Consider the following 72,089-nt stretch of genomic DNA (forward strand, 5'->3'; position numbering starts at 1 on the left):
CCCTTGCCATCTGTGACGCTGCCAGCACTGGAGGGGGTGCTTTGCTCAACCTGCCCATTGGGAACTTTCCCAGAAAGTTAAAAGACCAGCCAGTCCATCCTGGATGCAGACAGGAACTAAACCAGTCACGTTATTAGGGCTGGAATAACTGTAATAAACCAGTTTTATGGTTATTTAGGTCAGTGAAAGTTCATAAATCATGCATTCATGGAGACAGGTTGAATTCAGTGTGATGTGGGCTGTTGTTGTAACCTAAACCTGAATTCTAAAAGGATGATTAAAGTATGACACAGGATTAACTAATTAGCATTAGATAATCTTGACTATAAATCCTTGAGATGGTCACTAAAATAATTCAGTTCTGACCATACTGTCATCCATTTGTGGCATGTCTTTGTGTCTTTTAAAAAGTAAAAATCCAACAGGTGAAGTTTTCAGTGGTATGAAGATAGAACAATTTTAAAAAGGTCACATTGCTTTTAATTTCTCCTTCAAGAACAATTTGTATATTTCACTACCTGACAGTAAAGCTAACTGCAATATAAACTGAATGGCCCACTTAATTTGCATATTTTATTGAGAGCCATAATCTGTAATTGCCTGGTATAATATTGTCATAATTAACAGTACTGCAGATTTCAATGAGGCTGTTAAAATGATCTGTGTATTTTCAGCTGAGTCTGAAATTACCTATTCTACTTTGCTGTTCATGTAAACATGTGAAAAAGAGAGTTTTAAATGCTCTTGTGTACATCTGAAAAACAGAAAGAATATCTGAAGGGCTGCCTGCTTCTGTGTATCAGACTCTGTTTCATCTGCTCCCAGAGATAGAAGAGGCAGACCGTTCAACAAGCAGGGCCTTCTCAGTTGTGGCACCCTAAACTACCTTTCCCCAATTTGCTAGCTTGATACCAGGTGATAACATCTATTTGCAAATCTGTTTGCTTTAGATTTATGTTTCGTTATTATTAATGCTTTCATTTTTATTTTGTTTTGTACCCTGCTGCTTAATTTTTTGATGTTTTTTGTTTGAATTATTTAATCTTCCTCTGCTGTTTAATTTACTTAAATCTTTTATTGCTGTGCAATTTAATAATGTTACATTGGTCTGTTTAAGTTTTGTCTTAATACGTTTAGTATGCCTCTTTTTTCTTTTAATGTTGTTTAATAGTTTTGTGTTGAAATTATGATAGCAATAGGATTTTCCCAACTTCTGGGGAAGAAGGATCCAGCAGAAAGATGAGGAGCCTGTATATACATTCCTTCACAATTGCTATCAGTTATGTCTTCTGGTAATATTATGAATATAATATTAGTATTGTTATTTTATGTTTTGTGACACATATATTATAGTACTATATCTGGTACTGATTTATAGTGTGAGCTGCCCCAAGAGCTGGCAAGCTAATGAGCAAGATAAAGATGTTCTGAATAAGTAAAATGAATAATCAAAGGGATTGCTTCTGGATCCATTTACCAGAAACGGGGCCTATTGAATTCTGTGAGGTTGTTCTCATTGCCTTTCTGGTTTATTCCTAAGCAAGTCCCATGGTCCCCATTTACACATACATATTTAATAGTGTTAATAAGCACACCTCTTTTTGAAACAAGTGGCCCTAACTTCCAATAACAACTAGAAGAGGAGAACGGGTTAGAGCAACAGTCAACTGGATCACAGAAATCAACAGGGGAGTGTTCTTCTGCTTGCCAGAGGCCCGATCCCTGGCCATTTTGGGCCTGAATTGGGCCCAAAATGGCCGAAAGAGGCCCAAAATGGCCAGGATAGGGCGGCTGCTGGGCAGGGGAATGAAATGGCCCAGATTGGGCCTGAAACAACCAGGATCGGGCTGATGTCGGTTGGATGAACCCTCTCCTAAATGGGCCCCAAATGGCCAAAAAGGTGCCCAAATGGCACAGATCGGGGCCCAAACTGCCTGGAATGGGCTGTTGCCGAGCAGGGGAGGGTTCCCCCTGTTTCTTGCAGTAGCGGTGGTGGCGGGGGAATTTGCAGATGTATTGAGCGGCACCACCGGTCTGGCTCGCATCAGAAATGAGGGTTGAACAGGCGAGAGGGTGAGTGTTCAATCCAGACTTTCACTGCTCCCCTTGCCAGCAGGGATGCCTGCTTCCTGACAGGGGAGCTGTTGGTGGGCAGCAGTGATCGTGGCATCCCCATTGGCTGTGCCACCTCTTTCCCCTTGCCTGCCTGTCAGGGGAGGGGAGCGGTGTGGCCATTGGCTGGTGTGAGCGAGGTTGTCAGGGGAATGGTGGGCAGGTGCTTCTGGCAGCATCCATGCCTCACCTTGCCACACTCGGAGGCCAGTGTGGCTCTCCTGTGAAAGTCCATTGGGAGCAGTGGAGGAGCGCCCCTTTTGCATGGACGTTCAAGTGTGAATGTCAAGTCTGGTCTTAGGATTGGGCTGCCTGTGTCATCAGCATATTGCTGACAACCCACTCCCCTCCCCTGCCTGGCACTGGCCCGATCCAGGCTGTTTTGGGTCCAATCCGGGCCCAAACGGGCCCAAAATGGGCCAAACAGGCCATTTTAAAAATACTCATGTGACACGAGTCACATGGGTATTTTAAAGAGGTACCGGAATGCCATTCCTGGGCATTCCGGCTCAGAAAATGCCCTGCAAGTAGTACAGTCGTTTGCAACTGTCCAATTCTTATCCTCTCCATGATGATATCCTGTCACCTGAATGTTTAGTTAGTCCTTCTGGAATTGCACTTAGAGTCCTTGTCACTAGTGGAATAACCATTGTATTTCATTGTCGGTGTCGCTGTCTGTCTAATTAGTCTCAAAACTAGTATGAGTCATCTTTTGGGGGGGGGGTGTTAGAAATTAGTATTTTCCTAAGAACATAAGAAGAGCTTTGCTGAATGTGACCTCCCTAGTACAGCAATGTTTCACACAGTGACCACCCAGTTGTCCTGGAGAACCAAAATACAGGGCATGGAGGTCAAGGCCTTCCCCTAATGTTGCCTTCTGGCACTTGGTTTCAGGTTTGCTGACTTGGAATATGGAGGTTTCCCTGGCTAGTAGCCGTTGATGTTCCTATACAACATGAAACAGTCTATTCTCCTCTTAAAGCCATCTATGTTTGCAACTATAGCTACATCCATTAGCAGTGAATTCCAGTTTAATTTTGTTGAGTAAAGAAATATTTTCCTCTTTGTGTAGTGGTTCTCTCAGCTGCTCTCCTCCCCAAACCCACTTATCTAGCTTCTGATTAATGTGATAATATCAAAGTGGGACTCATAAAATGCAGGTATTTTGTACAGGATAGCAAGGATTCTAATTGCAAAACTGAGACTGAACAGCCCTTGAGAGCTTTCCAGACTCCTCTTCTGTTCAAAAATCTCTGTTACTATTGGCTACTATTTCCATAGAAAAGGAGGGAAAGCAGGTCAATTAAGGATGACTGTATTGATTGGATAGAACATAGTCATTTCTAGCTGTTGCCCATTGTGAAAGGAGCAAGCAAGCATTGCAACCTAATTCACCAGACAGTTTTATCTGTGGTAGCTTTTCTAATGCTGATTTATACATTATGCTTGTCTATCAGTAGATCACATTTTTACATGATCTCCTCTCTCTTCTGAGCTGGGAGTAGTGTGTCTCACTAGAGGAAAGTTCAGTTGAAGAGCCCAAAATCACCCAGCAAATTTTATGGCAAAGACTGACTGGCAGACATGAAAAAAGATCAGAGATTGGCTTTGTCAGTCTGTATAAGGTAAATGGGCCCAGCTGCAGTTAAGACCAAGCTGCACAGGGAAATGTATTTAATAATAATAATAATAACTGGACTTATATACTCACCCAGAACCGTAAACAAGTTAGTGTTATTATTATCCCCACAATACAGTTGGGGGGCTGGGGCTGAGAGGAATGGCTTACCCAAGGCCACCTGCTGAGCTCATGGAAGTAGTGGGATCCGAACCAATAGAGTGCTGATTGGCAGCCGAACCACTTAACCACTGTGCTGTGCTGCTGTTAGTATTCTAAAGGGGGAAATGGTTTTTTCGTCTTTTGCTTTTTAAATACAAAGTAGCATTTCCTAGTTACTGAGGCTGAAGCATGAAACACTTCTCCTTTTCTCACATGGCCTAGATCCAGCTTGGAGCTGCATGCATGCAAATTACCTTTTAAGGACTGATGGCAGTACATAATCTGTGTAATGTGTGTTTGCCCTGGACTGGGTGTCCCCAGCCCTAGCAGAGTTGCCACCTGGAGAAATAAAATGCCCTGCCCCCTTAACAGCATTTACCAAGTGATGTTATTTACTTCCATGCCACAAAAGCCTTCACCTGCCTGTTTCCACACACTGAGACAGGGTATTTTTTTCCTCCAAGTTATTAGCAACCCTAAGTCCTATTCTAACTCTGTATGTTTCAATGGCCCATTAAAATGGCAGGGCTTTTTTTTTTCTGGCCAGCTGGCAACCTTAATAGGCATGTTCCTGGATTTAAGTTTTACCCCAGACTCCAGTGGGGGTCTGAATCCAGAAACTTATCATATATTTTATCTAGCTACTGTACTGTGGCCCTTCTTAAAAGAATATGGAATTAGCAACTATCATCTATGGTTTTATAACATCTAAATCTGGTTACTCTGGAGCTGTCCTTGAAAAATGGTCAGAAGCTATAGCATGAACAGAATTAGGGTTGCCAACAGACTTGGAGAAAAATGCCCTTCCCCCTTTAATATAGTCTTAATATGTAGAATTGGGCAGCTGAAGCTTTTCATGGCATGGAGGTAAGTAACATCACCTGGTAAATAACATCCTCTAGGACTTCTGTTAAAGAGACAGGACTTTTTTTCTCCATGCAGCCAACAACCCTAAACAGAATGCAGCTGAGCAACTTCTGACATGAATCTGCGGGGATGCTGGCTCTTTCGAGGGCTCCCCCTCTTGTACTTTTAAAAACAACATAATCTACATCTATTAGCAGGTGGTATAACATTTTTCCTCTTTTCTGTGGAGACTCTTGGGCTCAACCAGTATTAAACACATGAGAGGTAGCCAGGGCTCCCCCCTTTCCCTCCCCAGAAGATATGGTAATCCTAGGAATGAGTTTTTGTATACTTTTCACTTCAAAAGCTTCTGAGTCCAATTCAAGGTGCTGTTCTAACAGCCCTGCTCCAAAGTATTTTAGAGTCAGTCTTCTCATATTTTATTTTTACTTTTATTTCATTTATACCTTACCTTTCTTGCCATGGGGACCCAAAGCAGCTTACACAGTTCTCCTCTCCTCCATTTTTTCTCACAACAACCTTGTGAGGTAGGTTAGGCTGAGAGTATGAGACTGGTCCAAAGTCTCCCAGCCAGCTTCCATGTCAGAGTGGGGAACTGAACCTGGATCATCCAGATCCTGGTCCATCATTCTAGCCACTACATTATACTGGCTCACATGAGCCCTCTTGATCTTTTACAGCATAATTCTCATCTATGTCAAGACACAGGACTCCAGCTTTAGATAATGGGGAATTTCTCAGATAAAATTATTGAGTGATGACAGAAAGAGGGTTATCTTTTAGGGCCACCTCATATATTTATTGTATTACGTATAGCAAAGAGTGTATGTCATTAATGTCTGAAAGAATTCAAAGTGGATTTTTGATTCTTGTGAGTATACAGACCAACTGTCTGGTCCGAGTTTCTGTCAACTCCCCCTGCACATTTGATCCTTGTGAAGTGGTTGTGTAGCTTAAGCCTATGTGTACTTACTTGGCAGTCAGTCCCATTGAGTTTACCTGTGGTGTCTCCCAAATATGCACATGAGTTCAGCCATGCAGCCTGATCTCATGCATTTCAATCATGAAGAATCCTACTCAGATCGATCGGATTTATTTCCATCTAAATGTGCATACTGTGAGCTTTTCTGAATGAAACATATGCCCTCAAAACTTTCAGTCTAGCTTTTAGCCAGGATTTGGGGCTGAAACAGTTCTTATAGTCTTGATTGATGATCTTCCCTTACCCTTGAGTAAGGGCAATCCATCGCTACTGATACTGCTAGACCTATCAGAGGTATTTGATACAGTTGACCATAATATTTTGGTGAATCAAATACAGTCAATGGTTTAGATAAAAAGGATCATCCTCACTGGTATTGTTTGTTTCTTTCTGGTAGGAAACAAAAAACTATTGTAGGAGAGGTGGGTCAGCTAGTTGGGACCTGATGTGTAGGGTACCTGAAGGCCCCATTTATCTCTAGTGCTCTTCAATTTCTATCTGGGGGTAGCTATGTTGGTCTGCAATAGAACAATAAGTTCTTGTTGATCTTTTAGGTGCCACTGGGCTTGAATCTTACTATAGAAAACTATTGGCTGAAATCATCAGGAAATTTGGAGTGGGTTGTCAGCAATATGCTGATGACACAGGCAGCCCAATCCTAAGACCAGGCTTTGCGTCCACGCTCACACTTTGCCGCAAAAGGGGTGCTTCTTCGCCTCTCCCAATGGACTTTTGTGGGACAGCAACACTGGCACCTGAGTGTGGCAAGGCGCGGATGCCACCAGGAGCACCCGCCCACCATTCCCCTGACAACCTCACTCACACCAGCCCATGGCTACACAGCTCCCCTGACAGGCAGGTGAGGGGCAAGCGGTGGCGCAGCCAGTGGGGACACCACGATCCTCGCTGCCCACCAACAGCCTCCTCCCCCGTCAAGGAGCAGGCATTCCTGCTGAGGAGGGAGACAAAAGTGACAGTGAAGGTCCAGATCGAACACCTATACTTTCACCCATCCAGCCCCCATTTCCAATGAGGGCCAGGCTGGTGGCTGTAGTTCAGTGCACCTGCAAATCCCCCTGCTGCTGCTGCTACCGTGAAAAACAGGTTCTCCCTTCCTGAAAAGTGGGACCAGAAAGCTTGCAGCACTTGGGATCAGCCCCCAGGATCCAAAGAGGTAGGTGGAGGGGCAGGTTCTTCAATGAGTGACAGGAATGCCCATTGGAAACCACGCAAGAAGCCAGAAGGGAGTGAAAAGCATCCACAGACTTGTGGCGGCAACATATGAACACATCACTGCATCACGATGCGAGAATGTGGGTTGGACCTCGAGAACTACGCCCCAGCCCAGGGGTGACACCCCCCCCCAGTGGACTGACATCCCACAGGAGCAGAGAAACTGCTCCGGGGCTGTTGTCCATCTCCTTCCCGTGCCAGATTTCCCAAGTCCATCCCTGCTTCTGCAAACAACGAAATGGAGGGTGGTCCATCCTCCCAGAGGAGGAGCCCTGGAGACCCCAAGATGTCACTCCACATCCCCCACCTCCCAGCAGCAACTTTCACCTTCCCCTACATTCAACAATCATATGCCTGGCTTATCAGATACCAGCCGCTCAATCTGTCAGAGAATGAATGTCCTCAGTGGAGCCTCCCCCTGCCCTGACAGATATTCATGGGCCACACTTCAATACCCACCCCACTGCCTGAAGTTACATTGAGGGGGGAAGAAGGGGGGCAGGGAAGCTGGACAGGGTGCCACTTGACACCTTCTCTTCCTGGCAGCAGAGCCCACCCTATCAATCCTCGCCCCGAGCCAGGAAAAATTTGTGGGGATGTGTGAGAAGACATCCCCATGGGGAGTTGGGGGTGGCGGCGGCTACTGTCAATGTCAGGGGACCAAGCAAACAGACAGCAGTTTGTTGTTGTTCAACACATATTTTATTAAACTGGAAAAGGCGCAGAGGTTCTCTGGACCTCTTTCCTGCCAATGCCCCTTGGCTAGACAGGGAGCAAAGGCAGTTTGTGCAGCTGTCAGAGCTGCAAAATTTATCCTTCAACCTGCCCTCGCATGGGCTTGGCCAAGCTACAGGCTGCCTTGGGAAGCTGCTCCCTGGGCTGGACCCAAATGGCACTCGCAGAGGCGTATGGGTGGGCTCAGATAGCTGTGCTCCTTGGGTCTCCTGGACGAGTTGTGACCTTCCTGCAAGGGAAACAGACACATGTGTTGCAAGTGACCCAGACTGGTGCACAGCCAAGGCCAAGCCCAATCTGCAACGTCTGGGAAGGTGTCCATGGTTGAGAGCTGTGGCTCTCACAGGTGCAGCTTGCAACCACATGATGCATGACACTCTGGCAAGAGATGCTCTGCCTTGGGATGATCGTATCCTGTGAGGGAGAGAATCAAGTGGCTGAGCACCCTCTAGCAACAGGGAGTTATGAACACCCAGTCAACCTGACCAATGTCCGCACTTCCTCCTCTGCCGGGAGGGGCCCCAGCTGAGGGAGTCTGAACAGAGCATCTACATGAGTACCCCCCCCCCCAATGGCTGTGTCAAGAGTAGTTTTCTGGGCAACTGCCTCTGCAGCAGGCAGGGGCTGCCGCCACCCCCCCTCCCCCACCGAGCCTCACCTGAAGAGGCAGGTGGTCAGGAGAGTTCAGGTGAGGGGGGTAGCTGGCACAAATCAGCTAGCTGTGTTAGCCACCACCCCAGCTCCTTCTTACCTGTCAGTGCTCCTTTGCTCCTTACCGAGCTAGAACTCCAGAGTCAGATAACCTGCAAGGGGACTTGGGTGGTTATTGTTAGTTAGTCAGACATGCTGGACTTTGCCCCTCTTCCTTTGAGCGAGTGCAAAGTTCTCCCAATTTTCCGCTAAGTTCCCCCAGTGCACTCATGGCCCACCACCACGAGTACCTACTGCCTCATGCACAAAGTCCCCGTGGCAGGAGGCTGCCAGGCAAAGCCTCTGGCCACTGCCCACTTACCTGAGTTCATGAGTGGTGCAGCTGGAGGTTTTGTAGGGTGTGTGGGCAGATGACTAAGCATGGGGAGGGGGGCTCGCCCACTCCAGAAGCGTACACGGATTGGTCCACCTGGTAGTCACCATCCTATGCCCCATTCAGCCTGCAGGGGTGGGACTGGGCATAGGGAGAAGGGCCCAAGTTTTCCCGTTCAATGGGCGCCTATGGGCTACGCATCCTTTTATTGTGGTGTAACTTCCCGCCACTGCAGGGGGCATTTCTGGGTCTGGGGCAGCTTAGGAAGCTGACTAACTTGTGGCCCATCCCCCACCCCGCATCCTCCAGTGCCAGCACAGGGACTTGCACCTCACTTACATGTTCATTTGGCCACCCGGCGTGGCCATGGGCGGCAGCCTGTCTGCAGTAGCGTGCCTCCCAGCCCACTGGTGGAAGGGGGGGTTATGCCAGTGTAAGTAAAAGTTGCGCCCACGTAATCCTTAGTCCTCTTCCTATGCACTTTCCACCCTTCCATTAGGATTGCACTGTTAGTTTTGTCTCTCATTATCCTATCCTCCATAAGCAGCTCTGAAGGTCCTGGGCCAGTGTCTTGAGACTGCAGTCAAGCGGCTGAGGGTGAACAAGCTTAATGTAAGCAGAATGGAGGTAATACTTGCTGGGAAGGATGTTTTGGCTCGTGTTGATTTTACAGATTTAGATGGGGTCAAGCTTTCCACAGAAGATCAGGACATGTTCCTGAACCTGGCCTTGTTAATGGATAAGCATAATAGTGCTATTGCTAGAAGATGTTTTCAATTACATCTGGGTTGTAAACTGGTCCCTTATATAAATCCTGCCAAACTTGCTGCACTGATTCATGCTACTATAACCTCCAGCCTGGAATATTGTAACACACTATGTGGAGCTGTCTTTGAAGATGTCTCAGAAGCTCCAATTGGTCTGAAATGAAGCAGCAAGGCTTCTTTCTGGGTCAGCTGCTTGGAACACATAACTCAAGTGGCTACCTGTTTTCTTCCAGGCCCAGTTTGAGGTGCTTGTTATTACTCTCACATCTCTTCATGGCCAAGGGCCCTCATACTTACCGTACCACATCTCTCCGTATACCTGCACTGGTTACATTCTGTTCACAGCCGTATGTATGTATGTATGTATGTATGTATGTATGTATGTATGTATGTATGTATGTATGTATGTATGTATGTATGTATGTATGTCATTTATAGTTCGCCTTTCTCACTCAGACCCAAGGCAGATTACACAGTATGAGTTTAGTACAATCAGTATCAAGTACATTGCCATACAGTGTCAAGGACATTTCCATAAACAATGCCATAGGGTAAATATCAAGTCAGTCTTCCTCTTAGGATTGACCATATTGTTATAGCAATATCACAAGTCTTTTTCCATGATGGGCCTAGTCCTTTGCAACTGGGCCACAGTGGGTGAGGAGGGTGCCTTCACTTGCTACATTTAGGAAGCCATGTAAAGCAGTCTTGTTCCAGAGAGCATTTGGTGAAGGATGTATTGGATGTACTGTTTCAAGAAATCTTTCTTAAAGTTCAGATAAGGATTTAAAGTTCTATATAAATGAATAAATAGCTGTTCTTCTTCTATCTGGATATGCATCCACTGCGGGACAGTTTCTCATTCAAAGATGCTATGGAACATGCATTCCTCTATTCCACTCAAACAGTAACTTTGGTAGTAGGGTGGAAGAGGAAGGCACATTCCTAAAAGCCAGAAATATGTAACAGGCTGTATCTCTTATTCTCAAGTATAAATAAGGAAGCAGGAAAGGCAGATGAGAGTGAGACAATACCCCTTCATTCTTAAGTAGTTTCTCCTACCTGATAAAGAGTTCTGAGTGAGTTAAAACCTCTTTTTTAACAGAATTCGGCTCAATAAGAAGTATTGCAAAACCCATGTGATACCTCCAAAACATACTGGATGGTATATTTATTAGTTCATGAACCACAATTGTAATGTATCATTTTACATTCCAGCACAACTATATCGGAAAATACTTTCATGGCTCTTGCCATACATTTCTCTGCTAAACCACAGCAAACAGGAAAATAATCCCAATAGAGCCTTTCTTTTTCTTCCTGTTCCATCGCCTAGCCTTTTTTGACTTTTCATTCTATGAGACTGAATCACACATTTGCTCTTCAGGCAGGCCTCCATCCTCGCATAAGAAAGAAAGGAACTTCTACAAAGAGAAGGCAGGCAGGTTTTCTGGAATTTTAGTTCTGACCTAAATTCCAAGCATATAACAGCTGGCTGCAGCAAGGCACTCTGCATATGCTTAAAGGCATTGTTTGTGATTGTATGACATGCATGCTAATAGCGAATCTTTGCACTGAAAAAAAATTGAATCTAGACAACAGAACAGCTGGGCTTATAGTCTCTAGCAGAGGCCCTGCTCTAGATGCCACTGTCTTCAGAGGTGAGGTAGTGGCCATTAAGGACATGGCCTTTTCTGTTGTGGCACCCTGTTTATGCCTGTATCATTTTGCCTGGTGCTCATTTTTGTGTCTATTCAATCCAAGATTGTTTATCCAGAACTTTTCTATCACTTAACGGCACGTTAGACATTGAGAATGCTTTCTGTTTTCTGTTTTATTGTGACCTACTTAGGATTTTTTTTCCTGGTGATAGCTTTTGTCTGTTATGTATGTAATTTTTATTGCTGCAGGATTTTGTCTTTTTCATTGCTGCTATTTTATTTGCTTTATTGCATAGTTGTAATTTATGGATAATTCGAAACTGCCTTGGGAATATCTTAACTGACAACACAGAATATATACAAGACAATACAAAACAGTGAATAGAGCCAAAATGTAAGGTAAACTTTTGCATTATTGCTTTTGGGTAATATTGTTTTAAAGAGAACCTCCACATTTTGAATTTCCTGCTTCCTGCTGTGGACTTCAAGCCACTGAATCATGTTAGTTAATGATGTCAGTCCTAGGCAGGCTGAATTCTTTTGAGGTTTTAGACCTTGAGAAGAATCTTTCAGATACATTTTTTGCTATTTCTTTCTCATCCTGAGGTGTGGCAAACTTAACTGAAAGACTAACTAATGAGTTCTGACAGGACCCAGTGTCTTGAAGGAATTTACCTTCTATTCTTCCTTGTGACTTAGACGAATTACCTCATATATTGTTCCAGGACATTCACTGTACTGGAACCATTACCTCATGCATTGTTCCAGAACGTGCATTTTCTCTAAAGTGTTCTAGTTTGCTTAGCTCCTCTTCTCATTTTGTGTTTTATTGCCTCCATTCATTGATTGTGGTTGTATAAGCTCATTCTTCATACCACTCTCTCTAGGGAAGTCCCAGTGGCGTCTTGTCAATGCACAGATTCCCATCAGGGTGAAACTGCTGGTGGATACCTAATGCTGATTCTACTTGTTTCCTGGTGAAGGATACTGTAAGATGAAAAAAAATGGATTAAATGAAGAAAAAAAGAAGGAAATCAATGTGATCAGAGTTATCCTCTGGTGGGCCTGCTCACTTGCTGAGGTGCCTCTGAGCTAATCCATATGATTGGACAAACCACCTATATGTTAAGAATGTAAGGACTGTCTTGCTGTGTCAGATTAAGGTTAATCTAGAGTTAGATTTGGTTTCTACTACCAACCAAACTCTGGCAAGTCGTACAAAAGGGAATGAAGGAGATGGATCTCCATTTTTTTCTCCCCAGGTTCTATCATGACTAACAGCCAGTGATAGACATAATGTCCTATCCAATAAGATCAACTCATGCAATGGGAAATATTGACAATGGCCTTTCCTGCTTCTTCTTCTGCAGTCCCCTGAAGCCAAATGTTGTTCCTGGGGTCATCAGATCTTAAGGAATAACACAGTAAGGGTCCGCAGTAGGAGGGAAATACTGCAATATGATGGAATGGAGGGCACTTTTATAAAGGGGATAGGATTGTAGTCTATTCCACTGTTTATTGTATGTATTATATCTTGCTCTGAGTGCATTGTTTACTATTTTTATCATTCTTTTTTTGCATTTTTATGACATATAATGTCTGATACTTTGGGGGCATTGTTTCTGATTTTTTGTGGTCCTTCCTAGTCCTGTTGTGATTCTTGTTAGATGTCTTATGATATATGATTGCATTGTCTTACAAGGTGTAATCTACCTTGAGTCTCAGCAAGAAAGGTGGGCTATAAATAAAGTAATTTTTAAAAATAATCAGCAGACATTGGTTTTGTTTTCTGCCTTTAGCATGGAGTGGTTGGATATAAACCATTCTCCATGAATGTGCCTAATACTTTTCATAGCCATTAAGCTAGCTAATGCCCCTCACTACATCTTTTGGCAGTGAGTTCCACAATTTATGTATGCACAGTGTGAAGCTGCACTTCCGTCTTTCAGTCCTAGCCTACCTCCAGTCTGTCTTAAAGTTACTATTCAGAGGCATTTGTATAACATCCGCCCATACAGAATCATAAAGATAATGTTAGTATATGGGGGCAGGGGAGGCAGTTAACTGAGAATCATAATTCCCTAGCAATAAAATACTATAAACACTAACAAAATGTGATGTCCCTTCAACAGAAACACTTCCTTGAGTTAAGACTTCCACAATCATGGAATTAAAAACTACTTTACTTTGAAGGCAGAGACTTGGCTGCCCTGTGATAACTGACTAGTGGCCATGTATTGCTTCTGCTGTGAATGATAATCTTGTTTGGCACTGCTTTTTCACATACCATACATGGAGCTAAAGTTACTAGTTATGGACTTTAGGTGTATTTAAGGAGTGCCATCTCTTATTTTATGTTTCCTCCTTCCTGCTGTGGGTTTCTAAAATGTCATGATTTCCATCATGAGAGTGACTTACCAAAAATTTCCATGAATAAGAATCATAATGCTGGATGTGGCAGTGATCTGCCCGTCTTCAAGCCTGATTCTCAGGTAGCTCGAAGACTTTGCTGCATTAAAGTAGTGCAAAAGGGCTGTAATATTTAGCTGATGCATCAATGAATGCACACTACATTTCTGGAATTTGTGGCTAAATACATCATTGCAGAGCTGTATTTTCCTTCAACGTGAAGGAACATTGTTGGGTGCACCATACTTAGGCTAGAGTACTGATAGCCACTGTGAGGTAATTATGATTCATTACCATGTTTTTCTGTCACTTTTAAGTAGTAAAACATCTCTCTGTTCTCTTTTTTTTTTTTTTAAAATTTTTATTGGGTTAGAACATTAATATTTTTACATTCCATTACATTCAATTTTCCCCTAATTTTTCGTTTCTAACCCCCTCCCTTTCCCCCCCTTTTGTTGACTTCCAACAGCTTTCCCACCCTCTGTCCCTTTTCCCTTACTTCTAATAACTTCCTCTGTCTAAAACAGATATATATTCTCCATTATATTAAGCAGTACATCTTTAACTCTTTTACTTATTATACATCCAAACTATACTTCTTTAGATAAACAATTTATCCCATTTTCCAGTTTTGAATATTTCTATATATCATAAACCATAAAAATTTCCCACATTTAAATCAAACAATTTGATTTATTCTCTATATATTAATCATTTCTTCTTTTTATAGTATTTCTATATAACTCATCACATAATCAGTCGTTTTAACTCTTCTATACATTCAGTTTGGTGCATATAAGTCTTATCAAGTAAAAAAAAATATTGTTAATTACTCAATCCTCATGTTTAAACCGTTAATTATTCTCTATCAATATTCTACCAATTAACCTTTACATATCTATATATATCTCAATCAATTAATTAATCTAACTGCTTATAAATTCACATTTCTCTTCCTCCCCCGGTAAAGTCACCCCTCTCTTTTATACTTTTATTGTACTTCAGTAGTTCTCAAACTGCCACAGTTTTCCTCCCACCTCCCACTTCTTCTCCAGATATTGTTTCAGCTTCTCCCAGTCTGTGTTAAACTGCCCTGGGTCCAGATCTCTCAGTTTTCTTGTCATCTTATCCATTTCAGCCATATACAGCAATTTGTAGATCCAATCTTCAATAGTTGGCACTTCTTGTACTTTCCATTTCTGCGCATACAAAAGTCTAGCTGCTGCAGTCATATAAAATATCAACGTCCTATGATGGGCTGGAATTCCCTCCATTCCCAAGTTTAGCAGCAGGAGTTCTGGGTTCTTATTTATTTGAAACTGTAAAATTTCACTCATTTCTCTTATTATTTCCCCCCAGAACTACCTAGCTACCTCACACGACCACCACATATGATAGAGGGAGCCCTCATGCTTCCTACATTTCCAGCATTTATTAGAAGTGTTCAAATTCCCTAGCGCAATCTTCTTTGGTGTCATGTACCAACGATAAATCATTTTGAAAATGTTCTCTTTAATATTAATACATGTCGTTGTCTTCATTGTAGTTTTCCACAAGTATTCCCATGCCTCCATTGTTATTTCTTTATTAAAGTTTATAGCCCATTTCACCATTTGTGTTTTAACTATCTCATCCTCGGTATACCATTTCAACAGTACTTGGTATACCTTGGATATTCTTTTCTTGTCTTCTTTAAGAAGGGTCTGCTCTAGTTCCGAGTTCTCTGTTCGTATGCCCCCTTTTGCAGAGTCCGAATTGTATAAGTCTCTAATCTGTCTGTACTGGAACCAATCATAATTAGGTGATAGTTCCTCTTGCGTCTTTATTCTAAGTTTAGATGCTTCAGTTTTGGTTATTTCTTTGTACGTTAAACATTGTTGTTCATTATCAACAGCTCTCGGATCTATCACCTCGTATGGAACCACCCACCAGGGGGTTCCTTCTTGTAGGTAAATTCTGTACTTCTTCCAGATTGTATATAAACTTCTCCTTACAAAATGATGCAGGAACATCGAGTTGACCTTTACTTTGTCATGCCATAAGTATGCGTGCCATCCAAAAAATTTTTTATATCCCTCTAGGGCTAATAGTTTCTTATTCTTTAATGTCATCCACTCTTTTAACCAAACTAGGCAGATTGCATCATGATAAAGTCTCAGGTTGGGCAGTTGCATTCCGCCTCTTTCCTTTGCATCTTGTAGAACTTTTACTTTCACTCGAGGCTTCTTGCCTGCCCAAACAAAATCTGATATTTTCCTCTGCCATTTTTCAAATTGTTTAGAGTCTCTGATAATTGGTATTGTCTGTAGCAAAAACATTACTCTTGGTAACACATTCATCTTAACTGCTGCAATCCTGCCCAGCCATGACAAATTCAGTCTATTCCATTTGATCAAGTCTCTCTCTATCTGAGTCCATAATTTTTCATAATTGTTCTTGAACAAATCTATATTTTTTGCAGTCAGCTCAACTCCCAAATATTTCACCTTACTAGTTACTTCACAGTCCGTTATTTCCATTAACAATTGTTGTTTCTGCTTAGTCATGTTTTTGCATAATATCTTTGACTTCTTTTTATTAATGAAGAAACCTGCCAAGTCACCAAACTCCTTGATCTTATCTATCACTTTTGGCATGTTCTCCAATGGATCTTCTACAATTAACATTATGTCATCTGCAAATGCTCTAACCTTGTATGAATAGTCCTTTATTTTTATTCCTCGTATTTCCTCATCTTGTCGTATTTGTATCATCAGAATCTCCAATACTAAAATGAACAACAATGGAGATAACGGGCAACCTTGTCTTGTTCCTTTACTAATCGTCAATTTCTTGGTCAGTTCATCATTCACTACAATTGCTGCAGTCTGGTCTCTATAAATTTCTTTAATTGCTCTGATGAATCTTTCTCCCAGTTGTAGCTTTTCCATAGTGGCAAACAAAAAATCCCAGTTTAAATTGTCAAACGCTTTTTCAGCGTCTACAAAGAAGAAACCAACCTCTTTATCACAACGCTTGTCATAGTATTCAATAGCATTGATCACTGTCCTTAAATTGTCTCTTATTTGTCTGTCCGGCAAAAAGCCTGCTTGTTCTTCCTCTATGACTTCCGAGAGCCACCCCTTCAGTCTCTCCGCCAATATCTTCGCAAAAATTTTATAATCATTGTTAAGTAATGATATAGGCCTGTAATTTTTCACGTTAGTCAGATCTTGGCCCTCTTTTGGGATCAATGATATATTCGCTTCGCTCCAAGTGTCTGGAATTCTTTGATCCCTGAAAACTCCGTTCATCACCTCTTTTAGGAATGGTGCCAGTTCGTTGGCCATTGTCTTATAAAATTTAGCCGTAAGTCCATCTGGCCCTGGCGCCTTTCCTAGATTTGCGGATTGTATTGCCTTACTTATTTCCTCATCAGTTACTTCACTGTTCAACTTATTTCTCCAAGCTTCCGAGATCTCTGGAAGTTTGGTTTTCTCCAAATATGATGCTATTGATTCTTTGGTTACTTCTTTTTTATTATACAGCTTAGCATAGAATTTATAAAAGGCTCTACTAATGGTAGTCTGCTCCAGGTACGTTTTATTTTCTTCACAGATTTTATTTATTATTTTCTTTTCCCTTTTCTTCTTCAATTGCCATGCCAAATATTTCCCAGGTTTATTAGCACCCTCAAAAGCTTTTTGATTCAGTCTTTTAAGGTTCCACTCCAATTCTTTATTACTCATTGCTGTTAACTGTTCTTGAAGAATTTTGATTTCCTGATGTATTTTCTTTTTCCATCTCTCTGTTCTCTATAAAGTTAATCTAGACTTTGCCACTTCTTCAAATCTAGCCTGTTCTGCTAGTTTTCTGTATTCAAGATTTTTATAGAGCTAGATATTAAGTGATATAGGAAGCAATCCTAAGCAGTTCTACTTGTATGTAAGTCCCACTTTATTCAGTGGGACTTTCTCTCAGGAAACTGTTCTAAGGAATGTAGCCATGGTCCATTGCAAGGCACCTTAGAATATTCTGATCACGTGCTATTGATTTTTGAGTCTTGGGCTGCAAGACTAAGCACCAGAATTGCCAACACATTAACCAATGTAATTGCTCAGTGTTATTCCCATGTTGTCCTCAATTGGTACATACCTCTTTCTTAGTCCTTGTAGGAGAGGTCCTATGGAGAGGGATATCATGCCATTGTACTATGGAAGAAACAGTAGAGTTAGTATAAAACCTTAGCTTGGAGGGATTTGTGTATGTTGATCATACCAACTGAGAACAATAAATACAGAAACAGGCAAGGCGGCTTCTATCTAACAAGTGGGAATATTACTATGAACCGGGCCCTTAACAATAATATATACTTTGTGAAACCTGTTATAAAATGCCATTGTAAATTTAGTATGTTTCTGTATGTTCATCCAGCTTCTCCTCAGACAGAGATCTGACTGAAATCTGCTTGAGCAAACATTTATGGAGGCTTGTTAATTTGTCATCATTCAAAAAATTTGGTTGGATCAACCAGCTTTCCCAGTAATGAAAAGGAGGGGGGTCCCCTTTAATCGCCAGTTATAATATGGCTCATGGGACCTGCACTAACAAAAGTTATGTAGGGCTGGGAATGGAATAAGAAGAAGAATTCATTGATTCATTCATTCAAAAAAGCTGGCTGGCACCAGCAGATTGTAGTTATTGCTCTAACACTACATGGTAAAGTGCTGCTATCTGGTGGCCAATGTATGTTCTTAACATTTTATTTATCAAAAATAAGATACATCCACACTTACAAAGATGAATGACCAATCTTCATTGTGAAACTGGTTTTAAACACATGCTTTCTTCTGTCAACCTGTCTCTCATTTCTGTGTCAAATGTTCTCTCAGTTTTCCTGTTATGAAACTCTTACATAAAGGAATGTAGAATCTCTCTACACAAGACATCTTACATGGGGACGCTCATGTGACTTACTTTCTGTGTAGTCTTATATTCAAGTGTACTCTGTCTCCCTAGCAGTGCACATGTATCCACAGTGGAAGAACAAGTGTAAGATCTTTCACTTGATCCTACTCGTGTAAGATGTCTTGTGTAGAGAGTAGAGATGGGCACAAACCAGAAAAAAAACGAACCATGCAGTTCGTGGTTTGTCAAATTTCACGAACCATGAACTTTCACGGTTCGCAAACCGGTTTGTTTGGTTCATGAAAATGTCACATCTGGGTCAGAAAATCATCACATCTGGGTCAGCAGAAGGTCACTTCAGGGTCACCAGGTCACTTCCAGGCCAGAAGAAGGTCACTTCTGGGTCAGCAGAAGGTCTGCAGGAAGTTCATCCCCTGTTGTGTTGTGGAGTACTCAAACAGGACAGAGTATCCTATTCCAGGACACTAAAATACTGGACAACACTTCCAACTACTTCGTCAGATTGCACAGGGAAGCCATTGAAATTCATAAGCATAAGCACAATTTCAACAGGAAAGAAGAGACCTTAAGAATGAATAGAGCATGGTTTCCAGTCCTGAAAAAACACCAGGCTAGCAAAATACTCTATACCCGACAATAGCCCTGCAGAGAAGATTAGCATATCAAGCACCAATCCATATGCAAAAGAACCTCCTCAGGATACAGTGAAGCCTCCCTCCATTAGCATTCCACACCCTGGGAAACTCTTACAGGATGACTCAGCCCAACCCTACCTTCCTGAGTAGATATAAATTACCTGCCAACTTCTTTTCCACACTGTAACACTGAGAGATCTCTGTCTTTTGGTGCTACACCTCTGAAGATGCCAGTCACAGCTGCCGGCGAAACATCAGGAACTACAATGCCAAGACCACGGCTATACAGCCCGGAAAATCCACAACAACCAGCCTTTTGCAGTGGTCGTTTTCCCTGCATTTTTTTCTTGTGCCACTTTTTGAGGGATCTAGTGCTATAGCTGCTATAAATCAGCCATAAATCTGAAGTGACTTGATGACACGTAACGCACACACTTGGTGCTATAGCAGAACAGCAATCACCAGGTTTTAAAAAGAAGGTCCTCTGATGGTGTAGCAGGGAAAATGCAAGGAAAATTGTGGTCATGAGGACCTCAGGAAAATGTGCCAATTTGGGCAGTACCTTTTCAGGACAAGAAAATATGCATCATTCTTTCCACAGAACATGCTAGGACTACACTCTTTCCAAAAATATCAGAGTAAAGCAGGTTTGGGGAGGAATGTGTTGATGACAAGGAAAGCCTGGAAACAGGGTGATTACAGTACAACGCCAGGTGGAAGCTTCAAGAAAGGGTTGCTTCAGTTTGAAAACCAAGATAAAGACAAACTTCCATGTGGAAACAATGAATGTTAGACAATGACAGCAAACAACTCTCTGGTAAACTGAAGCTTATTCATCATACGATGCATTAGCCAATAGGATTAAGTACCATGCCTAAAGTACTGCTTGTTTAATATATTTATATGTTTAATATATTTATATACACCACATCCACATGGGAATTTTCTTATGCTATCACTGTGGAAGTAATACCCACATATTTTAGAGTGTGTGGCTAGTTTCAGGTGGGCAGCCAATGAGCTGTGCAATAGTAAAACAAAATTTGAGCCTAGTCACACCTTAAAGACCAACAACATTTCCCAAGGTATAAACTTTTGAGAATCAAAGTTCACTTTATTCAGATACAAAAGAGAATGTAGATCCATCAGCCCTTGTATCCACATCTATGGTATAACTGATATCAAGAGAGCCTAAATTTAGTTATCAGGCTGATTGTGCCACCCCAAGTCATCTCCTGTCCTGTTTCTGAGGTATTTTGAGATCAGACTTTGCCCATATCCCAAACTAGGGGAAAGGGTGGGTAGGTGGAATTGATCTTGGAATTTGCCGTGTATTTGGGGGAGTCTTCCAATTGAGGTCAAGCTAAACATGTAGGTGTTTGAGTTTCCTGCAGCTACACAGCAGATTTGGGGAATAGCTGTTAAAAAATAGACAGCCCAAATGGCCTCAGAATGCCTCTGTGGGGGGAGGAGCAGCTCCCCCCTCCCCCCTCAAGCCACTTCCTATGTCAAAATAGCACAGAAGAAGAGTCCCCCACCCCTGTTTTTTTCTGCTCCGCGTGGATTATTCTGTGCACATGGAACAGTAAAAACAAAGGAGTGACCCCCCCCAATGCTATTTTTATATTTGAACAGAGGAAAGGGGGAGGGGGAGTTCCTCCTCTCCCCATGGAGGCATTCTGAGGCCATTTGGGCTCTATTTTTTTAATAGCCATTTACTTTTAACTGCAGTATGGTTGCGTAAACCCAAGTCGGGTTTGGGGAACCCAGACTCAGTTCTTTAAAAACCTGCACGTTTAGCTTGACTCCCAATTTTCAGCTCAGAAGAGGGTGGCATGGTCCCCTCTGTATATTTCAGGCAGGGCTGTTTCCATGTTTTGGGGGATCCTGGGCAAAGAGGAATGCTCATGCTTTGTGTAGTATCCACTTGCCCTTCTTCAGCAGCACTAGGCAGCAGATGCAGCTGGGAGCAGAGGTGACAAAGCACTCACAAGCAGGCAATGGAAGGAGGAGAGACAGGCATGAAAGGAAATACGTTAATTAGGGAGTCAGCAGCAGTGGCCTACAAGTAGCCAGGGGCCCTGGCAGCTACCCCACCTTGCCATGTGCTGATTCCAGCCCTGATTTCAGAAGAGGAAAATTCAGAGGCACTCAGAACAGGCTACCTACCCCTACAAGGGCAAAATTAGAGATTAGTCCAGACTTGGTGAGCAGCAGAGTCCACGGCAACTCCAAATCATGGCTTACTATCAAAGTTAGCAAAAAATTGTGGACTCCTGATGAAAGGTATGTAACTTCAAACAGAAAGATCTTGTTAAAAATCCAATCTTAGCCATGAAGCAAATGAGAATAAATAAATAAATAAATAAATAGCAAAGTTAATTTGTTCTTCTGTGGCAGTTTTGCTCATCTGAACAGGGTCTCCTGCAGGTGCCAGTCTGCACATGGATGAAATCAACAGCTGCCCATACACATACATTCTCTGTGTTGGCCCCTGCCCTATGGAATGGACTGCCTTAGGAGGTCAGCACCCACTCCCCTGGCTTTCTGCAATAGATGCAAAACTGAATTATTCAAAAGGACTTCTTACTCAGACAGGAGGGCTGTATTGGAGGGAGGGTTTCTCAAAGAGATGCTTCACTAATGAGTTAGACTTCACCACTATTTCTTTAAGCATGTGTTCCTATTAGGGTTGCCAGGTCCCTCTATCTTCTCAGCGGGAGGATAGGGGCCTGAAACTTACCCTTGTGCACATCAGCACACGCACCAGTGCATGCGCACACTCCGGCAACAGCATGATGACGTCACTTCCGGAAGGGATGTCACCATGCCAAGTGCGTGGTGATGTTACTTCTGTAAGTGATATCATCGCACCGGCCGCGGGAGCACTCCCGCGCTCTAATTTGGCCAGTCTGGGGCCAAATTGGAGTGCAGGGATGCTCCCGCGGCCAGCACGAGGAATGGGAGCGCATGCACGAGGAATGCACAGCGCACGCTCCTGAGGTGCGGGCACACTCCGGGAGTTTGCTCCCTCCCACCGATCGCTCAGCATACAGCGGCAGATTGGCGGATAAGGGGGCAAATCCCCGGGAGTTTGCCCACCACTGGTGGGCACCTGGTAACCCTAGCTCCTATGTACTACATGTTGCTTTAAGTATGACCCTACTGGTAGTTCTGTGTTGTCTAATGTCAGTCCTAGAATTACTTATGCGCTGTTTCAGCATTTCTTCAGCTCTGTACTGGATTTTTGCTAATGCTATGGCTTTGTAAACTTGCATTTATTTACACTATGGCATTATTTACTGAAATGTCCTTGATATTGACTGTTCTAATCTCATACTATGTAATCCTTCTTGAATTTCAGTGAGACAGATTATAAATGACATAAATGAATAAAATAAAAATGTGTGCCTTATGGAGATCAGGAATGAGTGTTAGCATATTTATAGTTCATTTATGGATTGTAATGGGGAAAATATGAAGCCCAGTTTTATATTTAAAACCTTATTAGAATATTATACACATTTTCACCAATCTCCACATGGTAGATTTTTACCTTCAGTGAACTGAAATTTTCCTTTGATTTTTCACCCCCCTAAAACTTGGAAGAAAGGCTCCTTAAATTCAGGAAATCACTATATTTGAATACATTGTTAGTAATGTTTCTACTGAGAGTATTTCAGTTGTACAATTAGAATAAATCTGAAATAGACACATTTAGATATTAGGATCTAGAAGACTTAAGTTCACTCTGCTGTGGAAGCTTACTTGTTGACCTTGGACCAGTCTCAGCTAATGCTACTTTGCAGGGCTGTTGTGAGGATGAAATGGAAGAGAAGAGAATAAGGTAAGCCACTTTGTGTCCCCATTGGGGAGAAAGGTGAGGTATGCAGGAGGTTAATAATAATAATACTTTAGAGTAAAAGTCACATTAAAATTAACATGTAAGGAACACCTACCTTCTTCTCCCTTGAAAACTAACCACATTAGTCTAATACATATCTACAGAATTAAGCACTATTAATTTGGCATAAGAGCATTGTTTTCCAAGCAGTAAAGTAATTAATCAGAAGGAAAACACTGGAGAATACAAAAGTAAGCAAGTAATTCAAACTAATTAAAAGCCGCTGATGGAATGTGTAGCTGTCTTAGCTAATAAGGATATTAAAAATAACAGCAGTTACTTTGATTGCTATTTCTTATTTTCCACTGCATTCATCACCTGCTTAATGTTAGTGAGATAAGCCCCCAGGCTAAAGGCAGAGAACACAGGAAAGACTTTCTGCAGCAATTATGAAATACTTTAGCCTGTTATTCAGAAAACAGTGATTAATAAAACATTCTGAGAAAAAAATAGGGAGGAAGAAGTTGCTTTAAATATAGGGGAAATGAGCCAACCAAATAAAGAATAAGCAAATCATTTCTCAAGAAGGTTGAATATCTCAGAGGCTGAGATAAAAATATTTCAGTGAATGAGTTTAACGTGATTTGAGTTCAGAGAAATTAACAAAGCTATTGCCTGATCCACTTATTCTGATGTGATCTTCAAACAACTCTGTTCTTCAGTGGCACATCAGGCATTATTTTAATATTTATTTGCTTCACTAGCCAGTCAAAAACAGCTGGATCAACAGATGCACTCTCTGCACTCTGGCTAGAGATGGAACAGGTTGCAGAATGCATCTGTGGGTGATATTTTGTTATATGCTCTTTATATATATTAGATGCACTCTCTTCCTCACAGACCAGAAAAATGACCCACATAAATGTACCCCTGCTAAGTGTCTCTTACTAATAATTCTCAGCACCATCACAAAACTCAAAAATTCCCTAATTTCTTTAGAGGATGTGATGACAATTAAACCAGTATAAAATGCATTACAATTGACAAGTTAGGAAACACATAACTGATGATGCTGTATTTCCAATCTCTTCTACTTATCTATATGAATAATCCCCACCCACCCCAAATCTAGGATCAATTTCATAGTAAAAAAAATTAAATTCTGATGTACATTCCTCTTTTGTCTGAAATTTTAAGTTTTACAAAGCATCCCAAAATCACCTGAATAAAAGGACTCTTGAGCCAGAAATACTTTGGGGAAAGTGGTGCATCCTGAAAGGCGTTTGTCCTTAACACCTGTTAAAAATATTCTAAATCTTCACTGCCACATAATGAAGTATATCATAAAAGTCATTTATGAGTCCCTGTAGAAAAATTATTGCTCTTAATTTAATTTAATGTGAACTGTTTCAATAAGCAGAACTCTGGGTTTATGCAAGCTTAATTTTGTTACTATTTCATAGTTCAGGATAAAGCCAGATGACTGCTCTCCAGCCAATTTCACAATGTCCTGTCCAAGTTTTCTAAAAATCTGGAAGCTGATATCATTAAAATATATCAAATTCTCAACATGGCCACATCTGTTGATACCTTAATCCAGACAAGAGAATCGTGAACAGACCAAACAGATCTTTCAATAAACCTGAGAAAAGCCCCAGATTTGCAGAAAAATCCAGAGGAGGGATGACTGGGGGTTAATGACCCCCAAATAGAAGAAGCAGATCCTGTAGTTTTAAGAAATGTCTTCTGTGGCCATAGCTAGGAAACCACAGCAATATTGCCATCCTTCAAAACTTGGTTTCTGTCAGCAAAAGGCAGTGGGAAGGAGGCAAGGCTGTTTTAGCCTTTGAGGGAGGACTCGTTGCTAAACGGCCCCAGATATGTATAAGATCCTCCAAGATAACGGAGAAGATTTTATTCTCTTTCACTTCACCCTCACCACTCCGAGAAGTTTCTTGGCCTGAAAGAAAGAGTGACAGACCTAAGCTTTGTAGCAGAAGGGCGATTTGAACCTGGCTCTTCCCATCCTGATCCATTACTGGATCCCACTGGCTGTATGTTTAAGACTGTCACCCAGATCCTATACTGCTTTTATAGCGCCGTTGCCTCCAGCCCATATGGGAAGTTGCTCCCAATGAGCGTGCATCCACAAGCAAGCAGTAGGATCGCTATCGCCTTTCCATCCGGCGAGAAGTCGTGAGACACACCGCGGAGTCCGCCAGGGCGTCTTCCCCCAGCAGAGGGGGCTGGCTCCGGCGGAGGAGCGCGGCTCCGCCTCCACTACTCCTTGCTGCCGGGCTACGAGGAAGGGGAAAGGATAGGCCCGGACTAGGGTGACCTGAACGGCCGGGCCCGGGAGAGCCGAGCGGAGGCAGGTAGCGTGGAGCGGCTTTGCAGGGGGGGCGCCAGCGGGGGGCGGGGAGCAGCTGCTGTCGGACGCGCTCCTGCTGCTGGAGGACAGAGGCGGGGAGGGCGAGGAAGGCCTGCGTCTTCTGGCTCCAGCAGCGCCGCCACGGGGGAGAGGATGGCGCGCCCCTTGCACACTCTGCAGTGTAAACCCCCCGCTCGTTTACTCCCGGACCAGATCCAAACTGTGCTTGCTTAGCAGTAAGCTCCGTTGGATCTTCCGCGTTCCGGACGTTGCTTAGCAGGTAGCTGTTTATAGTCGGTCCTACGCTAACAACAAATTGCCAGTTCTGTTGAACTTCATGACAGCAACCGCCGGCCCCCCCCCCCCCATTAGATGTGGCCTCATGTTTACAAGCCTACTTATACTGGGAATAAATCCTGTTGCAGTCTGTGGGGCTGACTCCCAAATAACCTTTTCTAGGATTGTGCTGCAAAGGTGTGGGAAGCCAGTGAGACGTTTTTCATGTGTAGGATCGAACGGTAAAAAACAACGCTGTACGTACATTTATCTCCGTTATGTTTAAGGAACATCCCAACACGCTGTAGGATCGGAGTCCGGTGGCACTTTAGAGACCAACAAGATTTCCACAGTACACGATTTGTTTTGTTTTATGGGATAGTTGTCCTATGTAGAGAAAAAAAGGGTTCTGTTGCCATGTGATGGCATATATCACACTGGAAGATGAGCAGGGGATGAGTCCAGTGCGGTATACAGATGTTACTGGGTCCTGTTGTCTGAGGGTATATAGGGCCAAGCTGGAAGTTTGTTGCAGAGTCTGGCCATGGATTTGTATCTCTGTTAGGTATCTCACTGTTATTGTACATAGGGCTCTTATAAACAAAGGACTGCCACTTAAAGCCTGTGAGAGAAAGATATCAGTATCCAGAATGGGCTGTGTTGTGGTGCTTCTCCCAAGAAACTGTGAACCTTACATTGCATTGAAGTCAATGGGCTGAAAATGGTGTAATTATGTATAGCATTGTATTAGCTTCCTTTAGAGCAGTACTGTTGAAACTAACGGGATTGCTATACATGGATTGAAATGGTCTTGTTTTCAGAATCACTATTCAAATGACAATGAAAGACAGAAGAAAGCAAGAGCAGTAATAAGTAACAGTTTGTTGTCAGCTATATAAAATGTTCATTGTGTTGTAATTTCTCATATCCATTTCAGTAGAAAGTTTGGGCCATTTGTATATCTTTAATTATCTTTTTAATGTTTTATTATTTAAAAAGTATAAATAAGCAGAAATATTATGTTTGCAAAACAAAGGTTGCCTTCACATTGTTTGCTCCATCTGACTTAAAACCCTTAGCCAAATTTAGATCAATTCTAGCAACATCTTAATGTTTTTGGGAGAGCTTACTATTTTAATATGACCATAGAGACCTTCCATCAGTCACCTATTTTGGTGCAATCTCACTAACTTTTTAAAGAACTAATTTAGAATACACGGGTTATAGATTAAAGGTTGATTCTTTGATATACGTTACAGCTTCTGGATGGTTCTCACAGTGACTGCATTCCCATATGTATGTTCGGTTTATGTGGCTTATGCACATCACTTTCTTGTCGTTGCCTAGGGTCCTGATTTGCTTAGGGTCCTGAGAAAGTCAGGCCTATCAATATTTTCAATAATCTGATCCTGTGGTTGAATTCTGGCCATGGTGTGAAGGAGCATACTTGCACTAACAATTTTCATGTGAAAACCACCGTAGGAGTCAGTGCAGAAGTCATACCATCAGGCATAATGCAGTCATGTAAATACTTTCAGATCTCATTAATTTTGATTGGAAACATAATGAGGTGGGGATTTAAACATGCTTATACCTCAGGGATTGTGCCCTGTGGTTGACAACATCCATTGGATAGTCATAAACTCATCTGTGTAAGTGAGGTGGTTCTCCTTCAGTACCATTGCTAGCTGCACAATGATGCTAGTTTAGTGGATTCAGAAAATTGTCATTCATTCTTGAACCTAACAGAGTATATGTTCTTTTGTTACAGTGTGCATTATGCCGGGTTGCAGACTACCCCTTGGTGCTTTTAGAAATCTAAATGCTTGGCTTGGACTCTTGGATAATTCACCTTATAAACTCTGTGCACCCTGGAGGAGATTTCTTTACTCTGCAAGCTATCAGCCAGTTACAACAATTACCCCCAAACATTTCTTTGTTTCTTCCATAAAATGCCATGTATTTTTGATATCGTTGTACAAATATACCCCAGGAATTTCTATAAGACTTAAAAGTAACAAAAGCTCTCGGAAGAACATGAAACAAACTGTACAGGAGGATGAGAACGAGGAGGAGGAGGATGAAGTTGAAGAGAGAAGTGATTCAGAGGATGAATTTGAAGACGATCCCACTGTAGTGAAAGATTACAAAGATCTAGAGAAAGTAGTAACGTCGTTCAGATTTGATGTAATCATGAAAGCTGGTCTAGATGTTGCAAGAAAGTAAGTGTAAAAGTATAAAATGACTTACTGATAATCTGTAGCCAGCACTTTTCTGCTCCTTTTATGGGTAAAGCAAGTTGTTGTTGTTATTTATAATAGAAGTAGTAGTTGTTGTTGTTAATAAGTCATTGTACTTATTCAGATGCCTGCATGCACTTATTTTGCTCTACTCTCTTTGGCTGCTTTAACAATTAGTTGCGCGAGTCCATTTGGACAGCATTCTAGGTCATGTTTTGAAATACAACTTAATCTAGTAATTTAAAGAAAAATCCCTAGTCTGATTGGTTAAAAAAAAAGAATAATAAACCAGGTGTTAGTAAAAATAATAAAATAAACATGCTTATTTGTGTTAGAAGAGAGAATTAAAAACAAACCCTGCATCGCATGACTCATTGAAGAGTTTTATGGCACTTAACTTACAGTTACCTTAACAACAAGCTAAAACGTTGTAAGCAGTCTGATGTATACACAGATTTCTCACGCAAACAAGTGTCTCCGTTCAATTTCTGAGTTTTGCCCTTTTATTAAAGTGAATGGGGCAGTCCTTGTACACATAGGAACTCTCATGCGCTCAAGGGACAGAATTCATACATTTAATACTTCCCTGCTGATATGCTTGCAGAAAATAATGAAATGGACATAAACTGAAACTGTCCATTTTTTTTAAATCATCTGTGGGATTATCTATGAAAACCTGCTACTGAATTGTTTAATTTTCTAAACCATAATTGTGAAATTGATATTATGATTAGATTTAATAACACATTTATGTTCAGTTTATTTGGTAATGTGATCTTTTTAATTAAATTATGTACTTGTAAGTTTAACAGCTGGATCCTGTGCATAAAAGTAAGTCCTGTGCATATATGCTCAGAGGTGAATCACTACTTTTAATTCTTCAGTAAGTGCATAGAATTGTAGCCTTACTTAGCTAGAGAAATGTGCTTCCTGTATGAGACCCTATTCTTGTAGCTGGTCATACACAGCCCAATGAACATTAAACCGTAGAACAGGAACGGGATCTTCATATACCAGGAATACCAGTCTCGCTGCATGTTTCATATGCGTATATTCAGATGGTGGAATGTTTTATTAAATGTTTGTGTTCTTGCTTATATAAATGGGAACAGTAGTGTTACATGAGGTATACAATTCTTTAAAAAAATCTTTTTGTTTCAAAGCAAAGTTGAAGATGCTTTCTACAATGGTGAACTCAGGCTGAATGGAGAGAAGCTATGGAAGAAAAGCAGATCTGTAAGAAATATGTTTTGTGCCTTAAATTAGTAAAAAAAATGGAATGATCTCACTTTCTTGAACTTACAAAGACTTGTGCACAAATTGCCTTCAAATAAAATCTTAAAATAATAATGATATTGCAGGTTCAGGATATCATATTTTTATTGTCCCTTACAGCCTCTGTCATGTGAGATTACTCAGTCAAGTGTAAGAAATTCTAATTGGCAGTTGCATTTGTCTGTTGTAGCCAAACACAGTTAATAGTCTTGTAACATAGTTAAGACTTTAGACTTGCATCCTCACATCTTGGATATCATGTTGTTATTGTGCTGCAGCAGGAATTTGCAAGTGGATTTTTGAGCCCTGCTGGATCAGACCAGTGATCCATGTAGTCCAGCACAGATGGTTTTAAAAGGGGGGTAGACAGCATCAACAGCCACTCACAGGCCATGGTGGTGAAGGGAGCCTCCTTTTACAGAGGCAGCAAAACTCTGAATACAAGTGCCAGAATAAAGCCTTGGCACCAGTGTCCTGTTCATTGGCTCTCCTGGACAGAAGGGGGTGTCTTTGTGTGAAAGAGGATGCTGGTGTCTACTGGTAGTGAATTCCACAATTTAATTGCTCATTGTGTAATTTTGTCTGATTTGCACTTATTCTCCATCAGCATCATTGGGTGCCCCTGAGATCTAGTATCTAGAAAGAGGTAGAAAAAGGTCTCTGTATCTACTCCCTTCACCCCAAGCATAAGTATCTAAACCTCTATCATGTCCCCTTCCCCCTTCCCCTTAGTTGTCTCTTTTTCTAAACTGAAACGTCCAAGACTCTTCAGCCTTTCCTCATAATAAAGGTGCTCCAACCCCTGAATTATCTTAGTTGCCCTCTTCTGTATTTTTTCCAGCTCTGCAATATGCTTTTTGGGATATAGTGACCAGAATAGCACACAGTATTCCAAATGGGGCCACACTATAGATCTATACAGGAGCATTACAGAATTGCCTGATTTATTTTCAACTCCTTTAATCCTCAGCATGGAGTTTGCCTTTTTCACTGTTGCTGCATATTGGGCCAATATTTTCATCAAGTTGTCTGCTACAACCCCAAGATCTCTTTTAGTCTACATCTTTGCCAGTTCAGACTCCTGCCCTCATATATTTAAATTTATGATTTTTTGTTCCAATTTGCATCACCTCATCTACAGTGAACATCAGTTGACCCATTGTTTCCTACTCGCTGAATTTCTTGAAATCCTCCTGGAATTCTTTACAGTCCACCTTGGTTTCCTATGTGGACAAGCCAATCCAGTTGCAAAGGGTTTCTGTAGCATGATGATAGCACAACATCCAACAATATCTGGATGCAGCCTAACACTTTTATTGCAGGAAAAGCTTTGACAAACTAGAGCCATTTGTCAAAGTGAGTTCTAGTTCTACATAACCTTGTGGTCAGAATAAATGTGCTTGTCCTTAAGGTCCTTCAGAACTGTGAGTCATTTAAGTGTGCAAGTCTAGTTCAGATGCTTTGCATGCTATTGTCACTAGATGAAGGTTTGAGAAGACATGCCCACCACTTCTGTGTAGGCCTCTATTGCAAGAACTGTGGTTGCAGCATTCCTGTTGTGGCGGATATTGCACAGAAGTACTAGGAGATTCTGTTCTAAAGTATAACATTAATAGGTGAGAAGGACTGGGAAGTTATTTCTTAAGGGAAATATAGCTGATTTTTGTATTTTTTCCCTCTTTTATTAGGTAAAAGTTGGTGACACACTAGACCTCATAATTGGAGAGGACAAAGAAACAGAAACTGCTGTAGTTATGAGAGTTGTCTTAAGGAAAGCCTCAGAAAAGATTGATGATGAAAAATATAAAGTGATATTGAGGCGCTGGCGAAACTTAAAGGTGCCCAAACAGGATGTATTTAAATGAACTAGGATTTGCATGGGAAAGAAGTTTCTGAACAACCAGATTTGTTATATATTATATGAATTTTGATTAAACAAGATTTTTGTGCATTCTTTTTTTAAAAAAAATGGCTATGTAATGGCATGCAATCTTCTTTATTGTATACCTCACTTCATGCCGAGGTTGTTGCTTTTGTGTCATACCACAGTGCAAAGCATTGCAAAGCATTGTTTATAGGTGGCTCTCCCAAATGAAAAAAATATATGGAAGAAATAGAAGGGTAGGTTGATTTAGAAGCAGACTCTGCTTTTATTTAAATGACATAACTGGAAGTCCAAAAGCTAATCTTAGTCTTCACAGGCAGAAATTTGACTTTTCTTAAACTCTTATTGTGTGTGTGTGTTTTATCTATAGTGTTGCTTCAGAAGGCTGGTCCCTAAAATGGGAAAGTATGAGGTAGCTTCATGTTACATCTTCCCATTTGTACAATGGTCTTTGATTTATGTTGCTGTTTTTTCCGCTTAATTTCCTTTTTACTTTGCGATACAAGTATGAAAGGGAACTGAGTCTGTGGCACTTGAATGGTAAAATAGAGAGGGGAGGAGGAGAAAACATACTGCTACATTCAAATTATTTGCCCCAGGAACTCCAAAGCACAGACAGAGTTTGGCTTGGTGGCACCCTGTGGTAGAAAATTATAGACCTTGCTTTAGAGCCCTGTGTATGTCTGTTCCAGTTTGAACATGACTCTCCTGTATGTGTGGATTTACCCTATTCAGCAACAGAAAGGGCAGCTCTGCTTGCACGTCCCTTACATACATGTAGTGGTGCTGTCGTTAGAAGTTAATATGGCTGCTCATGTGCACAGGAACATACATACTTATTGAAATATGCAGAAAGCTCTGGATTAGGGTGTGTATAAATGCATTGCTTTGGACCCTGCTAGGTCCAAAACCATTACAGTCATGTGCAGGCGACTTCTTGTCTGTTGTACTCTAATTTGAACATGCCGCTTAAGAAATCTTCTGCATCCACTATGCTTTCAAAAGCAGTTTAGGCTTAGCAACCAATTAGAATGCAAACAGCAAATAATGCCAAAATGTAAAGTTCTGTCATCGTCTTAAGCTTGTGTGGTATTATATAGGAAAGCAAAATAAATGCTTCCAGTTTTAAAGATAGGTATTGTATGTCACCTTGAACAAAACTTTCCTTTGTAATAATGGTAAAGGGAATTTTCATCAGTAAAAATTGTGGCTTCAAATGGCTTGTTGCCTTGTACAAATGAAGCCCCTATATTAATACCAACTTAATAAAGCCCAACTAAACTGTATAAATTGATGTAGATGGAGTCTTCATCAAAGATTTGGTGATCTTATGGCTAGAAACTGGCTCCTTTTTTAGTTTAGTTTATTTGGTGTTTAACCCTCCCTCCCCACAAGTGGGCTCAGGACGGGGTACAACAGTAATAAAATACAATTACATAGCAGATTCTACAATAAAATTCAGCAATTAAAATTATGTATATACAAAAACCTGATATAGTTGGCTACATATTCCTGCCCCCAGCATACAAAGAGGAAGTAGACAGACACACGAGCTGTACTCGAATACCAGAGACCGGTGGTCCTGGCGCTGGCCTCAACCGTAAGCCCGGTGGAACATCTCCGTCTTGCAGGCCCGCCGAAATGATACAAGATCCTGGCGGGCCCGAGTGTCGTCAGACAGAGAGTTCCACCAGGTTGGGGCCAGGACCGAAAAGGCCCTGGCTCTGGTCGAGGCCAAACAAGCCTCCCTAGGGCTAGGGATCACCAGTAAGTTCTTACCCACTGAACGAAGCGCTCTCCGGGGCACATATGGGGAGAGACGGTCCCTCAGGTATGCTGGTCCCAATCCGTTTAGGACTTTTAAAAGTAATTTTTGCTTATGATAATGATGAACACAATAACAGTTAACAGTTAATATTTTACAGTTAGAATCCTGAGTTTAATGCAGAGTCGTCATAGGTAAAAATACGGGCATAACAGGGAGCCAAAGTCAAATTACAGTTAAGGGGTAAACTAGGGATTTTCACACTTCCTAGATTTAGGGAACCTTTATATGCCAATGATCCCCTGAACATTCAATGAATTCTAGTGCGGTATGTGATTCTGGGAGATGCAGGATATGTACTCCGTTAGTGCAAGATACTGCTCAATCCTGTGACACCGTTGTCCCATGTAAATTGAGAATGCACCCCAGAAAAAACACCCAACTCTCACATGTACATTGTAAGGTAAAAGGAGAGCAGACAGCAAAGTGTCCTATAGGAAAATGGGTATTTCTTGTTTCATTTTCTCATTGAGGACCCCCAGTTTCCCTGGAACACAAAACAACTGATGTGAGATCCCAAAAATAAATACTGATTAAATCTAAAGTGGTGAATTAGCTGTTTTGATTTTTTTTTCATTACCTCCTGTTTTTCAGTCATTTTTATTAGTTGGATTTTTGGAGTATATATTCTTTTTTGAATAAAAAGGATGAGGTAATTTTGGCATGTTAATAAAGCAGCTTTATAGTGAATTTCCTCAGTCGCTGGTTTGGGGAGCTATCTCAAGACAAGTTGCCTGGTCACTGAGTTGCTGGAGCAGCTGCCACCATGCTCAAGGGATGTTTTAAGAATTGCCTTTGTATGTAAATAAGCACTGCTACCATTCCTGATAGGATGTTTTTAAAGTTAGAAAAAAATCTTCTGTTCCTGAGCAAACAAGCTCCCAGAAACATCTCCACAATGTTCTAAAAGTTCCACAGAAGAAAAACATATTCATGAATGTTTTCTGTAAAATTACATTATGTTTCCTTGCTAGCAGCCAAAAACCAGTAGTGAAATTTAGTTCATAAGCAACATGGAAAAACACAAGAATTTGTGGATAAATGCATCCACTCTGTAATTAGATAGGCGACACTTTTTTCCAAGGGATTTAAAGAATTGCATGTAGACAGCTAGAATATTTATAGAAATGGCTGGAATTTACGTTTGTATGTTTGTTTTTTTCTGCATGAATATAGTGTATTTTAAGTCCATAGGTAAAGTAATGTTTTCCAGTTGGCTTCAGAAGGTTTGGAATGTTATACTGGGTAGTACAGAGGTGGTTGTATGCCAGCTGGATCTGTTAGTACATAAAGCATACTCTTTCTCTTATGCAGGGATCTAGGGTATAACTGATGGGTTGTGAAGTTTATTAAGCATCCTGATCATAATGCCACACAGTTGATTCAATGTCCAGAAAAAATCCCATTGTGAAAAGTGTCTCTCAATACATGTTCAGAGGAACATCCTATTAATAGCTTTACTAAGCACAAATCAGAAGTTTTAGTAAGGTCATGTGCTGGCCTATGTAATAATGTCTATGTAAGATGGCCATACCCTTTAACCCCCGAATCTCTTGAGTTTAGTGGCAAAGCTCAGGGTAAGAAACTTTGAAATTTAACCTTTTTAAAAAAATGCATCTTGGATAGAGTAGGAATGATGCATATGCTTAAATAGGATTGATTTCTGTAGTGGTTGTGGAGAATGCCCACAAGTCACAGCTGACTTATGGCGACCCCTGGCTGGATTTTCATGGCAAGAGACTAACAGAGGTGGTTTACCATTGCCTGCCTCTGCAACCCTGATCTTCATTGGAGGTCTCCCATCCAATTACTAACCAAGGCCAGCCCTGCTTAGCTTCTGAGATCTGGCGAGATCAGGCTCACCTGGGCTATCTAAGTAAGGGTTGCTTGCTATAGACTATGCCAGATATCTGTGTTTTATTCAATAATAAGTTATCAGATTATTTTAAATAAAAGTTTAATTAATGTATCGACTATTTATTGGCTGGGAAATGTAGGGCTTCATTTTGAACCTGGAACAAATAAACTTCAGTATCTCCCTTAGAGATTGGGGGCTGTGCTCTGTGGAGATTGAACGTTCTAAGGAAGCATTCTGTTACCAAGCAATACCATGATTTAGTGGTTAATGTGTTGCTTTAATTCAATCAAAGAGGTTTTAATCTCCAAGTGACAATTTAAAATAATGCCCCTCATAGGTGGGTCCAAACCACTGAAGGATATAACTAGTTCACAAAGAGCATGCACAGCATATAACAAAAATGTGTGCCTCTACACAAAATTCAAAGTGCGTAAACGTGGTACTGTGGCTGGATTCTACTACAGATCACCAAACCAAGGAGAATGTGGGTGATGCTTTCCTGAAGCAAGCTGCAGGTGTTTTAAGGAGGGAAGAAATAATATGAGAATTCAGTTATCTTGGTGTGTGTGTGTGTGAGAGGAATTCCACTAAATTGAAAATCCAATACATTCATGACATGACCATTTTTTCTTTGAGAAGATATAGGAAGGAATGAGAAGATTGGCTATCCTTGACTTGTTCTTAACTGTTGAGGAAAGCTTGATTGATATGGTGAAATAATGAGAACTTTGGGGTACAGTATCCACCTAATGCTAGAATTCTTGATCTTGTGGAAAGATAAAAATGTGTGCAGACAAGTAATTTGAACATCAAGGAAACTGATTTTAATAAATATAGAGTAAGATTCCATGCCTAGATAAATTACGAAGAAAATTAATCCAAGATGGGTGGGCCTTCATGAAAAAGAAGTTACTAAAACCACAATCACAGCAAATACCAATTTTAAAAGATGAGAAAAATATAGATAAGTAGTAAACTGAAAATATAAAAAGACTTATATAGGAAATGGAAGGTCAGCAGACATCTAGATATCTGTAGGTACAGTGCCAAGAAAGTTAGAGCTCAAAATGAGTTAAGGCTAAGGGAGTAGATGCTACATTCCAAGGAAGGGAAAGGAAGGCCGACTGCTCAGTGAAGATGGAAAAATGCAAATTAGTGACAAAGGGAAGGTGGGGCTGTATAACCTTTATTTTGCCTCAGTTTTCTCCCAGAAGGAGGTACTGTGTACAACATAACGTGATATTAGGATGCTGAGAGGACAAGATGGCTGCTCAAGATTAATGAGCTGGTCAGGGAATACCTAGCTACCTTAAATGAGCCCAAGTCTCCAGGGCCAGATGAAAGACATACTAGAGAACTAAAAAGAACTTGCTGCTATACTCTCGGTCCTATTTTTTTTTACTGTCTCTGAGACATCCTGGAGGACTGGTGAGATGCCACAAGAGTAGAGATGAGCAAATGTCCTATTTCAGAAGGGGGGACTGAAGGAGGATCTGGGAAAGTAGACACCAGTCTGAATGTGAGAGTAACAACAATACTAGAACAGATAATAAAGAGGTCAATCTGTAAGAAACTTGAAAAGAGTGTAGTGATTAGTACGTAGAAGCCCATGTAGATTTTTCAAGAATAGTAATCTTGCACTTTTTTTGATAAGGTTACTAGTTGCTGGATTGTGTGGATTAGGGTGGCCAGGTCCTTTTACCCTCCCAGTGGAAGGGGGAACCCAGCATTAACTTTGTCAATCTCCTTGCGCGTGAAGTTTGCGCACGTTTGCAGAGAAACAATGTCACGTATGGGAGAATCGCAAAGCGTAGGAACCAATGTTCCCTCTAAGCTTTGCAGTGTTGTGAGCTAAAAATCTACTTTGTGAGTCGAAACAGCAACTTTCATTAAAGTTTTGAGTGCACCTCCTTTTTAAAAAAAATTACAATTGAATTATTGTGATTACAATCAAAACAATTTAACAATAAAAGCCATTAGGTGAGAGGCCACAAAAATCAGAGTATACTTCTGTATAAAAATGGATATGTCCATGCTGATTACAAAGGGGTAGTTGTATTAGTCTGTTGCTGCAAAATAAAGCAGACACACAATGGCACCTTAAAGACTAGCACGTTTATTTCAAGATAAGCTTTTGTGTGTCAGTGCTTACTTCTTCAGCCTCCTGCGCCAAGGCCAAGTTAAATGATGCCTTCACCATGGTGGCAGCTGAGGCGCTACCTCCTCTCTTCCACTCTTTGGGGCTGAGGGGATCCTAGCGATTTCAGGCTTCATGGGTCAGGCCAGACCCGATCACTCAGCTCTGCTCTGTTCCCCAGCTAGAGAGCCAGCAGTGGCTGGAGGCGCTCTCTTGCACCCCCCTGGGGGCCAAACCAGCCACAGCCAGGAAGGGAGCAGAGAAGTGGGATGAGGCTCGATCCCTGCTCCTTCCCTATAGGGCCTACCTGCAGATGCTGGCTGAGTGGGAGGGCGGGGCTGCCTGAGGGTTAGTATCTGTGAGCTACATCCGAGAAGCTGTGAGCAGAGGAGTCAGAATCCGTGAGCGATTGCTCACGTGCTCACATTAGCGGGAACACTGGTAGGAACACTCCCAGGTCCTGCACAAATGACATCATTGTGCCACATTGGGAGCCTTTTCCCTCCACTGGCCAGGTGAAGGGGGGAGCAGAGGCTGGGAGCAGGAGATCCCCCACTGGGGACTGGCAACCCTATTACGGATGCTGTGGATGTAATACATTTTGATTTTAACAAAGCATTTGGCAAAGTCCCTGTGATGTTTTTGTCTGCAAACTGGTTAAATGTAGGCCTAGAGAGCCAGTTTGGTGTAGTGGATAAGAGCGTGGGACTCTAATCTGGAGAACTGGGGACTCCAGCTGGGTGACCTTGGGTCAGTCACAGCTTCTAGGAGCTCTCTCTGCCCCACCCACCTCACAGGGTGATTATTGTTGGGATGATAATAACACTTTGTAAACCGCACTGCGTGGGCATTGTCCTGAAGGGCAGTATATAAATCGAATGTTGTTGTTAGACATTAGTACTGTCAGATGGATTCACTACTGGTTGGAAAGAGCAGTACTCCCAAGTGCTTATTGGTGGCACTTTATCAATTTGAAGGGAAGTCTCAAATGGCATGCCACAGTGCTTTGTTATGGGCCCTGTTCTCTTCATATTTTTAATCAATGACTTTGAACTGGTGGAAGAAATCTTTATCAAATTTACAGATAACACAAAACTGGAAAGTTTAGCTAACAGCTGTTGAGAAATAGAATTCAAAAGTTGATAATGAGTTTGGAGTAACTGGAATAATGGACAAAGCAGTTTTAGCCTATATTAAGAATAGTAATTTAAGTCACATGAAACAATGGTTCCACTCTATTCTGCACTAAACACTGGGACGCCACGTTCTAAGTTAAGATGCAAAAAATGGAACATGCTCAGAAGAGGGCAACTACTAAGATGGTTGGAGGGTCTAGATAACTAGTCATATGAGAAAAGGTTAAAGAAACTGGGTTAATGTGGCCGGGCCCTGTTCCACAGTGGGAAAACTGCAAGAACTTGCAAGGAGTACTTCATTTCCACATGCAATTTCTTACCCATGCCATTTCCTTCTAGAAATCTTTAACTTTCTCTGTTTTCTTCTTCCCACCCACCCACCAATTTAATCTGCCCCCCACCATTTCCAGCTATATTTATTACTAATTTGCTTTACATCATTCTCCTCTCCTTTATCTTCAGAACAACCTTGTGAGAAGGGCTAGACTGGAAGTGGAAAAACTCTGAAAAAGGGCACCTCTCCCAGCCTGGCCTTGCCCCCCCCCCTCCCCCAATGAGGCAGTGCGAGAGGAATAGACAGCCTGCCTAACCTGTTGTCTGGGTGGCACTTTTGATGCCTTGCATGGGTCTCTGGTGGGATGTGTGTGCTTTCTTATGCCTTGGGCAGGTTGGGCACAGCTTCCCTGGTTTTGTGTGGGGCTTGGACAGGCCAGGAGCTGCCTTGCTAGTCTCTCATGCAGTTCAGATGGGCCAAGCTGGATACCGCTTCACCTTACCTTGCATGGGTTGAGCTGGGTGCCACTGCCTTTCTCTCACTTGGGCTGAGCTGGGTGCTGCTCCCTCCTTCGCTTCACATGGGGCTTGGGCAGGCTTGGCGCAGCCTCCATTGCCTACCACGGGGTTAGGTAGTCTGGATGCAGCCTTCTCTGCTTTGCATGGGGCTCAGACGATCTGAACCAGGTACCACCATCTCCTGCACCTTGCATGGGGCTCTGGTGGTCTAGGCAATACCTTCCCGCCTCACATGTCATGCAGATGTCAGGCTGCTAGAGTCAGGCGCTTGTCATGACTCCCTCTGACCAGCTCTTTTACCAGCCCAGTGAGACTGACTTAGAGGGTTCAGAGGACAAGCCTGAGGCGCCAAGGCGAGGGAATCAGGAGGACCAGCGAGATCAAGGAGGGCATGATGCTTCAGCAACATCTACCAACCACACTCCAGCAGCACCAGAGGCCACCCTGTCAGAACCTGCAAATGAGATCTTGCCACCAGCTTCTTCTTAAAATTTTTTAATTTTTCAAACAAAAAAAGAAACAACCACCATCTAAAATACAAACATAACAAGATTACAAAAAAAAGAAAAAAATTACATAGAAGGAAAAAAAGATGTTGAATCAAGTTGTTGACAGAGAGCTTAATATTTAACACATTTTTCAAATTTATCTTGCAAAATATAACTAAGAAAGGAAATCAATGGCACAGGAGATTTTTTTCTAACGTATTTCTTTATGTACATATCTAATTCCTTTCCCATAATTTGAGGAAGGATAGTTGCTGATGTTGGATACTTTTCTGATTCGTATATAAATAAAATGCCATGTTTCATAGTAATCTGACATTATAGCATTATGTTTAACTACTCTAATGGAGCAATCCTAAGCGGAGTTACTACCATCTAAGCCCATTGAAGTAAATGGGCCTAGACTGGAGTAACTCCGCTTAGGATTGCACAGTAAGTTGATAAGTCAGTTTTTCTGCCATAGCTATTTGCCATAGCTCAGAGTACCAATAAAGTAGCAATAGAGATTCTGCAGATTTCCAACACTGCTATTACCCTATGGGCTGCCATCAGCATAAACACTATTAATCCTTAGCTGTCACTTTTCCATTTTGTTCCCCAAAAATTGTTAACAAGGCCAGTGCTAGCGTGGCATAAATGATTTGATATGTATTGTTTTCCATTTCTGTAAATATTTCCCCCCCAAATTTTGACACTACAGGGCATGGCCACCACATGTGGATGTAATTGCCTTGCTGATTGCAATTTCTCCAGCATTTTGTGTTATTTGTATTATTTATTCTTGCAAGACATACTAGAGTAATATTCCATCAATGTAATAATTTCAGAGAATTCTCCCTAAGGGCTGTTGATATTGTTTTGTTTGTTTGAGTCATCTATAAGTTTTTCCATATATTTTGTTCTATTTTTATCCCGATGTCATTTTCTCATATTGTTTTCAGTCTATTTGACATACTCGTATCTATTTCAGTTAAATAAGAATATATTTTTAGAGGTTATTCCTTTTGTACTATTCATGTGTTGCACTGACATCTGTTCGAATTTCATCATCTTTCTGGTAATAATTTGCTTTACTGTAGAATTCACAATTAAGTAATGTAATTGATGGAGAAGAATCCAATTCATTGAGACTCCTTGCAACTTTTATTTGTAGTACAGTAAGGGGAGTGTTCCAGTTTTGCAAAAATCATTCTGTAAATCTCTCTTTCCATTTAACATATTCTTCTAGTTTACCTGTGTAGGAAAAATTGAGGTGAAATGTAAGTGGAAGTAGTGGGATTAGTTTATTTTCCCATCTATTCCAGATTTTTAATGTAGTGTGTAGAAAAGCATTCTCAACCCATTTTATGTCTCTCACTTTTTTCCCTTCAAAAATATTTTTTCAATTCCAGATGTTTCCCATTTGCTTCCATACTCACCCAGTTGCTACCAGCTTCTGAGTAAACCACTAGGACTCTGCCTGCCAGGATGCAAACTTGGGCCTGTAGCCACTTAGGACACTTTTTGCAAAAGTAGAGGAAGAAGGCCTGGGCTAAGGCAGCACAAAGGAGGCAACGTGCCAGACTGGCAACATGCACTCTCAGCCTGGATTCAAAGCAATCCTCTGAGAGCAGTATTACTTGGCAGGATCCTGACCAGAGCTCAGCACAGTCTCAGGAGCCTCAACACTTGCCAGCAAGTAAAGCTGAGGCAGATTAATTCTTAGCCTATTTAGGTTGAGTCTTGAGAGGGCTGTGTTGCTGGATTAACTGGTCTGCTAGGCGCAAGCTCTGTGTTCCAGACTCCAGTCTATATTCCAGCGAGGCCTTATTCCCGAGGACCCTAGACCCAGCCTGTTTGCAGAGCACAGGACAGTGCCCACATCTCTCACAAGTTGAACTGGGTGCCTCCAGCTCCCTCATATAGGGAGGGGTTGAGTGGGCTAGATATCACCCCTTTGTCTTGCATAGGGCTCATGCAGGCTAATGTGGTAGGAGTACCAGGGCGCCTGTGCCTCCCACAAGCTAAGCTGGGTGCCTCCAAGGGGCTCAAGAAGGCTGGGCATCATCTCCCTTGTCTCATGTGAGGTTCAGCCATGTTGGGCCACCCACATGAGGTTTTGGAGGGTCAGGTGTCACCTCTGCTACACAGTGAGGGGATCAGGTTAAGCGGAGCTAGGGCCTACCTCCTCTGTCCTGCCATACATCGCATCCCCCACCTTGCATGAGATAGGTGCCACCTCCCTCACCTTACACAGGTTGACCAGCCTGGCTTGGCCTGGCCTAGGTATGGAAGGAAGTCATTGGCCCTCTGGGAGGCATCCTAGTGCTCTTAATGACTAATCCATCCTTGCCTGTGAGGTAAATTAGACTGAAAATGTGTAACTGGCCCAAGGTCACCTAATGAGTTTCTACAGTAGAATGGGGATTCAAGGTCCTAGTCTGAAATTCCAACCACTGATTTTTGTGGGGTGGAGTGGCTGCTGTTGAACAGTAGCAAGCAGCAGCCAGACCTGGTTGTTGCCTGACCCCAATGAGTCCTTCTTCAAGGCCAAAATACCCCCACAAAGGGTTCTGCCTCCTCTCCCTCCCCTTTGCTGCCATAAACCAAGTCTGGAATGCTGGTGAAATTGATGTGGTTGCCTAGCAATGGCCACTGAAGGCGTCCATTTTTTAAACTACAGGTGCTCCTTTTATCATTTGGGTTTACCCCCATTTTTTTAAAGATTTGTTTTTTTCTGCAAATCTTGGGTATTTTTCAGTTTCTTGTCCATTTATGGGTCCAATCTCCAGATTTAAGTATACTCAGTTTTGGCTAGGTTGGGAATTATATATATTAATGATGATTGGCACTTAGGGAGTAACATTACAGAGATATGTCATAGATCGAATATAGAAGTGATGTATCTAATTTTTTAAAAGCTCTGTGTATGTGAAATATTTGCACAGTGAGGTGGCTAGCCTAAATCCCTCTCTGCTAAAATACTTATTTTCCATGAAATGGGAGCTTTAAAAGGTACCATTCCACACTGCAATGTGAAAAAGCTGTCATAGTAAGATTCTACCATCTGGGTTCCCCCCTCCCCCTGTAGCTCTCTCAAAGGCAACAAAGAAAACTGGATTAAAAAATAAATTTCCAAAAACCAAGTCTCAAATATGTGAATCAGGTATGAGACTGAAGTCTTTTCCTAGCTTCATGCTGATAAAAGATTGGTGTGCAAGGATTAATAATCTTTTAAATTATGCCTTCATTTGGTGGGGAAGGAAAGCATTGCCCATGTTGAAAAAACCAATAAGCTAAAGAAGAGCCTTCAGGACCGATATCATCAATAGTGGATGTTAAGTGATTTCAGGGAAGATCTGAAATAGCCCACAGAAAGAGTTATTTTCCCCTTTGGGCAAACAGGTACATGCATCAGGATAGCCAGTGTGAGAAGCAGAACGCTGAACTATAGACCATTGCTCTGATCTAGCAGGGATTTTCTTTTATCAGAATACTTGATTGTTAACATTTATTAAACTACACATGTAAGTGTACAATGAAAGAGATAAGACAATCTACTCTACTGTACTTCATGGCTGGCTCAGCGAGGCTTTTTATGTTACTTTCTGTGAAATTCCCCCAAATGAATATGGTCACCTTCTAAGGAGTGTTTCCAAGGAGTGGCCAATTATAGTTAGAACTGTTTACTGTGCAAATCTTTTATCAGTCCGTATTTTGTAGTTTGCCAAGAATATTTTGTAGTCATAGGGTTCAATGTGGTGATGTGAGCTGGTGTGGCGTAGTGGTTAGTGCTAGACTAGGACCTGACATTTCATATTCATGCTCTGACATGGAAACTCAACAGGCTTTATTGGGCCCATCATAGTATCTCAGCTTAACCTACCTCACAAAATGGTTGTTATGAGGATAAGGTGGGGAGGGGGGAATGTGATAAGTTGCTTTTGGTCCTGATTAGGGAGAAAAGCAGAATAGAAATAAAGTATAAAATGACAGTGTAAAGTTACTTTAGGAACGTTATTTCTGGAAGTATCTAAATGTCCAGAGCTCTACCTAGGATGGTACCAGCTGTCCAAGCCTTATGCATGCCTCAGTCACATGGAGGGCACAATGGGGGTTCTATCATGTCTTGAATAGTTAGAACTTCTCAGTGGTGATTTCATTATTGCAGTACAATGTTTTAAGTTGTTACACTCACAGACGTCTCTGCTGGGAAACTTGGGATTGTAGCCATGGAGTCTCTAAGTCAGGGTTCCCCATAGTGGTGTCTGTGGGTGCCATGGTGCCCACCAACACCTTTCCTGGAACCCTCCAAGTGATTTTAGAAAGTGTGCAAGGCTGTGGGGCTTTTTGAGTTTCTGATGTTTATGATATAATGCTGAGACTGGCTTTATGTAAAGTACTTTACCTGTGCAAATAGCAAAGCACAGTAGGACTTCCTCTTGACCGAACACAATACATCAGCATGGCTAAAACGCTCAATGTACCTAAATGGAACTTCTACTAAAGTCATCAGATCTTTCTAATTTGGATATATTTTTATAATTCAGGTGGAAATTTTGGAAACTTTAAAAAAATCATTTGTTCCTATCAAAATCTGGCCAAAATCTTTCTTACTGAACACATCAAATGTGCAATGAGCTCTCACCAGCCCTTCAGTACCAACTGTTGTTACAAGGTGAAAATGTCTATCATGAGAACAATGCTCATCTAAAATGGATAGTTTTTCCTTTTCTTTTTGCGTATGTTAGATGCTTTCAAAACAAAGGCAGATACTGCCAGGTGGCGGTTTCTTAGCTAGCTCAATATATATAATTTTGTGTATATGTAAGAAAATATTTTAATTATATTAATTTTAAAAGACATCCTATTAAACAGGGCTTCTGTTTGAAACACTGAAGAGCTACTATCAGAGCTATGTATAACTTCACTCTCTTGACATTTTGTTGTTGGCTCTGCCTCCTGTGGCAGCCATTTTGTAGTTGTCCACCACCCTCTGCTAGAATTCCAAATGTGCCTGCAGGCTCAGAAAGGCTGGAGAGCCCTGCTCTAGGTTATATTGTGTTCAGAGACATAACGGTTATGTGGACTGTGAACTGCCCCTCAGAAGTATATGTATAGCTTGCAGCAGTTTGTTCATTTCAACAGATCAGTTTTTCAACTGTCTACTTTCCTTCTTATCTTCAATACCTTTTTTGCATATTTTCTTTGGTAAAAAAAAAATATCAAAATTTGTTTCAAATACAAGCGTGGATACAGAAATAACACTGCCACATACTGAAAATACTTAACTTGCATCTTTTCCACAACCAAGTTTCATTACAGAACTTTTTATTGTAGTGTTTTCACAAACCCTAGTGAAGGGACTGTAAACAAAATTAATTTCTTTTAAAAGCCTTTTTTGTCTTTCCTACTGACCTTCTCTTTAAAAAGATGGGTAAAACTCAAGTATTATATTCTTGATACACATTCGGAGCAAAGCAAACTACAAATTTATGTATGTTGTACTGTACTTTGTTAGAACAAGTGTAATTATTCAGTTGAAAACTTTCTTTGTACTAGAGGGGGACATTCAGACTTTCTGATCAGTTTCTTTGGTTAAATACTCTCTTGGAGTTTATTAGGATGCAGATAGTACATTCATGAATTCTGCATTCATTCTTGCAGAATGCTGCTAAATAATACATGGGGAAAGATAGTTAGGGCTATGATCTACTGTCATCATCTTAACAGAACTTGGCTTCTTGTAATAAAAAGGAGGGGTATCTATTAAGGAAGCAACATATTCTACAAATTTGCATTACTTTTAATTTTTCAATTACTACAATATATTGCTACTATATATTGGAAAAAAACAGAAGAATGTCTAATAAGTCAGACTGGCAATGAGTGATATTATAGTTAGTGTGAACCAGTCATCCTGATCCACAGACCCATCTACTGGTCTCATCTACTGAATGAATAAGTTTCAGCAGGCGGGAAACCTCCATGATCTTTTCAAAAACAGTGCCTGGGGGAGAAATTGCTGGTTTAGGGCAAGTTATTCTTTCTGAGAACCAAATTTTATGATGACTTAAAAAGAAAATGAAACCTTGATGAGATGCAATGCTCCAAGGAAATCTAGACAAAGGATTATAGACTTTGATGTAATTGATGTATCAATACTCGTAATATTTGAATCACTTTAACCTCAGTTACCTATTCCTAGTCAATTATGAGTTACAATGATTAAAGAAATAACTATTGTTTTCCATGATAATGAAATCATTTGGGATGGACTGTATTCACAGAAATAAATATAAAAGTACATATGATGCACTAGACTCTCGATATATAATTCCAAAGAATCAAATATAGATATATGTCATATTTAATATTTTAAACCTTTGAAAGGCTGCAGTCATTTTACCAAAAAAAAAAAAAAAAGAGTATGGGGTTAAATGTTTTTCTACATTCCTTGATTCAAGTATTTTTATAAGTAGTGAAAGTTACAGGTAATAGCACCATAGCTCTACTGATACAAGGCAGGATTCTGTTTCACAATCTCCACTCATATCAGTAGTACTTATAGCAAGAGGTCACATTGAGACAATGAAATAACTTATGAATAAAAACTGAAGTATCAGTACTAGAATTTTAACATAAACACGTTAAATAAGTCCATGATCACAGTCTTAATTTTTACAATAATTGAACTATAACATGGAAAACTGACAAAATTATAACTCTTCTGTTCATTGATTTTGTAATATTTTCACTCCCACTGTTCAAACAAATATAAGAAAGTCATAATTATCACAGAAACTCTCTGAAAGATCAACTTTTTTTCCAAATTATGGTAGTTAAAAGACTACAAGTTTGAATTTCTAGAAAAAAATAATTTCTAAATAACTGATTAAATGTACTGAAAACTGTGCCAAAGAACACAAGATTTGTTAAAATCAATTACAAAATTTAAAAGTGGGATTACAGCTATGATTAAGAGCTTTCCTCTGATGAAAATTATTTTTAACTGATGTGTTCATTTAATAATTCAGATTTTTTTCTGTGTTCAATGTAGGACGTACATAAAGGTACTGTACCTAGCCCTAAAAAAGGCCTACTGAAATGAACACAAGGTGTTCTCACACAGTATCTATTCATTTAGACAGGATTTTAGCAGACATTTCCACAGGATTGTACCTTACTTCCTTTACCCCAACCCAAGCTATTGCATTGCCCGTTCCCATATATGTGACAATCTTAGTTGTCAATTGCCCTAGTGTAAAGTGAATGTACTGATAAGTGTTGGATAGAAAACAAAAGGTTGACCTCTCAATTACAAACAAAGTATTTGTTTTAAAAAGTTAGTGGTCAACATCTTTGGAAACTTTAACAATCCCGTTACTTTTTGCTTTCTTGGCTTTTTTCAGTATGTCACACTTTTTTCTATTGGGGCGTCTGCATCTTTCATCAATACTTGGTATACATTCATAATGCCACACTTCATCCATCTTCTCAACAGGATAAACAGCTTCAACGTAATGACGGATTAGTCTCAGCCTGACTGGATCAAGCTGCTTTTTATTACAAGCCCCTGAATGGTTGTATTGCAATCTGAGATTATCTGAAGTAAAAAGCTCTGGAAAAAGCCTTACTAGAAGTCTGGCAGCAAAATTACCAACTGAAAGGCTCTGCTGTACTATCTCCCTTACTTCTTTATCAGACAGCAAATATAGTGAAGGCACAGGAAAGTCTGGAGGAGGAACAACAAGTTCCTCAAGTGGTATCTTGCAAAAATCTTTGTTGCTTCTTTCTGGAGGCAATGGCGGTCCTTCAAATTCTTCTTTAAATCTTTCAGGGTTTATTGCATAGGTCAGAAATTCTCTCCTTTCAGGTCCTGGCATGTGAACTTTTCGCTGCAATTGGTATGAGCGTCTCTGTTCCGTATCTCTGCGACGACATCTCTCATCAAGCTTCCCAACAAATTCCAATGTCCACACTCTGTCATTTTTAGCTCTTGGGTACAACATTTGCACATAGTGTCGAATTAATTTAATCCTAATGGGGTCAAGCTGTTTCTTGCCCAGAGATCCACTACAATTATATTGTTTCCTTAGGTTTTCATGAGTAAACAATTCAGGGAATAAATGAACAAGTAATCGAGAAGCAAAATTGCCAATAGACAAGCTACTTTCATATATATTCTTAAGCTGTTCTTTGCTTAACAGATAGTCTGGGACAGAAACATCAAAATCAGGGACAGGGATCTCAAGCTTATCAAAGTCTATAGGCACAAGCCAAATCTTTTTTGATCTTCTACCTGGCCTTTCATACTCAAAATTATCTTCCACTTTTATAACAGATACATCATCAGGCAAGCTGTAAGAATCGTAGCAACCATCTCTCATCTGTTCACTCTCGCTGTCATCCATATACATGCTTTCAAGTTCATCATTTATTCGTTGAACACAATGCTGTAACCAGGCCTTCCTCTCCTGCATAGAAGGAAAGTAAATTTCAGTGTACCTGCGGATTACTTGGAGTCGTTGAGGGTCAAGCTCTTGTTTCCCACATTCTCCATAACAACTGTACCTCTCAGCCAACTTCCTGTGATCAAAGAGTTCAGGGAACAATCTGTGTAACAAAAATACACAGAATTCTCCAGGAGAGGAAGCTTCATCTAAAAATCCGTTTAGGTCCTGAGCATCAAAAACCCAGTCTGAGGCAATGGAACTACTCCGCTCCATAGGAAGAGTATCCTCCTCATCCTTGCCATCAATGACCTGATCAGTATCATAAAAACTGGAGGACTGGCTATTTTCCATGTCTTTTTGAGCCCAGAAACTGTTGAAAAAGTCATTGACCTGAGGCAAACACTCTGCCTGCCAAACAGCAGGATTCTTCACAGAAGGGTAACAAACTTCCACATAATTTTGGATAAGCTGCAGATGTAGTGACTCAAGTTTCTTTTTGTTAAGATATCCACAAGTACTACAGGTCCTATTTAACTCATCCTCACTGAAGAGCTCTGGGAAAAGCTGCACTAGTAAGCGGCAAGCCAAATCTCCACCAGATGAACTCTGATCCATGATCTGCTTGAGTTCTGAGGCAGTCAGCTGATACTCAGGAGGAGGCCTGAATTCTGCTACAGTGTCTGTGGGGCTGACATGCTTTTTAATTCTACCAACTTCTAGTGATAACAAGTCTACTTTGCTGTGAAGCTGAGTCATGTTGGAATTTAAGGTATTCAGTGTATAGAACATTTTTTGTATCAAGGAATATATGTTTGGATCAGGCTCTGATGGAGCAGCTATAATAGAACTACTCTCTCTTTTTCGTTGCTCATTCAAAGTTCGAAGATTGGAAGGACTGCTAGGATTAATCTTTTCCAACAAATCGTAGGAAATGAACTGTTCTGTTCCTGGCAAATTCTTCTTCTCTGAAATTTTGTGAGAGATCCCATAGAGAGGTTTTTTATATGATGGCATGATTGTGTTGTTCAAGGTGGCTTCTTCGCAAAGCCATGTTACATTGGGAGTATTATTTTTATTTGGCTGCTCAACATCTTCCTGAGTAGGTGACCCATCTCTATTCTTCAAGCTTGAAAGAAGGCCCTTTCAATGAAAAAATATTTCATTAATATAGTAGTTCGAAAATAAGTTATGTATTTGCTCTAAAGGAATTATGAAATATGCATTGCCTACATTTGAGCAGTAAATAATTAATATTTGTATCGATCCAACTCAACAGTAATTTGGATTTTTAAAATTTTCCTATGTATCAAAAATTTATTAGCAGATTTATGTACAACCGTAAAGGTTTGGAAGAAGATTGTTCATTAAGATCATTAAAAAAAACCTGAGTGCCAAACCTGACTTTTCCTTCAATTCCTTGTAAATATAAGCATACTTTATGATTCCTTGACTGAATCTGAAATAATCTGGTTCACTAATACAACAGAAAAGGGACTGAGATCACTACAGTAATGATACTTAGGGGGTTGAAAGAGGCATCACTGAATTTTTTGCTAAATTTTGATTATGTCCAAAGTTGTCCATTCTCTATCATATATTCATCTCTACTATGCTGTCTTCAAAAATTAGTGGGAAAGTTCTTGTTTATGAAGGACTTCTGAGTGTGCCCTGGAATTCCTATATGAATACATCATTTTCAAAAGATTATTATTTATTGTGGTGTATAGACCAGAACCCTTCTCAGATTACTTGCAACACAACATTGGATCCAATATATCCTAATAATATGCAGGAAGAAAACTTATGAGGTAACATTGTGTAGAACCTACAGTATTTTTTCTGCTAATGCAAATGAAGGTAGTGGAGCTGTAGCTTACTATGCAGTTAATATTTAGAACACGTCATGCAGGATTAACAAGCACTAAGTTATACAAATATTCCATGATATCTGAGTGTTTTCATAAATATGCTATAATATTTTGAAAACACACTTTGCTTAAAAATAGCAACATCAAAATAAATGAAAATACATGGAAGTAAAAACCTTGTGCAACAACTCACACATCTTACAATCTGCTGATATTGAAATATTTATCACAGCTTTCTGTAGAAAATATCAATCAGCTAAAGGAATGAGACATGGGGGTGGATCACACGATCTGTCAGCAGAAAGGGGCTGATGGTTGCTGCTCTTTCTGGTTTTCCCCTCCCAATAGCACTCATTTCCTGCAGTTGCAGGACTCACATGGAGTAATAGCCACATGGATCACAAGGCTGAAATAGGGAGGAGAGCTCTACTGATGGAAAAGAAAGGAGCGATTTCACACTCTTCCTTTATCCCCCACAGCCTCCTGACCTGCATAAATATTTCTTGAAGCAGGTCCCAAAATCCCAGGAATAAACTTTCCTAGAGTTCGGAAATAGATGCTAGGCAGAGGGGAAACATTAGAAAGATTGTATTGTCGAAGGCTTTCACGGCCGGAGAACGATGGCTGTTGTGGGTTTTCCGGGCTGTATTGCCGTGGTCTTGGCATTGTAGTTCCTGACGTTTCGCCAGCAGCTGTGGCTGGCATCTTCAGAGGTGTAGCACCAAAAGACAGAGATCTCCCAGTGTCACAGTGTGGAAAAGATGTAGGTTATTTGTATCTACTCAGGAGGGGTGGGGTTGAGCTGAGTCATCCTGTTTTGGAAAAACACCAGGCTAACAAAACATTCTATCCCCGACAATAGCCCTGCAGAGAAGATTAGCACATCAAGTACCAATCCATATGCAAAAGAACCTCCTCAGGATACAGTGAAGCCTCCCGCCATTAGCATTCCACACCCTGGGAAACTCTTACAGGATGACTCAGCTCAACCCCACCCCTCCTGAGTAGATACAAATGACCTACATCTTTTCCACACCGTGACACTGAGAGATCTCTGTCTTTTGGTGCTACACCTCTGAAGATGCCAGCCACAGCTGCTGGCGAAACGTCAGGAACTACAATGCCAAGACCACGGCAATACAGCCCGGAAAACCCACAACAGCCATTAGAAAGATTGGCAGTTCTTGGGCATTCCTTGCACTGGATTCAGCACATATATTCAAATGTTGTAAAGGCAAGGAGATAATAATTAATTGCTAATAACATGATCTAAGATTCAATTCATGATTCCATGGTGGTGTAGCCATATTCATCAGTAGTAACAAAATAGCTGCAAGCATCTTTGGTAATTGTTATAGTGAGTCTATCATATGCAACTGCATATCCTCAGTTCACTTCATGTATGTTTAATTTTGTCATTTAAACACGACACAAATCTCAATAATCCAATTAGCCTCTAAAAGGCCATAATACTCTCCCTCTTTTGTTTCTGGATCAACTATGTTGTGAATCACTGCAATGTTATATATCAAAATTTCCATAATACAAGAACACGTAATTTAGTGCTGAATACTTCAGAGCAATTATAAACTAGGTCAAAAATGTATTAGCTAACCATCTTGAAAATATACAAATTTAAATAAAATGCCATATGGAAAAGAATCACCTCTTGTGTAAGGCCTCTTTTTTTCACACTTGTTAAAATTTCTTGGTGACTTACTGAACCATCACAACCAAATGAAGTCCGTTTTCGTTTGTTTGTGTCTTGTACACAGGACACTAGACCATCGAGTGAGTTTTTTTCAGAAGATCTTGAGATCACAGAACAATCTAGGACTTCATCTTCTTTGTCTGTTTCTACTTTCATGATATTTTTAATAACTGGTAAAAGAAAAATGAGAACAGAAGTGAAAATAAATCAATGCATTAGGCTATTTATATCACTTCTTTTATAGCCTTCTCCCCAGTGGGCACCTGGTGGCATACAAGCGTCTCCATTTTATCCTCACAACAACCTTGTGAGGTAAATTAGAGTGAGTATGTGTGACTTGCTCAAGGTCATTCAGCAAACTTCCATAGTAGAATGCAGAGTCAAATCTGGATCTCTCAAATCCTAGTCTGACATTATACCATGTTATTTCTCGATACCAGATGTACCATCTGGCTCTTATATGTTATTACATATAGCATGTTACATACTATTCACGAATGAATCAAAATCAACTGCCACTGAGATCAGGCTACGATATGATCCTAGCAAAGATAACTGTACTCAATACTGTAGTTTCCTGATGCCTAAATTATCACTCCCCATCATTACTTACTAAAATGTTGACATCTAGTTCACGGCAGTCAGAAATAAATGGTTGTACTGTAATGTACAGTTCTTGCACCAGATGGATAACAAGAGAGAAACAGATATAGCATAGACAGGATATGGATGGACAGTAATATGTTTATATAATGGTGCCCAAAATTTTTTGTATTTGTTACAATATGTGTATCAAAATAAATTGTTGGTATAGATTGTATATAGAGACTGTATTCATAAATTTTTAGTCTAATCAGAAAATACAGCTTTACAGTGAAACATTACCTTCATCATTGTCTTCAACATCAAATAATTCAGCTGAATTCATATTCTGTTCTCCTACATTGCAAGAAGAGAAATGGAAAAAAACCCTAAACAGAAGATATGGATCTCAAGAATAATATAAAGCCACCTGCTCAAATCTTGTATCTCTGGGTGTACAGGCTAAAAACAAGGGATGCTGCATTTACTTCCATGCTGGGAATGGGTCTGGTTACAGGGACATCTCTACTTTCCTATGGAGTAAATTTATTGAAGTCAGTATGCTGAGTCTAGTACTTATTTTCGTAAGGTAGCAGGAAATACCAAAGGCTGTTTAAAAATATGTGTTTTCTTAGAGTGAGTCTTTTCCAGAGTCAAGAACAGTAATATGGAAAATGTTCACATAATACAAAATTATAATGATAGAAGGATTTGTGAACTAGTTAACAGCGTCTATCTTAGCTCCACATAATTTGCTCTAAAAATAAGTTGACGTACAGGGATGTGGTGGGTTGCATTAGCAGACTTCAAGGTGCGGCTGGATGAATACTTGTCGAGGATGCTTTAGGCTGCTCCTGCACTGGACAGGGGATTGGACTAGATAGTCTGTAAGGCCCCTTCCGACTCTATGATTCTACAGCACAATTTCTATTTATTTATTTATAGGCCACCCTTCTCACTGAAAAATCCAGACAGATCATATGATATAAACAATGTAATAGTACCAGGATTACAAAGTTAGAAAAACAATGCAAAAGAAAAAGGTATTGGATATATCACAATTCAGAAAATAGGATTTAAAAATAAATATTGCCTACCATCCTATTCCTTTTATAAAGAAGCATCCTCCTGAATAATTTTATTCTTTGCATGTCTACTGTGTTCTGTAGGGGTTTGTTCGTAACGTCCATAGGATTTGCATCAAATTGGCCAAGCAACAGGTGCTTTTTCCTTGAACATTAAAGCCTGAAGTAAGATCTACTTTCAGAAGCTTGATTTGAGTCCAAGACCATGTGGTACCAAAAAAAAGCTCGTGGTTTTATCCTCTGTTTCTTATTTTGTGGTTTTAATTATTTGATTTTTAAGTATAAAGTGAAACATTAATGAAAGACTCCATAAAGTTATTGACACTATATAACTAAATTTAAAATACTTAGGCCAAGTATTGTCACTGGAAAAGAATTATATGTACAATTTTTTATTCTAAAGTGGTTCCAGTTTCTCTAAAGACAAACAGGCTTCAGCACAATATATTACAACAGTCCAGTGGCAATGAGCACACAAATACTACACTTTTCTCATGATAAACTTAGCACCTAACTGCAAAGATATTGACCAGTCATTTAAATGAACAGCACATATTTTGTTGTTGCTAAATGAATGGGGATTCTTATTCAAGGCTCTTCCATTTACCAGACTCCAGCATGAAAATACACTTTCTGCATAAATCTATGTAATCTGGAACTACCACGGCATACCATGCAATATTTATAGTTTCTTAGACATAGTCTGGTGATTTGAAGGACACTAGTAACCATTAATTTTTTATCTATACATGGGGAATTGAAAAAACCTTATGAAATAGATTGCTTCCACAATATTTCATCCCCTCTCCTTTCCAGGCTGCCAAAATGCTTATAGTGACAAGTCAAGGGAGGTCATTAAAATATGTTCTAAATTCTCTAGATACAATTACATTGTATGTAAAATACATGGGACAAACACGTATTTCATACATTTACACAAAAAAGAGCATGCCATCGAGTCACAATTGACTCAAGGCAACCCCTCTCATGAAGCATTTCAGACAAGAGATGAGCAGAGGTGGTTTGCCACTGCTTTCCTCTGTGTAGCAACCCTAATCGTCCTTAGTGGTAGTTCCATCCAAGTACTAACCATTGGTTGACCCTCCGTAGCTTCTAAGCTTTCACAAGCCTGGCCTATCTGGGCTGCTAAATAAGAGATCCACAAAATGAAAGATCTAGTATATTTCACTATTTTACAAGTCTTGAGTTTTATATTTAGATAATATTATGAAAAAAGCATCTCATCTAATGTCTGTTCTGTCAATATAATATGCATAAACAATAGCCAGTCTTGCTGTATTTCCTCAGTTGAGGAAACACAGAGACACAGGATGTTAGTTTTCCTGTCTTCCTATTTCTACCAAGAGAGACAGAGATTCTCCCCACCCCCAAAAGTGGTTATCTTACACGAGTCTCAGAGTACCATGTTATACTGTTCAGGAGAACAGTATAACATGAATAGTTTCCTTTTTACTGGGGTGAGTGCAATACAAAATTGTTGCTTTCCCCCCTTCTACCTTACAATCCAAAAAGCAAGAAGGGAGCCTCAGGGACAATGGGTTAGCACTTTGCTATTTCTATGGTACACTGTTACAGCAAGCATCTATCAATGTTACTTTCCTGGCTTTTGGCATTAAAGTTGGATGGCTTATAGCTAAATGCTATTCATATTTCCTCAGAAGCAGTTCTTGTGAACTCACTGAGGCTTACTTCCGAGGTTGACAGGATTACAGCTTTACCATTTTTTCATACATTACACAGTGGACAAAACCCCCAATTTTGGTGGTTTTGTGTAAGTTCCCAAAATCAAACTGAGGGTAGGACTGGAGCTCTTCTGAGAATTACAATATTCATGACACCCAACCCAATATAGCCAACAATCAGCAAAAACTTTTATTCAGATATGGCACTGTAAAAACTAAATACATATATTGTATGGATTCTTAACATTTGCACTAGCAAAGTGAACTGAATTCAATGATGGTTTTTCACACTTATCATTGGAACAGCATTCCCTTATAAGATCAATTGACTAATTTGCTCTAAAGACCTCTAGAATTTTTAATAAACTTATACACGATTTGTCCATTTGACTCTAACCAAAATTCTTGGAAGGTGTAATGGAATGCTCATCCGGGTTGAATTAAGGTTTCCCACTGTTTAGTGTAAAGACTTTAGGTCAGTAACAGCTTCTAGCTCTCTCAGCCCCACCCATCTCACAGGGTATTTTGTTGTGGGGATAATAATGACATACTTTGTAAACCGCTCTGAGTGGGTGTTAAGTCATCCTGAAGGGTGGTATATAAATCAAATGTTGTTATTATTATTATGGGTTAGCACTTTTATGCAGAAATCTAAGATCTTTTTTCATGTGATAGCATAGATAAACTATGATTGATTTGAAATTTTTTTATTTTAAAAATTTATTAAAATTGGTTTGAGATTTAATTAATTATTCATATTTTCAGTCATGTGACATTCTGCCCAGCCAAAAAGTGACAGTATGTCCAGCTGCAAGATAAGAGGTATAAATCAGTAAAGATGACAGGAAAAGTGAGCAGCTCATCGCTGGTCCATTCTAATAATTAGAGAACATTTATCTGCTACTGTCCACTATTTTTAATTAGCTGTCAAAGATGAAAGACCACCTGTATAGTTATACAGCATGGTAGAAAAAACTACAGTAAAGTTCCTACAGAGTCTACTAGAATACACATGTATCACTAAGTATAATATGCTCTAATGACAAAGGGACATCTGTAAGAAGGTACTATGACCATCTCATCTACACAATTAAGAGGATTTCTTTTTCCACACATGGCAACTGTAAATATATGTGTATTCTGAAAGTGACAGTTTTATTGGAGTAGTTCAAAAGAGCAAATGCAAGGTACACCATAAAATTACTGCCAAACTTGTAAGGCTGAACCTTTGCCTTTGCTGATGAAAGAGGATGTTGTGATACAATTAGAAAATGCGTGGAACACTAGGAAAGCAAATGATGTTTGTGTTTCAAGGGTGGCACATGAGCTACTGAGGTGATGAAAGCAGGGAATTCCTACACAATCCAAATACTACCCACATATTAAGGAGCTGGATGGTCAGACAGCAGAATTATTTGTTCTTGTTCGTTAACAAGAACAGAAATAATATCTGGTCTTCAGGACAAATCTGAACATTTTAAGCATCATAACCTAAAGCATGATGCACTCAATCTGCAGTCCTGTATTAGCTTCTTGTTACTTTTGATTAGACGCTGGAATTTTTGAGCCTATTTCAGATTCCTCTTCTGTGATGTGTAGCTTTGCCTATTTTACACATTGTACCCACAGCCTTAGAAATCACATCAGGTCTCCTTTCTTTTCTTTCCACTGTCAAAAAGAACTACAACAGCTACTGTTGCTTTGCTGTAAAAACTTACTGCATCACTGTGGTAGCTTTTTGCCTGGCAAGAAATAGCTGGCTGTGTGCACGGTTTAGAAGAGTATAACTGTCCCTAATTATTTATAAAAATCTATCCAGTCTGTCTTCTCTACTGGTCTCAAATAATGATTAAAAAGCAAAAAAGATAAACACTGTTTTACAGGGCATAGTGTTGGATGGATCTGGGGTACCAGTGGATAAATGTCACCAGTGGCATGGTCTAAAGCTTTCCTACTCTTAATATTGACAATAACACAATTAAAACTGTTAAGTTTTGTAATTGGCAGTAGTGATTATATCACCCCCCCTCCCCCGCCTAGGTGAACGCACGGATGACCTTATCTTTCATACTTTTATGAATCTAATAAGAATTTAAAGGGGCGGAGGAGGAGAGGAAGAGCCACTTGGAGAACTACAACTTGGAAACCTTCCGCCCAGCCGGACGGTCCAGACCAGTTGAAGGGGGGCAGCGGTCCCTTTCACCTGTCGGGCGGTAGCCTCGCAAGAGCACTGACCAATCAGGCGAGAAAGAGACTGGGCGCGCGGGAACTGAGCCTCCGCCCCTCAAACGCTCGAGGCGACGCTCAGATTCGCAGGATCACGTGGGCACATTTGGCTGTCCCCAGAATAGAAGGAAGGGGGGGGTCATTCCCTCCCCCGCCGCTGACGCTTCGATTGCAACTGGCTGGGGCGAGGAGAGGCCGTTCCTCTACAGTTTAAAGAAATAGCTATGTTGAGAGTGGAACAGGCCACAAGAGCGCGAAACGGTAATCCATTCCGACCAGAGCAGTTTCCAGGCAACAAGAGCTTGGAAGAAAGGAAGGCAAGGAGGGGGACTGAGGAGTCAGAGAAAGGGAGGGCTCCGCTGAAGCGCTAGCACGAGTTACGAGCCAACTCTCTTCGCAGCGCGCTCAGCCCAATCCACGAACCCGTCGTGCCCGCATCCTCCAGAATCTCGACCCTCCCACAGCTAGCCTATGTGGCAGCTTGTAAAAGGGCCGTGAGAAATGATACGTTCCACTCCCCCCGCCCCCGCCGGAGATGGAGGCGCCCGGGCTGCCTGCTCGCCCGCGAGAGCGCCACCACAGCAACGGTCACCAAGCAGGCTCGAGGGCAGAGGCCCAGGGAGGGGGAAAGAAAACCGGCAGGGCGACCCCAAAGTACGCGGGGAGGATGATCGCCGCAGACCGCACACCCGGGCCGGGTTTCCTGGCTAGACGAAGCTGGGGGAAGGGGCTTACCTGGGTCCTTCTTAGGCACTGTGGAAAAGGAGGGTGAGGAACCTACTCTCGGGTGGGTGATTTTAGCGCGGCTGCGGCTGGCGCCTGTCTCCTCCCCTCCCCCTAGCTCTTTGTGTGTGCGAGGGTCCGCGCGCTGCGCTCTCGCGTGACGTGACGGGGCCGTGTGTCATTTCCGCACAAGGACACAGAGCCCTGAGGAGCCGCTGCGGCCACCCGGGACAGAGAATGGGCGAGGGGAGGGAGGGAGGCGGGCCGACGACTGCCGAGGCGCCACGGCGCGCGTGAACGCGGCGGCCTCTGAGTTCCACACGCACGCATGCCCTCCCTCGCGGCACGCGCCTCTGAGCCCCGCTCCGTCCTCGTGGCGATGTCTGCCGACCCCATGAGGACGAGTCTGGCGCCCCTTCACCGCCCCCCCCCCCCGCTACGGCCGCTCGTGTAGCCCGCGCTACAGCAGCGGGGGTGGGGAAGAAATTTCCATAGGGGAGGGAAGAGGCGGCGTTGGGATATTGGAAGCATTTGGCTCGCGCGGTTACTTTCCCTCATGTGCCTGCCGCTGGATGCTGCTTCCGTCCTGGGTGCGCACAGGAGTCACCCGTCCTGAGCGAGTCAGCAAGGGCTCGGCCGCCTTTCAGCTGGTTCTCAAAGAAGAAGGGCTTGTCAAGTCGTTTGTTTCTGGAGTGAGTTCTGCTATTAGCTTTTCGACTGATCAGGAAACATACCAGAACTCTTCCCTTCAGTCCTCCCCATGCCTTTGTTGCAGTCCATTGCTCTTCCTGATTAAGAAAGGGCGAGAATAGATCTAATAGTTTTCTCAGTAATAACTGGATGGGGAAAACTCCCTGCTCAGCGGCAGTGTACCTTTGAGTACTAGCTGCTGGAGTCATGCAAGCAGTAAAGGCTTTTCTCTTCACAGCCTTGCTTATAGCTTCCTGGAGGAATGGGTATCAGAAACGATGCTGACTAAATAAACTTGCCTCTCTGGGGACATTGTATAGTTTAGAAAGAGAACCCCAAATGATCACACTGGGGTAAAGCAACTTTTCTACAAAGACAGGCTAAAGGTGGTGGTGGTAGAGAGTGCCCTCAGGTCAGAGTTGACTTATGGCAACCCCTGGTGGGGTTTTCATGGCAGAGTATCAAGGTGGTTTGATGGACATAAACTAAAAAAGGCAGGGGGCACTCTAGAAGTTTGTAACTTAGTGTGTGGCATGGAGTTATGAAATTAAGAGTTTTATTCCAATCTTCAAGGAGCTCAGCATGATTTACCCTATTTTACTTGTTTACATGGACAGTTGCTCCAGTCTAAGCTATTGGTTGCAGTAGTTTTAGAATGGAGTAACTATACAAAAGATTGCACTGTGTTTCTCCTATACAGAGAGAACAGTGATCTACCATACAGGACGGGTAGATTTTTAAAAAAGATGAAGACCATGAGTACTGTAGCTTTAACAGCTATAATCAAAAACAATAAATTCTAGTTTGATAGTTACAGTCCTTAATGTTAACATCTCTCAGTGTTGCTAAAGCCTCACCTTTGCCTGAAGCTTTTTGGTTTGACAGTCTCCCTTGCCTCTTTTCACTGTCTTCTTCCTCTACTATCTCCCTACTATCAAAATTTAGATTGTATGTTGTTTAGGGCAGCAACCCAGCTAATGTGGCTGTACTCAAAATCATGTATATTCAAGGTGCTGTATAAAATGTTTCCACATCTATTGGTGATTTTTTTTCTCCACCTGCAATATGCATTTATGATTAATATAGACTGAAACAAGATATAAGACATCTTTCCAGAAATTTTCCCCCCTCATTTGATGGACTTCACTGTGAACATTGAAGGAATACGGCTTGTGCAATATAGTTTTCACCAATTAGGACACATTTTTTCTGTGTATTTATATGCTACATTATGATATAAATATAAATTGAATGTTATATAAATAGGCAGCAACCAATTGTTATATATTTTATACTGCAATATATATTGCACTCATATATGGGACTCGTGTTGATAAGTTTTTGTTTTAAACTAATAGCTATAGCTCAGTATAAGATTTCCTTGTGCAGGAGTTACGAGTTACGTCTATGTGAATTGGGTATGTTCAAGTGTACAGTTCATATTTTGTTGGTGTTTGTATGGCTTATGGCTTCGGCCGTAAAAGCAATAAACATACAAGATTTCGTGGTTAGGTTGTAGCATGTTAGACAGATTAACAAATGTATTTTTCCTTAAAATGCTTATATCACAACTTGAAAGAACCTTTTTGGTAAATAGTACTTGCACTTTGAAAGGTGTCTTCCTTTATTCAACCTGGATCTTTCATGTTAACTACTGTAGTCCAAAAGCTACAGCAGTTATGAAATTGGATATCCCAGATGTAAGTTCCACTTCTGTGGAGTTACTATGTGGCCTAAAACAAGCAATCAGGGTCTGGTTCACTCAGCCTATGGAACACTGTACATTCAAGGCTTCTGACCATAATAGCAGTTTTTTCCTGTAGTCTCACTTATATTAGCTACACCTTTCTTTTTCTCTGTTGTGAGAAGCCAGAATATAGCTGGAGAAAGTGAAAATGGTACTCAGAGAAAACTTGCATTCCTGTAATTGTCAGTTCTGAAACAACTGCTATAATCACTCAGAATATGTTCTGTTGTGCACTGGACCTTCGTTTCAGCCTCTACTGCAGATACGTTAAATAGAATTTGGATTGGCCTATTGGGTTTGTACTGAGCAATTGTTATATAAGTAGAATATAATTTTTTGGAGGGGGAATGCACCGGAATACCATTTCAGTAGTTCCTCCAACAGTCAGGTGGCCCTGCCCACCTGACTTCGAAAAATTTTGGGCCGTTTAGGCCTTGATTGGGGTTGAAACGGCCCAGATCAGGTCGGTACCGGGTGGGAGGACGCTCCCCTGCCCAGCACCAACCCGATCCCAGCCGTTTAGGCCCCGGTCTAGGCCAAAATGGGCCCCAAATGGCCATTTTGGGCCTGTTTGGCCCATATCGGGGCTCAAACCATCCCGATAGGGTCGGTGCCGGGAGGAGGAAGCCTCCCCCACCCAACACTGACCCGATCCAGGCCGTTGGCCCCAATTCCAGCCCAAACAGGCCCAAAATGGCCATTTTCAGCCCAGATTGGGGCTGAAACTGTCTGGATCGGGCTGGTGTCGGGTGGGGGAAGCCTCCTCCTCCTCGCACTGACCCGGGTCCCAGCTGTTTAGGCCCCAATCTGGGCTGAAATGGGCCCCAAATGGCCGCTTTCCGCTTGGATCAGGCGAAACCATCCTGATCGGGTTGGTGCTAGGCAGGGGTAACCTCCCCTGCCCGGCACTGACCCGGTTCTGGCCATTTCAGCCCCAAAATGGCCGTTTTTGGCCCACTTTTCCACTGGGATTGGAGCTGGAACGGCCGGGATCCGGTCAGTGCTGGGTGGAGGAACCCCCCCCCCCGCGTGGCACTGACTTGGTCCGGCCTGTTTCAGCCCTGATCCAGGCCCAAATGGGCCCCAAATGGCCATTTTTGGACAATTGGGGCCCGTTTTAGCTGGGATCAGGGCCAAAACCACCAGGATTAGGTCGGTGCCTGTTGGGGAACTCCTCCCCTGCCCGGCACCAACCCGATCTGGGCTGTTTTGGGCCTGATCCAGGCCAAAACGTGCCCCAAATGGCCATTTCGGGCCCCTTTTGGCCTGGATTGGGGCCAGAATGGCCCTGATGGGGCTACTGGCAGGTGGGGGAACACTCCCCTGTCTGGCAGCAGCCAAATCCCAGCCATTTCAGCCTGATCAAGGGGCGTGGTATATGTTAATGAGTCACGCTAATAAGTTATGCTAATGAGTTCTTGCAGCTCTTTTTCTACGAAATGACCCCTGATTTTGTCATTTAGTGTTATGTTCTTTCTCGTGTCCACCGTTCTCTGTTTCCTTTTTACATTGATTGCTTCTCTTATTATTTTTATAGCAGATACTTATTTTCAGCCTCTTTGTTCTGAGACAGATTAATTTACTTTTGTGATATCGCTGTTGTCTAAAAACCACTACTAATTCTCATGTTATTTTCTCATTAATTAAAATCCGTGACCATTCTGTCTCTTTTTGCAGCATTGATAATTCACACTACTCCATTTAGAATGTGAATCAAATAATTGGTGAGGCCAAATCTGACTTTAGCAGGCAAATTTTATGTATATGCTGTACAAGAAACAGGGAGTAGTATTGTGAACATTTATAGTTTACTTTATAAACTGCTAGGTTAAGGACTGGTATATTTAGCTACAAATTAAAAAAAAAACTTAGTCTACTGAAATTAATTTCTTTTTCGATTTATTAATGGTATATAAACCATCCTGCAGAAGAATGAATTTCATGAAGTGCTGGAGCCTTTTACATCCCTTCATGCGAACATGCATCAGCTGGGATTCTCCCCACACATTTACTAAAAGTATAGAAAGCCTACTCTCATTTGTATCTGGCCTAAGTGTGATTAAAGGGTTAACGCACGGTTCAGCAAAGTTACGGCCCTACCTGAAATGCTTTATATTATATGATGATTGGAAAAGAAAAAATAGCAGAAAAAGCAAACTAGTGCAAAACAAACTGCTTCAAAGCCCTTGAGAAAACACTTGCCAATTTGAACTCCACCTCATTTCTGCTCTATAGTGCTGGCCTCAGGCACTGCTGCTATTAGGGGACCTAAGCCCAGAAGGGACCTGCAGGGCCTCAGCTAGGCATCCATGATTGTGATTATATTGTTCCTCTAGCAACCCTGATTGGAAATGGAGTAAGCAGGCCAGTTTCAAATAGGCTACACAGTAAGCTTTCCACATACTTCACATAAACACACTATTTATTCAGAATGTTTTGTTTCATGCCTTTGGTTTAAAAGCTCTTCTTTAAAAGACTTCATGCAATTAATTATGGTGGGATATGTATAATCTACTTTGCTACTTGTTCAAGGAAACATTAAAAATCTAGAGCCACTCACAACATTGGACTGGATTATTTATTTATGACCATCATATAAACATCATAATAAATTAGCAACTTGTGAACAAAACACTAGACACATATTCCAGTAAAACATACCTTCCATTACAGCATTTTTGTGTTTATACATATGCTCAAAAATATTCTTGCTATTTGGATTTGTGTAGATTCTCTTAGAACAAAGAAAGGAAGGTGGGTTGTGTGACAATACATATCGCTTGAATTTCATCAGTTACAGTTTTCATGGACTCTGTAGTTGCATGTATCAGTAACTAATAGTCTAGCAACCAAGATAAATGACATTAAATATAATAAAAGAAGCAGATAAGGGGAGAGCTGTTGTCTTACAGAACAGACAGGATTATGAAATAAATCTTATGACTGCTCTTTTGCTTTTTCTTCTAGAAAGAAATGGCTGCCAAATGAACTTTAATAAAGGATAAGTTACTGTACTTGGTTTACTATGTAACTGAGGACTAACAACATGAAGGTTGAAACCAGAGCCAGCGTGATGTAGTGATTAGAATGTTGGATTAGGATCTGGGAGAACCAGGTTCAAATCCCCTCTCTGCCATTGAAGCTTACTGGGTGACCTTGAGTGAGTCACACACTATCAGCCTAACCTACCTCTCAGAATTGTTGCAGGGATAAAAAAGAGGTTAGAAGAATTATGTATGTCACCTTTGGTTCCCACTGGGGAGAAAGGTGTATAAATGAAGTAAATAAATAATGTTAAAGGTCTGCTGAATGAAAAGTGTAGAAAAACTTAAGCCACTCTATAGTATTTGCAGATGGAGTTAAATAATCCTTCCTTAAATCAATGAAAACATCAGGCTAGTTCAACCATTCTATAAGACTTGGTCTTGAAATTGTAGTGCAGTACCCATCCATCCCTGGTATGGCAATAGAAGACTAGGGTAGACAGGAAGGGGGGTTCTAGCTCTTGTCTCTTTTCGGGAGGCATACAAGCGGAGGCTGAGGAAGTCACCAAGGCTGACAACAATGCAGTGCAAGCGATCTTCACTGCAAACTATCTTCATGTCTTCCCTTGTTATGAGGGGCAATGGGGAATAATGAGCTTTTCTACGGCAGAAGAGAAGCATGACCCTAATAAATTGGAGCCGTTCCTCCCCCCACCCCCATCCTGTTGCAAAATAGGAATTTGGATGGTGGTAACTCGGATGTTAGGTGCAATAAGCTTTTCTAGGAAGAGCTGTTTCTTTTCCAGAGATAAAAAGATTAACTGGAATCAAGAAGTGCTCTGATAAATATAATCTGAGAAGAAGGGGACCAACAAGCACTTTGGGGTGACTAATCCCCCCCATGATTTTTTTCCTTTCCCTGAAAGCAACCATAGCTCCTCCCTTTATCCTCCTCCTCCCCTCCTTCCCACTCAATAGCCAAGCTACCTTTATCTGCTCCCCCATCTTCAGCCTTCTCTCATCCAGCAGCCTCCATCTGTGAAAACTATGGCTCAGTAGTGTGGTGCCAGCCGCAGGGCCAAGCCCACCTGCATTGTGGGGAACCCACAAAGTCGTGGTGGGGCACCTCAATTTCCCTTGTATCCCCCTGCATTATTTCTTTTCCTTGTCCTGGTAACCCCTATATGCTTTCCCTGCCTCATTCTCATCCATTTCCCAACCTACCTTTACTTGTCTCCCTTATCAAAGTAGCTTACATCGTTCTCTCCTTTTTATCTTCACAGCAGCCATGTGAAATAAGTTCGGCTGAAAGTATATGACTGGCCCAGGGTCACCTAGTGATATACTGGTGATTTGAACCTGGGTGTCCCAGACCCTAGTCTGAAGCTCTAACCCCTATACTATGATCGCTTTCATAGAGTGGTTGCTGTTGAATAGAGGCTAGCAACCATGCCTAGGTGAATCATACAAGTTGGGTGGTTGCAAGTCACCTGGTGGGTGCTGCTAGGCTTAACACCAGTCAACCCTTCCTCAAAGGCCAAAAGAGCCCTGGAAAGGGCTCTGCTTTCTGCCTTTTACTGACAGGGACCCAGCCTGAAATTCTGACAAAACTGTTGTGGTTGCCTAGCAGCAACCACTGAAAGCAGCCATTATTAAGGCGTTCCTTTTATCATGCAGGGTTTTTTTTTAAAACAATTTTTTTGTTTTAGATTTCAGATTTTTTTCCTGCAAACCTGAGTTTTTCAGGTTTGTAGAAAGATCTGTATGACCCACTTGCACTGCCTCCCATGCAAACCCCTTTCTTCCTCTGGTTTAGGGCTACAGTTCAGGGTAATCACAATTCGCCACCCATCTAGTTTCACTTAACCAGGCAGAGAGCCCTGACTCTTTCACACACACACGGCCCTCTCTTTCCCAGATACTTTTCCTGACTTGGTAACCAGTTTCCTATAAATCGAATGTTATTATTACCCATCCCTCACCTAGCTACTGCCCAGGGCTGTTGGAGGAAGGGAACTCAATATTATTTCCCATATATGCTGCCACCATGTAGTTACTCATACACATTGGTCATGACCAGACTGAACTGAGCCTGTTTGCTGTCTTCCCTGATCCCACACATATCCAGTCAATCTGGGTTAAAGGGGCGGGGGTTAACTTTTATTTACACGTTTATTAGCACTGGAGAGAGTGAATAAAACAGTTTGATTCATAGTACGTACATAGTTCATAACATGAACTCATAATCTCAACTCTCTTGATAGTGAATGGTTACAATATAACAGATGTCTGCAGCCAGCTATTCCTGCTGCTTACTTAGGCAATGTAAAACCCTCCCCCCTCCCCGATTAACTGTTCTAACAGCTCTCAACTGCCTGCAGCCTAAAAATTCTCAGCTTCCATTGGCTATTCACTGAGGGACACAGAACTGGACCTGTCCATCACAATCTGTTTTGTTCATTCATGGCTCCAATCTCTGGATTTAAGTATCCTTAGATTTGGCTGGGTTGAGAATCAGAATATATAATAGAATGGATTGAGAAAGGATATTTCACGTTGTCATAAAGTCCTAGTCTTTGGGATATAGAGAGTATTGGTAAGAAGCTTGTCTATGCAAACTATGATGAGAAACCAAATTTCTGTGTAGATAAGGTTAATTTTTTCCTGGAATCTCAGTGAAGTTATGACAACTTCTATGCATTTGGTAAAGAGACTAGGTTTGACCAGTTCAAAATGGAGTACATGGAACTCCTGTGATGAGACCAGATGGTGACATGGTAGTAGGCGTCTTTTAAAATGATGGAAGATGACGATTTGCCTTTTCCAGCAGAGACAATATTTGCAATAAAAAGCATCTGGATTCTTTTTCTAAGGAATGAAAGCAATCATTCTGTACAGAAAAAGGGTTTTTGCCTTGATTCAAGCTCATGAAATACCACGAGAAGCTGGAGTTAACCTGAGATATCCTAAGACATAAAAGGCAAACGGTATTACCAAGGACTCACTTCTTATCCTCGTGCATGAGCAGTATGCAGGGATAAGAAATGAGTAGGGGCAAAATGGTTTGCCTCTTTGGGGCCTCCAGAGGCCCAGAAAGGCTTAGCGCAGCTGCAGAAAGGCCTGGCGCTGTGGCGAAGGGACTTCCCACTGCCTCAGGGCTTCCAGAGGCCCAGGAAGCCCTGGCCCAGTGACAGAAAGACCTGACACAGCACCACAGGGGCTTCCCACTGCCTTGGGGCTTCTGGAGGCCTGGGAAGGACCCATGGTAGCAGGAAGACATGGTGCTGAGGCCCAGCCCAGTGACCTGCTGCGGCGTGGGACTGCTCAACTCGGCAGCTCGCTGCAGCACAGGGCAGCCCAGCCCGGCAGCCCGCTGTGGCATGAGGCTGTCCAGCTTGCTGCAGTGCCAGGCTGCCCGGCCCAGCAGCCTGCTGTGGTGCGGGGCTGCCCAGGCAACTGCAGCGCAGGGCTGCCCAGCCTGGTGGCTGCTGTGGCCTGGCCCGGCAGCACACTGTGGCGTGGGGCAGCCTGGTTTGGCAGCCTGCTGTGGTGTAGGGCTGCCTGGCTTGCTGCAATGCCGGGCTGCCCGGCCCAGCGGCCTGCTGCAGTTCGGGGCAGCTCAGCCTGGTGCCCTCTGCTAGAGCATGTTGTATTATTTCACAACGGGCTCTGGCACCAGTGGAAACATATTTGTTCAATTGATAAGTCTTGCAGTTACCATGCAAGAGTATGGCTAATCTCCAATATTAGGCAAAGGGCACCAGATCCCCTGCTGTCTTCTCCTGGTACCCCAGTTGGCTAATGAATTGCAATAAGCATAGTGGGATCCTTTTGGTAGTTTTTGGCAAACACGAGTCTCTTCTGGAGAACTTGGCCTAGCTTGGTGTCTGCGTCTAGGGGAAATAACATTTAAAAGGAGAGGGGAGGGAAGGGATGCCTTTTTCTTCTATGAAGAAAATCCTGTTAGTTATAATGAAGGGACCCTCACTATTTTAAGTCCAATACATGACTCTTAATTCTTATAAATGTACCACTGTTTGGGAGGAAGCACTCTTATCTGGCCTTATGAAAGATGATGATTCTTCAAGTGATCTTGCCGCAACTCATTTAGGGACTCAAAATTTTTAAAGTACTTTTAACAGTGTCCAGAAACCGGACACATCTTTCAACACAGAGGCAATATCATCCCTTTATCTACTCTTGACAATAGCCTGATCTCTACATTTTGAACCAGTGGAAGTTTGAGGCAGTTTTAAAGTCAACTCCACGGAGAGTGTGTTACAGTAATTAACCTGGATGTGATCAGAGCATTGATTACCTTGGCCAGATCACACTTTGAGGAATTTTATTCAATATTTCTGATTTTTAAAAATAATATTGTAAACTGCCTTGAAGACCAATGACAGTCAAAAATATTCTGAATAAATAAAGGCAATATATCCATGCACAAAACAGGTGCAGGGACCAAGGAGGTGGGACTAGTAAGAGGAACTAACACCACAACTGTAGGGAATCTGGAAGAAGCTTTCAAACATGACATTGCATATTGAGAGTGTATTTTCTGTCATGTTATTTATTTTATTACTTATTTAACACAGATATAGCTGATCCACGATATTTAGTGCTCGAGGTGGTTTACAGCATACATGTAAAACACTATTAAAATAATATAAATACAAATCTTAAAATCAGCACAGAATAGGCATACAAAATTTAAAAACCCATAGCGTAGTAGAATACAAACACTAAATCCCATACATCTAAAAGAACAGCGCCAGCACTAAATCCTACTCATGCCCATTCTAAAATAAATCATATGGAGTCAAGCCAATAAAAATAAAAGAGCTTGATTAGGGTTCAGAACGATACAACTTGGAATCCTAATCACAGTATATGCCTCTGTCACCATCATCTTACAACAAAATAAGTGTTTTTGATAGAGAAGGAAAAAACACCCAATTACAGAGAAGCCAATGAGAGTGAGGCTCCAACAACCAATGGGGTTGGGAGGCAGGAAAAGCTGGTTAAGTTTTTACCATTGAAAGTAGAATGCGGAGATGATAGTTTACTGGATGGGTTAGCTTAACAGGAGAGTGATTTTAAGGACAAGGCAGAGATCAAATTATTCATTTAGTCCCCTTATACTGTCCTGAAACAGAGAGTGCTGTGAACATTTTCACCACAATGTAACATGATATACACACCTACCTGGAAAAGGGTTTTTTCCCTTGGCATGAACAGTTTAAAAACTGAAACCTCATACTTCCTGTTAACTGTTAACATTTCTTTCGGTCGGCAATTTCAAAGGTCCCCCATGACATTCTGATGGGCAAACTGGAAGACTATGGAGTAGACTATAGGACAGTTTGGTGGATAGGGAACTGGTTGGAGGACCGCACTCAAAGAGTGGTGGTCAACGGCGTTTCATCAGATTGGAGGGAGGTGTCCAGTGGGGTGCCGCAGGGCTCGGTTTTGGCCCCGGTACTTTTTAATATTTTTATCAATGATCTGGATGAAGGAGTGGAAGGGCTGCTCATTAAATTTGCTGATGATAACAAATTGGGAGGGGTAGCAAACACCCAAGAAGATAGAATTAAAATTCAACAAGACCTGAATACGCTGGAGAAGTGGGCAGCTGTGAATAGGATGCAATTCAACAAAGACAAGTGCACAGTATTACATCTGGGCCACAAAAATGAGAAGCACAAATACTGGATGGGGGATCCACTTCTGGGCAGTAGTATATGTGAAAGGGATCTTGGGGTGAGAGTGGCCTGTAAACTGAATATGAGCAGTCAGTGTGATGCGGTGGCAAAAAAGGCTAATTCAATCCTGGGTTGTATCAAAGGGGCCATAGCATCGAAATCGCAGGAGGTCATAGCCCCTCTCTATACTGCCTTGGTCAGGCCGCACCTGGAGTACTGTGTGCAGTTCTGGAGGCCTCACTTCAAAAAGGATGTGGACAAAATCGAGAGCGACGAGGATGATCAGGGGTCTGGAGACTGAGCCCTACGAGGAAAGGCTGAGGGCCTTGGGAATGTTTAGTTTGGAGAAAAGGAGGTTGAGGGGGGACATGATTGCTCTCTTTAAATATTTGAAAGGCTATCATTTGGAGGAGGGCAGGGAGCTGTTCCAGTTGGCAGCAGAGGGTAGGACGCTAAGCAATGGGCTAAAACTACATGCACAAAGGTACCGACTGGATATTAGGGAAAACTTTTTCACCGTCAGAGTAGTTCAAAAGTGGAATCAGCTGCCTAGGGAGGTGGTGAGCTCCCCCTCACTGGCAGTTTTCAAGAAGAGGCTGGATGAATACTTGTCAGAGATGCTTTAGGCTGATCCTGCACTGGGCAGGGGGTTGGACTAGATGGTCTGTATGGCCCCTTCCAACTCTATGATTCTATGATTCTATTTTTAAAGAAGCCATTTTGTCTCTGTCAAGTTACCTCATACTTCAGTTATCAGCCACAGGGGGGGTGGGGTTGCTTGTTGTTAAATCATAGAACATTTGTTTCCCGCAGGAATCCTCAGTGCAGTGGGGAAGGCAGGAAAGTGACAAAAATGGGTGAAAAATAAATGAAACCATGAAAGACATATAATACCACAGACTTCACCAAAGCTGAGGTGGTACTTAATCTGAGACATCAGATTAAGTACCAACACAGTTTCCTAGAGGAATGCATAGAGATTAGAATATGTTACTTACTTAATATCTGAGACACTGAGAGAGCTGTCAACTCTTATCTTTCTTGGAACTGTTTTTATATAGGAATGTCAGTTTTAAATGTAGGTTGTGCAAAAAAGAGGTGGTGAGGGAAAGGGAGAAAACATACACACACTAGAAAACCACCACAAAGTTAAGCTGAAAACCTGAGAATAGTGGCTGGGAAGAGTATGCTCTGAACTGTGGCTAATGCAGTGGTCAGAAAAGACTTGACAGGGAAAGCATTCACACCTGCTCTTGAAAATGCATGAGGCAAAATTCTCCTTTAGCAAAGGGGATTTGTCAGTTCCCTAGGGCTAAAAGCACTAGAAGCATGAGTGCAAAACTTATATGTGGAACTGCACAGAGACCACAAAAGATTAAGTTCCATTTGGGATTTAGCTAACTACTAGTTTTTCCATTATTCAAAGCCTTTCTTTACATTCTGCTGTGTTGGAGACTACATCCACAGAAACAGAGCATTTTTGTCTGTCAAAGTAACTCCCTCTCATCAGGCAGGCAAATACTGTTCTATTCCGCAGAAAGCTTTTCAGAAAGAATGGAAGAGATTATCCTTTTTATTTTTTTATCGTGTATTTATTCTGTTTTGTAGGTATTTTTATTATGATGTAAGCTGCATTGAGTGCTTTCAGGGCTGCAACTGGTTGGTTGTAAAAATAACTTGAAAAATGCAATTAGTTGACAAATCCATTCATGACTCCATGTAATATATTTTTGGGCATTCATACATGAAGTCTACTCCTACAGTTGACAGATACTTCACATGGTAACACCAATAAATAGTGACATAATCTTTCTTTAGAGCAAAAAAAAGTCAATTTTTTAACATTACAAAAGTCATTCCTCAGAAACAGCAGTTTATTCTGAATGCCTGGGTGATGTCAATGCAATAAATTTAATTTTACTAGTTTTCTATGTTTATAGTCCACTTTTCTTAGGGAATCAAGGTGGATTACACAGTATAAATCAGTTCAATCAATAGCATAAAACATGGACTAGGACTACATAAATCTGAAACAAGATTTGGTTCCAGTAGACCAAAAAGGCTTTACGATGCTATGGAACCTGAATATTGTTCTATTACAGTCCACCATGGCTACCCACCTGAAGAAATCTGAAACAAGCATAAGTACATTAAACATGATTTAGAATGCAGATACAGTGTAGAAAAACAGTGTTACATCATTAGATACAATGGAGAAAAGTAGTATTACCTCATTAGAAAATAATGGAATGGCAGCAGGATAATACATAAAGCAAACAGGTAACATGTAGTCCAGTCTCTTTCCCTTTTAAGCAACTTCCTGAACTGTTCAGTCATAGTATAGCCCTATGGCCTTTATAGAAATTCTCCCCTGAACAACTATAGTTTGCAGAACGATAGAAGCATGGGGCCCTTACAGATTTTCTCAGGTAGGCCATTCCATAAGGTGGGGTCCACAACAGAGAATACACATGTACAGATGGTTGTTGATCTCACTCATTTTCAGGGTGGCATCTGCAGAAGGCCCTGATCCAATGAACAAGCTGTAATGGCAGAGCATAGGAGAGCTGGTTCTGCAAATATGAGGGCACAAGGCCATGCAGGGCTTTGTGTATGGTAGTACCTTGAACTGAAACTGTAACTGATAGGCAGCCAATGGAATGACAGAAGAATGGGTATAACATGCATATACCACCTAGTTCCTGATAATAACCAAGCTGCAGCATTCTGTATCAACTTGATCCTCCAAACTGACTTCAAGTGCATACTCATGTACAACAATCTCACGGCATGGACCCCGGTAGCTAGAGAGGCCGAGTCAATGTGGGAAGGCATCTTTCAGGCCTGACATCAGAAGAAAGTATTTTTAGCAGATCCTTAGCAATTTGTTGTAATGAAACCCCTGCTGAAGTAGTAAGATCCTGCACCTTGATTAGTTTAATTAGATAATTACCATAACTCCCTTAAGAAATTTTAACCAATATCTAACAATTTTATGTATTTAAATATATTGCCCAGCTTTCTAGATATGCTTAGACATGTAATCAATGTATTTGTTAGATACTACTGTATATGCTGACGCAAATTCTGATCCCAGATCGTAATAACAATAAACTAAACTATTTTTAGCTGCTGCATTAATTATTTCTCCAGCAGTAATGCTGGGTTTAGGGTCTTGACTGAGTCAGCCAGGGCAAGCTGATCCCCGTCAAAAGTGGGAAGTACCACACCCTTCAGGACCCCAGCCTTCTGAACGAGCATTTCCTCTGTCTTGTCAAGACTGTTTATTTGCTCTTAGCCATTTAACCACACCAGTCAGGTAGTGGTAGAAGACCTCTACCACATCAGGTGATTTTAGCATATTAATGACAC

The 72,089-nt window shown here is 41.4% G+C and overlaps 2 protein-coding genes across 5 annotated transcripts; one reads left to right on the forward strand and one right to left on the reverse strand.

Moving 5' to 3' along the window:
- The first annotated feature begins 25,248 nt into the window (after positions 1-25,248).
- Positions 25,249-34,796, forward strand: MTRES1 (mitochondrial transcription rescue factor 1). Of its 4 annotated transcripts, none has more exons than XM_054994580.1 (4): positions 25,249-25,332; positions 27,376-27,826; positions 29,008-29,080; positions 30,808-34,796. In XM_054994580.1, the coding sequence occupies exons 2-4, from the start codon at positions 27,384-27,386 to the stop codon at positions 30,982-30,984; spliced, it is 693 nt and encodes a 230-aa protein (XP_054850555.1). In that variant the 5' UTR covers positions 25,249-25,332; positions 27,376-27,383; the 3' UTR covers positions 30,985-34,796. The 4 variants fall into 4 exon arrangements, with proteins under 4 accessions (XP_054850555.1, XP_054851378.1, XP_054852067.1 ...); XM_054995403.1 differs by having other exon boundaries at positions 25,250-25,328; XM_054996092.1 differs by lacking the exon at positions 25,249-25,332 and adding an exon at positions 25,368-25,608.
- A 10,635-nt stretch (positions 34,797-45,431) lies between these two features.
- On the reverse strand, positions 45,432-52,200 carry BEND3 (BEN domain containing 3). The gene is made up of 3 exons (XM_054971564.1): positions 52,158-52,200; positions 51,228-51,442; positions 45,432-48,833 (listed from the first exon to the last, which is right to left on the reverse strand). Exons 1-3 carry the CDS (start codon positions 52,198-52,200, stop codon positions 46,584-46,586), a joined length of 2,508 nt encoding a protein of 835 aa, XP_054827539.1. The 3' UTR covers positions 45,432-46,583.
- Positions 52,201-72,089: the final 19,889 nt, after the last annotated feature.

Source organism: Eublepharis macularius, chromosome 1 (genome assembly GCF_028583425.1).
Source record: "Eublepharis macularius isolate TG4126 chromosome 1, MPM_Emac_v1.0, whole genome shotgun sequence".
Taxonomy (NCBI): Eukaryota; Metazoa; Chordata; class Lepidosauria; order Squamata; family Eublepharidae; genus Eublepharis; species Eublepharis macularius.

What these genes read in the sequence shown, in the direction of transcription:
- MTRES1 (XM_054994580.1), top strand. Translation starts at nt 27,384, where the DNA reads ATGCCGGGTTGCAGACTACCCCTTGGTGCTTTTAGAAATCTAAATGCT. An exon ending in GGTCTAGATGTTGCAAGAAA is followed by an intron (nt 27,827 to 29,007) that starts GTAAGTGTAAAA and finishes TTTGTTTCAAAG; the next exon opens with CAAAGTTGAAGATGCTTTCT. An exon ending in TATGGAAGAAAAGCAGATCT is followed by an intron (nt 29,081 to 30,807) that starts GTAAGAAATATG and finishes CTCTTTTATTAG; the next exon opens with GTAAAAGTTGGTGACACACT.
- BEND3 (XM_054971564.1), bottom strand. Translation starts at nt 52,200, where the DNA reads ATGAATTCAGCTGAATTATTTGATGTTGAAGACAATGATGAAG. An exon ending in TGTTGAAGACAATGATGAAG is followed by an intron (nt 51,443 to 52,157) that starts GTAATGTTTCAC and finishes TTCTTTTACCAG; the next exon opens with TTATTAAAAATATCATGAAA. An exon ending in AAAGAGGCCTTACACAAGAG is followed by an intron (nt 48,834 to 51,227) that starts GTGATTCTTTTC and finishes TTTCATTGAAAG; the next exon opens with GGCCTTCTTTCAAGCTTGAA.